Below are 72,089 nucleotides of genomic sequence, written 5' to 3'. Positions count from 1 at the left end.
GCAGAGCTCTAGAAAGCACTAGACTCATATATTGTAGGTTGCTTTTTTTTTTTTTTTTTAAAGATTCATTTATTGGGACGCCTGGGTGGCTCAGTTGGTTGGACGACTGCCTTCAGCTCAGGTCATGATCCTGGAGTCCTGGGATCGGGTCCCACATCAGGCTCCCAGCTCCATGCGGAGTCTGCTTCTCCCTCTGACCTTCTCCTTGCTCATGCTCTCTCTTACTGTCTCTCTCTCAAATAAATAAATAAAATCTTAAAAAAAAAAAAAAGATTCATTTATTTATTTGATTGAGAGCGAGCACCTTCATGCAAGAGTGGAGAGGAGCAAATGAAGAGAAACCCAAGTAGACTCTGTGCTGAGTCCAGAGCCTGACACGGGCTCAATCTCACCACACTAAGAGCATGACCTGAGCACAAATCAAGAGTTGGATGCTTAACCAACTAAGCCACCCAGCTGCTCCAGTTTTATTATAACAAAAGTATTAAATCAGAACCAACCAAAGGAGAGACACATAGAGCAAAATCTGGGAGTGCTCTAAACACAAAAATTCTGTCATCCTCAGGGACATATAACCTTCCCAGCACATCAGTATGGACAGTCTGCAAAGTACTGCTGACCAGGGAAGCTCACCTGAGTTTTATCCACATTTCATTAAATAGGCATGATTGATTGAAAGTTTGTCCACGGTGTTATACTTCATCTCCAGCCCCTTCCCAGTCCAGTGATTGAAGTCATCTCACAAAGATCAAAGTAAACACCCTTTAAACACCTGGTTGACCTTCCTGACAACTCATTAGTGTAAACTATCAAGGGTCCCATCATAAATAACAAACATTCTTATTGCTTGGAAAATTCCAAGAATTTAGAGTCTACCTTCCAAAAACCAGGAACAACAGCCAGGTGACTTTTTTTATTATACAGACCTTCAAGTAGAAAACTGAGTTTATCACACTTTTCTCTTCATAGTTCATTCCATCCAATGCCTGAAAATTGTTCTTTTGCTAAAAATTATTTATTTATGCCTTGAATTTCATTTTTAACGCAACTTTCCCAATGCATTCACTCTAATATATTTATTAGACATCTTAAGATATATCTTCATCACTATAAAATATATAGTAATTAATTTATGCTATAATGTTAAAGAGTCTGTTCTCAAAAATCACTCAGACATCATTGTTTAAAGCTGAGTATATGGCTCCAAGTATTTCTAGCTAATGGCTTCTAATTTTACTGTGTAGTATTCCATAGTATTCATTCATCTATCTATGCCCGGAGTCATAGATAATCTAGATTGCCTCTAATTCCCTGTTTCCACAAACAGTACAGGCTAATCATATCCTTATGTATCATTTTAAGGATTTATACAAAAGTCTCTGGAGTATACATCCTTGAATGGAATTTTAGATCACAAACTGTTGCAATAACACAAAATCTAACCAGCCTGTGCTCCAGAACAAGTGTCAGTGGTGTAGGGAGACTGCTATTTCATAATATACTTAATAATTCTTAATTTTAGCCAATTTTTAAAGTTTTATAATTTCATAGGTTGCATTTTATCATTATTATAATTTGTATGTTTTGATTACTGGTGCATCTAAACAGCTCTTCATATTCTTGCCAGCCATTTAGTTTCCTCCTTTTGTGAATTGTCAATTCATATCTTTTGCCCATTTTTTTACTGAGTTTATTATCTTCTTGATTTGCAGACGATTCTTTTTATATTTTATGTATTTACCTTTTGTGTTCTTAGACGTTACTAATAACTCTTCCTATAATTATCAATTGGTTTTGTTTCAGGTGTCCTTGATTGAACAGAGATCTTTAGTTTGATACAGTTAAATCAATTATTTTTTCCCTTAAGATTTGTTTCTTTGTGCTCGTCTGTAAGAAGTCATTTTTTCACTTCAAGTTTGCTAGCTTATTCTCCTACATTTTCTTCCTTTAATTTTATACTTTTCTTGAACACCTAAGTCTTCAAAACATGTGGAGTACACATTTATAAATGATGTAAGAAAGGGATTCAAACTTTTCCTCCTATGTAGTATACCAGTTTTTCCAATAATAACTTCTAAATAATATCATTCCTCACCAGTTTGTCCTGCCACATTTATATAACACTTCCCATGTTATGGATGTATTTCTGAGTCCTCTGTTCTGTTTCTTGGTCAATTCTGCTCAGTATTATAATAGTACTATAACTGTAGAGCCTCTTATTAAACCAGGGTGAGTCACAATATATTTGTATTTCTTCATATCATTCTCCCATAAACATTTGACTCATCATTTTATTGCAGGTCATTTTGCTGTTGTAAGTGTCATACCATTGTCTACCATGTTATCTAGTTTAAGTAAGCTTGGTCAATTTTTTCATTGGATCTAAAACGTGTCTGTTGACCTTTGAGTTATCTATGTAGCTGATCATATTACTGGCAAATAGTGACAGTTGTATCCCTTCCCTTGCAATCCTTATGCTTCCCGTTTTAACTTTCTAATTTCATATTATTGAAATTGCTGTATCAACCATTCTGAAAGCTAAATGCTTCAACATAATCTGTTTTTTCATTGGGACACATTCATAGAAGTGAATTTTCTGGGTCAAACAGTTTATCTTTTTTTTTTAAGGTTTTATTTATTTATTTATTTACTTATTTATTTTTAATTTTTAATTTTTTATGAACATATATTTTTATCCCCAGGGGTACAGGTCTGTGAATCACCAGCTTTACACATTTCACAGCACTCACCAAAGCACATACCCTCCCTAATACCCATAACCCCACCCCCCTTTTCCCATCCTCCCTCCCCCCAGCAACCCTCAGTTTGTTTTGTGAGATTAAGAGTCACTTATGGTTTGTCTCCCTCCCAGTCCCATCTTGTTTCATTGATTCTTCTCCTACCCACTTAAGCCCCCATGTTGCATCACCACTTCCTCATATCAGGGAGATCATAGGATAGTTGTCTTTCTCTGCTTGACTTATTTCGCTAAGCATGATACGCTCTAGTTCCATCCATGTTGTTGCAAATGGCAAGATTTCATTTCTTTTGATGGCTGCATAGTATTCCATTGTGTATATATACCACCTCTTCTTGATCCATTCATCTGTTGATGGACATCTAGGTTCTTTCCATAGTTTGGCTATTGTGGACATTGCTGCTATAAACATTTGGGTGCATGTGCCCCTTAGGATCACTACATTTGTATCTTTAGGGTAAATACCCAGTAGTGCAATTGCTGGGTCATAGGGAAGTTCTATTTTCAACATTTTGAGGAACCTCCATGCTGTTTTCCAGAGGAGTCTTTTGGGTTTTCCACATATAGTATCATATCATCTGCGAAGAGTGATAATTTGACTTCTTCTTTGCCGATTTGGATGCCTTTAATTTCCTTTTGTTGTCTGATTGCTGAGGCTAGGACCTCTAGTACTATGTTGAATAGCAGTGGTGATAATGGACATCCCTGCTGTGTTCCTGACCTTAGCGGAAAAGCTTTCAGTTTTTCTACATTGAGAATGATATTTGCGGTGGGTTTTTCATAGATGGCTTTGATGATATTGAGGTATGTGCCCTCTATCCCTACACTTTGAAGAGTTTTGATCAGGAAGGGATGCTGTACTTTGTCAAATGCTTTTTCAGCATCTATTGAGAGTACCATATGGCTCTTGTTCCTTCTTTTATTGATGTGTTGTATCACATTGACTGATTTGCAGATGTTGAACCAACCTTGCAGCCCTGGAATAAATCCCACTTGGTCGTGGTGAATAATCCTTTTAATGTACTGTTGAATCCTATTGGCTACTATTTTGTTGAGAATTTTCGCATCTGTGTTCATCAAGGATATTGGACTATAGCTCTCTTTTTGGATGGGATCCTTGTCTGGTTTTGGGATCAAGGTGATGTTGGCCTCATAAAATGAGTTTGGAAGTTTTCCTTCCATTTCTATTTTTTGAAACAGTTTCAGGAGAATAGGAATGAGTTCTTCTTTAAATGTTTGGTAGAATTCCCCCGGGAAGCCGTCTGGCCCTTGGGCTTTTTTTTGTTTGAAGATTTTTAATGACTGTTTCAATCTCCTTACTGGTTATGGGTCTGTTCAGGCTTTCTATTTCTTCCTGGTTCAGTTGTGGTAGTTTATATGTTTCTAGGAATGCATCCATTTCTTCCAGATTGTCAAATTTGTTGGCGTAGAGTTGCTCATAGTATGTTCTTATAATAGTTTGTATTTCTTTGGTGTTAGTTGTGATCTCTCCTCTTTCATTCATGATTTTATTTGGATCCTTTCTCTTTTCTTTTTGATAAGTCTGGTCAGGGGTTTATCAATTTCATTAATTCTTTCAAAGAACCATCTCCTAGTTTCATTGATTTGCTCTATTGTTTTACTATTAGGTGACAGGGTGTGGGCTTATTCTTATTGATTTTGAGGGGCGTTCTCTGAACCTCCTGAATTTTGATGCTCGTTCCCTTTGCCATATTGGGGAAGTTCTCCACGATAATTCTCTCCAGTATACCTTCTGCTCCCCTCTCTCTTTCTTCTTCTTCTGGAATCCCAATTATTCTAATGTTGTTTCGTCTTATGGTGTCACTTATCTCTCGAATTCTCCCCTCATGGTCCAGTAGCTATTTGTGCCTCTTTTGCTCAGCTTCTTTATTCTCTATCATTTGGTCTTCTATATCACTAATTCTTTCTTCTGCCGCATTTATCCTAGCAGTGAGAGCCTCCATTTTTTATTGCACCTCATTAATAGCCTTTTTGATTTCAACTTGGTTAGATTTTAGTTCTTTTATTTCTCCAGAAAGGGCTTTTATATCTCCTGAGAGGGTTTCTCTAGTATCTCCCATGCCTTTTTTGAGCCTGGCTAGGACCTTGAGAATTGTCATTCTGAACTCTAGATCTGACATATTACCAATATCTGTATTCATTAGGTCCCTAGCCTTCGGTACTGCCTCTTGTTCTTTTTTTTGTGGTGAATTTTTCCGCCTTGTCATTTTGTCCAGATAAGAGTATATGAAGGAGCAAGTAAAATACTAAAAGGGTGGCAACAACCCCAGGAAATATGCTTTAACCAAATCAGAAGAGATCCCAAATTTTGAGGGGGGAGAAAGGGGATAAAAAGAGGTTCAAAAAGAAAGAAAGAAAAAAAGAAGAAAAAAAATGAATTAAAAAAAAAGAAAATGAATAAAGAAAAATATAAAAAATAAAAAATATATATATTTGATAAACTAGTTTAAAAACGTTAAAAAAGAAAAGAGTAAAAGTTGAAAAAAATTTTAGCAGACGAAGAGAAAAAAAAATGAAAAAAGAAAAAAATTAAATTAACTGCAAGACTAAAAAAATCACAGGGAGAAAGACATGACTTCTGAGCTTTGCTTTCTCCTCCTCTGGAATTCTTCTGCTCTCCTTGGTATTGAAACTGCACTCCTTGGTAGGTGAACTTGGTCTTGGCTGGATTTCTTGTTGATCTTCTGGGGGAGGGGCCTGGTGTAGTGATTCTCAAGTGTCTTTGCCCCAGGTGGAATTGCACCACCCTTACCAGGGGCTGAGTAATCCACTCAGGTTTGCTTTCAGGAGCTTTTGTTCCCTGAATGCTTTCCGTAGAGTTCCAGAGGACTGGAATACAAATGGTGGCCTCCTGGTCTCCGGCCCAGAGGAGCCGAGAGCCCGGGGCCCCACTCCTCAGTGCGCCCTCAGAGAATAGCGCCCAGTAACTCCCATCTGCCTGACCTCCAGCCGCGCTCCAAGCTCACTGAGCCTGCAGCCGGTTCAAGGTAACACTGAGCTGTGAGCTTACTATCGGCTCTGTCTCTGTAGCCAGCTTTCCCGTTCCAATACCCGCAAGCTCTGCGACACTCAGACAGCCCGATTCTTCTGTGACCCTGCGGGACCTGAGGCCACGCTGACCCCGCGTGGGCTTCACCCCGATTTAGCCTCAGGAGCGATGTCCCTCAGTGGAACAGACTTTTAGAAGTCCTGATTTTGTGCTCCATTGCTCCGCGGCTTGCTGGGAGCCGGCCCCTCCTCCCGGGGTCTATCTTCCCGTGGCTTTGGATTCACTTCTCCGCTGGTCCTACCTTTCAGAAAGTGGTTGTTTTTCTGTTTCCAGGATAATTCTTCTTCTTCTCTTCGATCTGCCGATGCATTTGCAGGTGTTTCCAATCTTTCGATGAGCTATCTAGCTGATCTCCTGCTAGCTGAAGTAGTCTCAGCCTGCTACTTCTCCGCCATCTTGATTCCTCCCCCCAAACAGTTTATCTTTAAGGCTTTTCAAGTATATTATTATAAATTTACACAAGAAACTTACACCATCAATAAAAAAAAATAATGTGGTCATGTTTTGGAATCATCATCAATATCTGGGATTATCTATTTTTAATTTTTCTAATTTGAAAGCAGTAAAAACAGTAATTTGCTTTTTTATTATAAAAAGGTAGAACTATTTTCAGGTATTAGATATGGAATGAATAGAATAAGCTGGACAAGAAAATGCATTGGCTTTCCATTTGTCAAAATTTTATTCAGATACTAAATAAGACAATGAGCATACTTGAATGTTCTCTAGCCAATGACCAACTTTTCACTCTCTAGATGCATAAAATATTCTCCATACATATCTCCAATTGAGTATCTGCTTTGAATAAGGCCTGGTGCTAGGTATAGTCAGGGATCAAAAAATTTAAAAATCCTGACCCTTAAAGAACTTGCTTTCTAGTTGAAAAATAAGAGATAGATACAGATAGTTAAAACAGATCATAAAAAGAGCTTTTCATTATAGGAGTCTCATAAATAACTGAAATGTTAAAAGAGATGGGGGAATGTCAGAAGTAAATAACATGAAATTAAGGATTTTCTAGAATTCAGTAGGTATGGAGGACAGTTGAAAAATTTTAAGTAGGAAAATGAAATGATCCTAGTAACACTCAAAAGATCTTGATCTACTAGTGGTATTTAGGATGGACTGGCATAGGTCAAGAAACTGGCCTGAAGACTGATTAGGTAAGTGGTTGACAGAATATCCGGGTCATGTAAGGGCTAATGAGGGACTTAACTAGGAAATTATAACAGAGAGAAATGAAGGAGAAGAGAAAGGAAAAGTTGACAGGATTTAGTCTTGGGTGGACTTGGGACCTACATAATAGGGAATGGTTCCAAATTTTTTAAAATGTGGGCTATTGGAGCCACAAACACAAATGGGTTAGGAACCTAGAGAAGGAGTTAGATGATCTGGAAAGCTGGAAAAATAATATATCTGATATGTAGCCAAAAGTTGGAAGTGTGGGGCGCCTGGGTGGCTCAGTGGGTTAAAGCCTCTGCCTTCGGCTTGGGTCGTGGTCTCGGGGTTCTGGGATTGAGCCCCGCATCGTGCTCTCTGCTTGGCGGGGAGCCTGTTTCCTCCTCTCTCTCTTCTTGCTTCTCTGCCTACTTGTGATCTCTGTCTGTCAAGTAAATAAATAAAATCTTAAAAAAAAAAAAGTTGGAAGTGTGTGTGTATGTGTGTGTGTGTGTGTGTATGTCTGTGTCTGTACACACACACCTGCATACATATATATGTATGTCTAGTTCAGAATGAAACCCAAGACATTGATTTGGGAGCCATCTGCATAAGGCTAAAGGTGAAAATCCTTTGGCCAAGGTCTCCCATAAAGATGAGAGAGTCAGAAGATTAAAGAGTTAAAGTGATAATTTCTTACAGGTTTACAAGCACAGGATTGGCAGAGAAATCAGTGAACGAGAAGAGAAACAACCAGGGAGACAGGAGGAGAGCTCAAAAGTGTGAGTTCATGAAAGTCAAGGGAGAAGAAAGGCAGGGTTTAGTTGAAAGGGTCAAATACCACAAACAGTTCACGGAAGGTGAGGTCCAAGAACAATCTTAAATCGGTGCTCATCAGGCATCAGTTGACCTTCAGAGGAGCAAATCCAGTGTCATACCAGGTCTCAAAACCAGCAAGAATTCATCAGTCACAGGAAGACCAAGCAACTACTGTGAAGCACTCCATCTAGAAGCCTGGTGATGAAAACACAATGAGACAAAACAGTGCCTCAGGAGACTTATGGAAGAAGGTTTGTTACAGAAACGGAAACCTGACATATTTACAGGAAGAGTAAATGGGACCTATGAAGAGGAAAAGGTTAAAGATACAAAAGGAGTGCATAATTAATGGAATAAAGTGTGTAAGGATATACACAGTATTGGAATAAATGTTCAGGTGAAGGATTAATTTCAAAAAGAATGGGCGCATTTCATTCAGAGAGCAGAGACATTTTTTGTGACTAAGTCATCATTCACACATGGAGCTAACAGTATTTTTTTTTTTTAAGATAGTATTTATTTATTTGACAGAGATCACAAGTAGGCAGAGAGGCAGACAGAGAGAGAGGAAGGGAAGCAGGCTCCCTGCTGAGCAGAGTGCCCAATGTGGGGCTTGATCCCAGGACCCTGGTGTCATGACCTGAGCTGAAGGCAGAGGCTTTAACCCACTGAGCCACCCAGGCGCCCCAAGTATTTTTAATGTGTAAAAGGGATCAACTAAATTGTAACCAGTAGAATTTAAGGCTGAGACCATCCTCCAGTTGGTCCATTATCATCTTAGATATATCAGCATACGGTAGTTTTGAAAAGTGTCAATGGTGAAATGTGACTTCCTGAAAATAGAATGGTGATTTTCCCTTCTACTAGTACCCTTTGCATTTATAATATTATTACTTTTGCTACATACTTGAGTCAGGGGATTAACGGAAAATCATTCAGGGTATGTCCTTCCATAATTCCAGTTACAGACTAAGTCCAAAAGGCTCTATGGTAGGCTCTGAAAAACACCTTCACCAATGACTGATAAGTCTATGGCTTCCTACATTTTAAATGGCCTCAGATTACAAAACTAGTCAACACATCCTGCTACTCCCTGAGGCTCTTTCCTTTGTGGTAGTCCATTCATCCTTTGTGAATTACAAAAGGATCAGTATTTGACCTCATACTCTGTATCAGTTAATGACCTGCCTAGTTGTAACACCGAAGGTGAGAAAAGCCATGTGAGCCCAAGGTGCTATTATTCTTTTCTAACATACACAAAATACTATACTTTGTAGAAAGTGAAGGGGACTGCTAATTAACCATTGCAACTCAAATAATGAATGTACCATCAGTTAGTGGAAAGAGTTAGTTCACTTGCTAATATGACTAAAGGAGTAGTAGATGAAGGTGGCCAGAGCATCACTGAGGAAGCAGATTCCTCTCTGGGGTACTCTGGGGAATAAGGCTTAGCGAATGAGACAATGCCAGATATAGTTCCCAGAACATGATAAAAAACAGTTACACATTAAGAAAGGACTATAGAGAAAATGAAATCTCCAAGGATAAGGCCATTGAGCTAAGCACTTGCTTAGGAGTTTATCATGAGGCTGGAGATGACTATCCATCTTCCTGGAAGTTGTACTTCCACCTACACAAGTTGACACACTCTAAGATGAGGTATTTTGTTGGAAAATACAATTAGGCAACAGTTTACTAAGCTTGTGGTTTGTAAATTTTAAAATGCTCAGGAGGGCCTGGGTGCTTCAGTGGGTTAAAGCCTCTGCCTTCGGTTCGGGTCATGATCCCAGGGTCCTGGGATTGAGCCCGGCATGGGGCTCTCTGCTCAGCGGGGAGCCTGCTCCCCCCAACCCTCTCTGCCTGCATCTCTGCCTACTTGTGATCTCTGTCAGATAAATAAACAAAAAAGTATTTAAAAAATAAAACAAAAAAATCTCAGTAATAGAATAGTACATCCCCCTTTAAAAAATGTTGTGTGGTTTTGTGCTTCTCTCTGACTTAAGCTTTTTGTGCTTTCAGACATTTCATATTCACAAGATAAAGCTTCCTATGTCTTACCTGGGTACATCTGGAATAAGAGCAGATGGTACCATACCTTCAACTGCTTTTAAACCCTTGCTTGATTTATCACTTAAAACTTGTCTTGGCTTTAAATGCTGCTACTTCTTCTGGCCTCCCTTCTGCTTCTTTCATTTCTATTTCTTATTGCCCTCTACTGCTTTATGAATATTAAAGTCTGTGATTCAGTGAGACAATTGCAAATGAAGAAGCCACAAAAATTTCAGAAGAATTAGAACAAAATGTTACCAGAAGTTATTCCTACTTTGTGAGATTATTGGTCATTTACTTTCTTCTTTAAATTTCTATAAACTTACCTTGTGTATACTTAACATTCCCTGAAACATTCACAAAGTAATGTGTCTTTTTTGTAAAAGAAAAAATAATACTATTTATGTTTTGATAAATATGATTAATTGTAAATTGGTTTTGTTATTTTCTTTCTTCCTCATGCTGTAGAATCAATTTGAAAAAGGTAGAATGAATTGAAACTTTTTAATTCCCACTTTTAAGATTCATAAAATATTGCCTCTCTCTTGTAATTAATTTAAATACATGTATGTATGTATGTGATTATACAAATACTTATTTCTACATTTCCTGATTCCAAATGGAATTGGAGGTAAAGAAAACTAAATTTAGCCAACTCCTGAGATTTAAGATAAGCAAACTGAATTCCAAACCATTCATTTCCACCCACACTAATCTCTGTGAAACTCAGCTGGTTAGCTTTGTTTTGATTTTATTTTTCTGGAGTAGGAAGTATTGTGGTCAGCATTCTGAGTTCATGAAAAAAAAAAAAGTTATAGTCGTACCACACTGTAGCTTTAGTCTAAACTATTGCTGATTTTCTTCATACAAATCTCACTTTCATTTAAAAAGCACATTCAAATAACAGAATAAACACATTTTGTAATGGATTGAGAATACTAAGTTCTTCTCCCCTTACCATTCCTAAATTCAGTAGAACCATATCTGATAACTAGAAGGTGTTAATTTAGAACATTTCTTGCATAGAAATAGATCCTACTTCCTATCCAGTCCACACTTTTGAGGTATTTCTTGTACTTGTGCTATTCAACTTTTCCCCAGAGACCGAGCTTACAGGCTTTTTTTCTTATATTGTACTTTAAGAGAAACGTATATATCAATGTTACTGCACACTGAGAAGTAACTTAAGGGGAAACTGTCCCGATGGATGAATGTTCATTTCCTGGAAAGTATCTTATAGGAAAAAGAATGGCTCAAAGGACTCAAGTGGGCAGAGAAAGAGAGTATAGGATGATAAATCAATTATATAGTATCCTCTGGAAACCAATGGCTCTGACCGCCTCATTGACTACCTCCCAAGATTATTGTCAAGGTAAAGTGAGAATTTAGGTGAGAGCATTTCATAAACTCTAAAGTGCCATGCAAATATTATTGTTCTTTCTGAATAACTTACATTGGTACAGTATCTCAAGCAGAGTAAAAATAGATCAGTTGCTTGACAACCCAAGTTCAATGTTTTAGTAAGCTGAGTAACTGAATCACAGAAATACACCAGTTGTAAAATTCTTTCATTATTTCAAAACTGGAATTTAAATAATGTGTTACAAATGAGTTGATAGGCCATTAACCTGAATTTTCTGTCAGAAAATTGTGCAGTTCAGAGGGAAAAAAAATCCTGTGATAATGTGACTAATTCTTAGCACTCTTCCATCTTACTGCTCTAGGCTGTTCCAGTTCTCCACTGAACCCAGTGGTGTTTTGGTTAGTTTCTCTTCCATCATTTGTTTGATATTTGTTGTTCAGACTGCATTTTAATCATATTGCATTCACAGCTGGCAGACTTCGTAAGATGATATGTATCCATTATTTTATTTTAATATTAGCACTAACATAATTGTGCTTAAATTGAAAGCAACACACACAGTTTTCCAGGTACAAGTTTTCAACAGCGTCGAACTGTTCATAACTTCCACAGACAACAGCAGTGCTGATTACAGATTATTCAAACAAATGTTCTTTGATTTGGCTGTTATAACCATGTCTGTCTCTGCTAAGGGGGAAAAATAAAGCAAGTGATATAATTCCCTATGTGTTGAAACCTTTTAGCTGGCAACAGCTTTTTAATGGCTTTTTTTGCAGTCAGCAAGAAATGTACATTTATTCAACTGAAAGCAACAATGACGATAAGGAGGAAAAAAATCTTTCCAACTCTTGTTTCACTACATGATTTTCAAGATGGTTTTGTGAAGTTTCATTTACAGTCTCTAACAAAGCAAATCATCAGATACATACATTATCTGTGTATAGAACACAATAAAAGTATAAAGAGAAATAAAATGACTACATTAGGTAATACAGCAGTGTATCTGGTCAGACAGGGCCCATTTTATTCCTAATCATAATGAATTGGCTTGCAAATGTTAGGTATTTATTCACCTTTGGGAAAAAAATCTTCCTAGTTCAATTCAATATAAGTCATCTAGTCATCACAGTCTTTGCAACAAAAGAACTAGAAGGATCTTACAAATATATTAGCACAGAACAGAGAAAAACATTATCACACACATCTGCAAGATGGCTTCTCTCAAATTAGACGGATGCAAGAATTGAAACAGGTCACATCTCTATCACCGACCCTGGGGGTAGGAGGATGTTGCAATTCAATGTGCTGATTGTCAATGTAGGCGCATCCAGAGACTGTACTGATATTAACTATAGTGGTATTTAATATCTTTTCTTAAGTGAGCACTCTTTGAAAGATTTGATATTGAACTTCTGAAACACATTTGCAGTGAAGTTACATCTAAACAGGGAATAGGTTCTAAAGTCAGCAAGTAAGACAAAAAACCTTGCAGAGTCAAAATTACGAGTGAACATCTATTGTACTGTCCTCAAACTTCTAGGACACAGATCCTTATAAAGTGAAAGACCAAAACTGTTTCTTTCTGTTTCCCTTTGTATTTTAGTTTTAGCATCCTGAGGGATTAGGTTAATTTGAACTGGGAAAAATTCCCTTTCTGTTTTTGTAGAGTCAATATAGTTGAATTCATGTAATTCAAATGAGTAGAATACTAGAACACTATTATACTCTCCTGATCCTGACTATGCTACACTGAATATTTAAGTATATTACTTCCCCTTTAATTTTCAAGATGACATATGTGAAATGATTAATGACACCATTTTTAGATGAGGGAACTGAAGCTAACAGAAGTTATGTAACTTGCAGGCATGTGGCCTAGTTAGATAGATAGAATTCCAACCATGTTGATTCCATAGCTCGTGCTCTTTATGTTATGCTTTATCAACTCCTAGAAATATAAGGAAGTAAATAAAGTATGGCTACAGCTGTAATATTAATAATGGAGCTGCATCTGGTTGGGTCATTTGGATAATTTTTAGAATGCTATATTAAAGGTCTCCATTAAATAAAACACACACACTCAGTGTTAGGAAAAATAAATCATGGTTTGGGGTAATCTAGCCTCCCCTAATTACCTCAGCCAGCCCTCTTGGCTCCTACCTAGAATATAGCTAACATATCTTTGCTCATTGATTATTTACTTCACCTAGCTTTCCTTTAAACCAATATGAAAAATATTTTTGTAAAATCTTCCCAAGACATCTTTTATTACATTGTCTCCCTCAAAAACTTTCAATAGCTCCCTATTTTCAATATCATCAAGCTAAGCTTCTTTAGTTTTGCAATTCTGTCTATGCTGTTTTGACATTTTGTTTCCCTTGTACTTCTTTTCGGTGTTCTCTTCACTCTATGCTTTTTACTCAAAAGCCCTATCCACCACTGAAGATTTATTCATCATTGTAATTGCATTCCAAGTCCATATTCCTCCATGAAGTCTCCTAGAACCAGACCAGCCTCTTTATATGTCTCTTTCATGAACTTCTACATGTCTCTTGTCATATCAGCAACTTCAGTATGCCCCATACTACTTCTTTATCCCTAACATCATATAGAAAAATTCTGAGCATTTGAAAATTACCAAATGATTTAATACCCAGGAAGAAAAATTTCTTACAGAAACAATAAATGAAAGATTTAGACTGAAATATTTAATTGATCTTATAAAAATAAAAATTATTAGAACATAATAAAAATATTTAGGCCAGAGCTGTCAAACAGAAATATGCAAGCCATATCTAATTTAAAATTTATAGTAATCAAATTTTAAAAGTAACCAGAAGTCGTATTAGTTTCCTATTGCTGCTGTAACACATTAGCACAAACCTAGTAACTTAAAAAAACACAAATGTGTTCTCTTATAGCTCCAGAGGTTAGAAATATGAAAGACATCTTATAAGGCTGAAATCAAGATGTTGTCAGGGCTGGATCCTCCTGGAAACTCTGAGAAGAGAATCTGTTTCCTTACTTTTTCAGCTTCTACATGCCCCTGGAATTTCTTGGCTCTAGGCCCCTTCTTCCTATCAGTCCAACTTTCTCCATGATCACAACTGTGATCTCCTATTGCCTTCTTATATAGGATGCTTGTGATCACATCAGGCCCATTAGGATAATCCAGGATGGTCTTCTTATCTGAAGATCCTTAATTTAATCATATTGGTTAAGTCCCTTTTGCCATATAAGGTAACATTCACAGGGATTAGGATGTGGACGTCTTTGGAGGCCATTATTCAGTCTACCACAGAAACAACATAACCTTATTTTAATAATATATTTTATTTAACCCAAGGTATACAAAATATATTATTTTAGCCCGTAATTAATGTAAAAACTTCACACTGCTTTTGTTTTTTAAGTTGATTAAAATAAATAAAACTAGAAGCTCACTTCCCTAATGGCACTAACTATATTTCAAGTGCTTAATAGCCATGGGTGACTAATGGCTTACTACATTGGATGATCACTATCTTCTATCTGTGAAGGTTAGAGAACTATAAGTTAAAGGGAGCACAGTCCACATAAGACTGCTTTCATTTCTGATGCCAACAGAAATTTTGAGAATTTTTTTTTAAGATTTTATTTATTTATTTATTTGACAGACAGAGATCAGAAGTTGGCACAGAGGGTGGCAGAGAGAGAGAAGGAAGCAGGCTCCCCGCCAAGCAGAGAGCCTGATGCGGGACTCAATCCCAGGACCCTGAAATCATGACCCAAGCTAAAGGCAGAGGCTTAACCCACTGAGCCACTCAGGTGCCCCAGAAAGTTTGGGAGCCCTTAAGACCACCACTGGTTTCAATAATTCACCAAAAACATTCACCGAATTCACTGAACTTTGTTAAAGTCATGGTTATGGTTTATTATAGAGAAAGGATAGAGATTTATATCAGGCAAGGGAAGAAATGCATAGAGCAGAGTCTGGGGAAGAACTATATATGGAGTTTCCATTGTCCTTGTTCTTTCCCTGTGAAATCCTGAAAAGCACTTGTTTCCTGAAATCCACATGTGACAATACACACGGAGCATTTGCCACCTGGGGAAGCTTAAACAAGCCTCAGGGTCCATATGTTTTACTGGAGCTCTATCACATGGATAGACATAATTAATTGCCCACGTGGTTGATTTCAGTCTCTAGCTCCTCCAGAGGTCATCTGATACCACACGACCCACCCACCCTCCATCTTATTGTAAGTATGTCTCAGAGCCCTGCCCTACATGATATGGTTACTAGCTGGCTGGCCCAAGGTCCCCAGCAAATGAAGATAGTCCTAGGAGTCACAACATTCCAAGGCTTTAGAGATTACTTTCCAGAAGCCTAGGGTAGAGACCAAGCCCCTGTTTGGCTAAGTTAAAATCTTTGCCACACACTCACCAAGAACTAATTTGATGAAATTTTGTTTACTAAATTTACTATTTTGGTATCATATAGAAACAGCCAATGAACTTCTATCATTTGTTATTTCAACAGATAGCACAAGTATCAAATAGATAATTACCTTTCACACTTGCCAGATTTGTTTTTTGTTCTGTTTTTTTGAAAGAGAGCATGCACACAAGTCGTGGGGGCACGGGGACGAGAGGCAGGGCCAGAGGGAGAAGGAGAGAATCTCAAGCAGGCTTCACACCCAGTCCCCAGAGCCCAATGCAGGTCTCCAATTCAGTACCCTGAGATGATGATCTGACTTGAAAACAACAGTTGGACGTCCAACTCACTAAGCCACCCAGCTGCCCCTAGATGATATTTTAATACAAATACCAAAGAACCTTTCCTTTAAGTAACTTAGGGATATCTAAGTAAATCTACCTGTTACACTGAGTCATTTCTTTGCTTCTGTTCATCAAGAAGTTTGATTTGTACTCCTTAGACATAAAATATATACTGTTTTGATCTAATTAAAAACCAGTGTCACATTTTTGATTTATGACCCTCTATATTCAATTCATATCATAACATATATTGTTGGGTCCCACAATAATGGGTCCCTGGTCAAAGGAGCGAGAATGATACAAAGTGAAGGTCAAGCAAAGCTTTATTTCGCGCCAAGCATCAAGAATCAAACCGACCGTCAAAGAGACTAGAGAGGGCGTCCCCTCCCTGCCTCACAGACTAACTTTTATAGAGCAAAGACCATGTGGTTGAGCCTGGCCATACATAGGTGGCCAATGAGATTGCAACACACAGAGAAAGCTGCACAGTCATGCTAGCTCACACACGGGTGGTCAACTGAACTACAATTCACCACATAGTAGCTATTTGAACTAGCCTATCACCTTGGTCAGAATTGGTGCCCAAAAGGTGGGGCCCATACCACTTGGTAGCTAGGGAGATAATATGCATATTCCACTGATTGGATGTCTCCACCTGACTGGACTCATCCCTGCATTCAGGCTGTTATCTCCACCTGACCTGACCCACCCTTGTATTTGGGCTTTGTTACCTGGGACTGGTTTTCCGGACTTGCCTTTAAGTAATTTCCCTGGTTGGGGGGGCAGGGGCAGGGTCAGTTTAAGTTTTACTACATTAACAACAAAATGGCTGTTCAACCGAGGTGGGGCTGCTCTGGCTAAATAGGCCCTTACAATATAACAATATAACTATTCAAATTCAAAACATACAGCATTGCTTCTATGTAACTATAATTACCCAAATAATCCCTGTATGGCTAAAGATATTTCATAAATCCTGATTTTCAGCAACATTATCTCTAGTGTTCATAGATCAAGAGGGCTCTTTTGAAATTGTTCACTTGGAAATTTCAAATTTCATAAAATTTCAAAGCCATAAGAAATTTAAGTTCCACATATAATCAAAATGAGACAGAAAGTAGTGAGATGATTTGTCCAAGGTGACATGCAGAGTAAGTGTCAGGAGTACAACTTCATCTTTAGTCTTCTAACTCCAAGTCCTGTGTGTGTGTGTATGTGTGTGTGTGTGTTTGTGTGTTGCATCAAGACTCCCTCTAAACAGTGTGGATATTAATAAATGTATAAGCATCAACTTGCCTGTCAGTTTGTAGTGGGTGCCTGAAACACTGTGGGAAAGGTTTTTCTGGCTCCCTCTTGAATCTACCGCAGCAGAGTATTGTAATTCGTGAGCAGTGTGATGGAAGGGCGGAGGGGAAGGAGTGGCCAAGTATTTGTTACATTTCCCATCCCCAAAGTAAGCATTAACTCAAAGGTAATATGAAAGCTTGAATTATTATTACAATTTGTCTCTGATTCCGAAAACTTTCTAGGCCTCAATTCTCACGTGACGAGGAAAACTACAATAATCAATGGTTCTTCTGGTTTTAAGATATTAAAGTAATTACCTTAGGCGTGGTATGGATTTGTTATTTAGAACAATTCCTGGCACACAGGATTGCTCTTTAATATTGTTAAATGGCTACACATATTACAGAAGGAGCTAGAGGAGATAAGGTAGCAAGGCAAATTAACACACCTGAGAAAAATCTGCAATGAATCTTTATGTATAGCATCTCCCTTATTTGGACAAGAAAGGAGGTACTCTGATATAATTCAGACTTAATCTAAAGAATTTACATGGTAGTAAGGAAGGTCTTGTCCTAACATTTATTTAAAATAGGAAATCAATCCCTTACCTGGGAATTTTATCCAATACTCTGCATCATTTACAAAACAATCAAGTACCAATCAAGCCATTTTGAATAAAATAAGCTAAATCAAATAAAAATTAAATGCAAACATCAATACATTGTTAAATTTAAAATACTGTTAAACTTCAAAGAATGGGAATAGCTTAAAATTAGCATGAAAATTAAGCAAAAACAGTTAAACTGAATTGTTAAACAGGGCCATTAAGGAGACAAAGTACTGCTCAGGCTATTTTCTAACCAAGTAACAATTTGTTAATATAAGCACATTGGCTGCAAATTAATTCCTTATAATGTAAAATGGGCATCATTTTCATTTTCTTTACTGATGCAAGTATCTACCCTCTAAAAGCTAGCTTTAAGGAAAACAGGGTAAAGAGAAATGCATTTTTGTTGTGGGAATCCTCAACTGTGATTTAATATTGCAAATTATAATGCTTTTGTAAAATCAAATAGATCTTACCACTGAGGTGAAAAACATCTCCAGGGTCATAGAGTTTGTTCCTCTGTATTACTGTGGGTTTGACTACATCACTATGGTCACAAATAGCAATCTGTATTTTATCTAATCTACTCTTGACCATTCCTACTGATGCAACCTCAGTGGCCTTTTCTCAGCAAATTATTCCTAAATCTAATCAGCCCTACATTTAGAAATATTTCCCTAATGTATAACCTAATGGTCTAATGTATAACCTAATGGTCTAATTTCAGGTTGTTATACCTTGTTACACTACTCTTAACAACTTTAAAGAATTTCTTTTCCTGTTGGATGTTATCACCTCCTAAGTATCTCTGCTCTATCATGATCATTTCTACAGTTTATTCTCTAAACAGAATTGGGCAAATAATGTTCCCTTAACCTCACTGCAAAGACCATGCCCTGCAAATCCCTTATCACTAAAACTGTGGTCTAGTTATCTAGTTATCTTCAAGTTATCTGAAGAACCAGAGTGACTGCATTTTTATATATTGAAGTAATGATATAGTATCTCCTTTCTGGTATTGTGCAAAACTATCCCTTAAATTTAATCATCTTCAGAATGGAAATGAATGTGACAATATTAGTAATGGTAGATGATCAAGATGACCTTAACGTTTCTCTCAGCTGGACTAAATTTTAAATGGGTTTCTTCCTGACTACAGAGTATTTACTTTAGAAAACTTGTTATTCTAGGCTCTTTCTCTGGTCCTTTGAGATATAATTCTTTTACAACCCAGGGATGTCTTTTGAAATGTAGTTTAAAAAAAAAAAAAGATAGTATCTTTCTCTCAGTCTTTATAGAGGGAAAGATAGGAGCTTAACTTCAATAAATGCCAATTAGCCAAGAGATGGCCTAGTTACATTGACCAGCCTCCTTCCAGTATCCTCGAGTAGGTTTCCACTAGCACACCTCAGTGCTTAAAAACTCTGCAGACCTTTGGCCCTTTGTTCAATGCAACTTTGTTCAATTTCTTTGCCCTATTGCAATAGTCTTGAATAAACTCTTCCTTGTCTATTTAACTTGTCCAATGCATTTTTTCTTTTATAGAGGTAAAGAGAGAGGAAGCCTCAGCCACTATCTAACGCCAAAGGATTTGAGTCATGATAAGAGTTAAACAAGAGGAACTTTTCAGCATAAGGAATATTATGGATAAGCAGGTATGCTAAAATTGTGAGAATTCATTGAGCCATACATTTATATTTGCTTACCTTTCTTTACATATGTTAAAACTTTAATCATTAAGCTTACTTTAAAATATAATTTAGGGACACCTGGGTGGCTCAGTTGGTTAAGCATCTGACTTCAGCTCAGGTCACGATCTCAGAATCCTGGGATGAAGTCCCACTGGGGTCGTGGCGGGGGTGTCCCTGCTCAGCGGGGAATCTGCTTCTTCCTCTCCCTCTGCCTGCCTCTCTTTCTCTCTCTGTCAAATGAATAAATAAAATCTTTAAAATATATATATAGTTTGAATTCTAGCTCTGTCATTTACAATATTAAGACATTAGGGATGATTTCTAAGTTCTTAAACCTCAGCTTCTTTATAGGTTAAATTGGAAGAATAATGCATACCTCACTATATAGTTGTGAGATTTAAATTAACCAAAGTTTACAAAGTTCTTGGTAGAGTACCCAGTCTCTAGTGGTAAGTAAATAACAGCTGCTACTACTACTACTACTATTCACTACTATTCACTGTTAGTTTTTAAACAGTCTTTTGTAATAATTGATGAAAAGTTACTGAAATAAAAAACAAGTCCCTTATTTCAGCAGCCTTCCATGGGTCAAAGTATTCATTCTACTTTTTTCTGTTTTAAAGACTGCCAGGTAATTATGACTTTAATCCATTTGCCTATGAATAGTATTGAATCCTGCATAGTTCAGAAGACAGAATTGCTTAAATACAATCCAATTTTTTAGTCCTATAAAAATCTAGTTTTTAATTAGTGTTGCAAAATTTGCTGATTAATTTCCTACATTAAATTCCAATTCAGCCTAACCACTTGTCCTTAAATCACTGGCCCCAGCCCCACCCAATATCTTAGATATTTTAGTTTTATTGATCATTCGCTGTCTCAATCAATATTTATAATTACATGCCAGACATTGTTCTAGGAGGTAGGAAAATTGTTAAAAAGACATAGTTCTTACCTTTGGGAAATGAATTTATACTGGTAGAGTCAATAGCCAGGTTTAAACAAATAGATCATTGTTAATTTCACAGTTATGAAGAAATTTTAAAAATATAGAGAAGGGTTATTAGATGGTCATAAGAGACTGTGATCAGGAAAGAACAGAGACTTGAAAAATTATTTTTTTTTTAGAAAGAGAACCTTGTAAATAGCTAAAGCAAAGTGGTTCTCGGTAGAAACAAAAAGTACAAAGACCCCACAGCAAGGAAAATCCTGCCGTACAACTGAAGAGTAAGCAAGGGAGAGAGTCATGTGATGAGGTCTGAGACATGTAAGCACTGGTCAGGGAGGGCTATGATCAGAAGTTGTAGGATTTTAACCAGGAGTGGATGTAATTAAATTCACATTTTAAAAATGCTTATCATAGCTGTTATGTGGAGATTACCCTGCAGTTAACTGTGGATCAAGAGAAGACATAAGGAGACCAGTTAGAAGACTGTCACCCAGGCAAGAGATGGTGGTGGCTTTGTCTAGGGTGGTAATGGATAAGATAATGAAAAATAGAGTCCAGATGTACTTTGTAGGTGAGGTCAATAGCATTTGATGATAGATCTGATGATAGTGAAGCTTTAGAGAGAAAAGAAATAAGCATGACCTCTAGGTCTGGGCCTAAGAAATAGACTAAAGGTAGTACAATTAGACGAGAAGGCACTAGATCGGGGTGTGTAAAATGAGAAATATATATATTTATCTCTGTCCTCAGTTCTTTCTAATATTTGATTTTGGTCCCATTCCTAATACAGAGTTCCCCAAACCCTTGTAATTTCTTGGGTGATAGGCGTGGTTTTTGTTCTAATTGAATAACTTTTGGTGGGCTGCTGGATAAGTGCTGGTCAGTAGAAAGACCAAGTCATGATTAGTAGCTTAGAACTTTAAGCCCTACCTCCTATCCTCTGGGGTGAGTGGGAGGTAGGAGCTAAAAAGTGAGTTAATAATCTGTCATGTCTCTCACGTCCCTGTGATAAAGCCTTCACAAAAAGCCCTAATGTACATGTAGAGAGAGCTTGTAGGTTATTGAACACATCCGTGTGATGGGAGGGTGGCACATTCCAACTCCAGAGGGATAGAAGCTTCTGAACTCAGAACCCTTGTGGACCTTGGCCTATGTATTTCTTCATCAAGCTGTTCATCTATATCTTTTATTATATCCTTTATAAGAAGCTATTAACTGTGTTTCCCTGAGTTCTGTGAGCCATTCTAGCAAATCGCTGAACCCAAGAAGGAGGTCCAGGGAACATTGATTTATAGGCAGTCAAGTAGAGGAGACAACCTGGGATTTGAGATTGACACATGAGTAGGGACAGTTTTATGGGACTGAGCCCTTAACCTGTGAGATCTCACTCTAACTCCAGGTAGATAGTGTCAAAGCTGAATTGGATTTTAGGATATCCCGCTGGAGCCAGAGAATTGATCAGTGGTTGGTATCAAAAGTATTCAGTGTAAGAGTAAAGGAAAATAAAGACTCTTTGTTTAGACAAGGGAATAATCTAGAATATAGCCTGAGATGTCAAATAATTCCCTCTTCCTTTATCCTTTGGCCTATTTTAGTCTTGTTCTTTCTTCTACAGCTAGGTCACAAATATTCTCTTTTCCTAATGAGCTGCACCTGAGATTAGGATTTAAATTTGTGTAACTCTAGAGTTTTGCATTAATCTCTGTGGCTAATTTTATGTACTCAGACATGTTGTAACTAAATTTTGAAGCCCTTTAAGCCAAGGAATAGACCTATTTACATTTTTAAAAATTTTTTTTGCATATATCATGGAAATTTTAAAAATTATATGCAAGTAGAAAAACAATGTTAAATAACCATATTCTCATAACCTAGTTTCAACAATTAGCAATTTATTACCAATTTTTGTTTGGTAATATATATAATTGTTTGTTTCTCCACAGCCCCCACGGGTATTTGGAATTCAATACCAGATATCATATAATTTCCTCTCTAATAACTTCAGCATATTTTTAAAAAGGTAATGGGTTTTTTTAAGTCATTAAAATAGGCCCCCAAATTAACATTTTTTAATATTAAATATATTATTGTGTCACAAATACTTTTTACAAATTTATGTGTTCAAATCAGGATCCAAATAATATCTACACTTTGGTGTTCATTGATACGTCTCTCAAGATTTTAATTTATAGCTCTACCTCCATCTCTCTCTTTCTCTTTCTCATGTATTTGTGTACCTGTGAATGAAATTTATTCATTATTTATTCATTTAAGGAACCAGGTCATTTATTTTATAAAATTTCTTATAGTCTAAAGTTTTGCTGATTCCATCCCTGTGGTGTCATTTAATATGTTTCCTGTACTTTCTGTTGGAAAAATTGGATAAGAATATAAAAATACTTGGGGTCTGAGCTATGCCAAAATAACTTCCTTATCCCAACAGAGACTCTATTTTAAAATGCACTATTGTACATTTGTATTCTGTGTTCATCAATAAAAACACCATGCCTTCTCAAGCATATGATGGAATGTTTTTAGACTATACATTGCATTTACGTATCAATAGTCAAAACTTCAGTTTTATCTCCTTCTTTGCTCCAAAAATTCCTTTATTTAAACACAACAGAGCACCTACTAGGTTACCAACTAGGTACTGTACAGTGTTTTAAAATAAAACCGATTTACCTCTCACATTATTATTTTAATTCCCAAATAAATATATTCAATACTTATTTTGCTAAAATCAAGGTGCAAATAGGTGTTTTCAAGGTTGTGTCAATAAGTCTGAAGTGGAAATGAAATGAAATGAATTTGAATTTATGTGTCACTTCTCTTTGAGTCTTTTTTGCATTAGTTTTTATTCAGAGATTCTTTTGTGAAATACTTAGTAGACACAGTATAATTGACTTTTTATACTAGCTGCGAAAGAACAACAGGGGACACATATCTAAATTAAAATACATCTCACCCAGGTCTTTAAAAGAACCAACAGTGCATTCAAGTGTAAGGAACTCAGTTTGGGAAAGAAAAGTTGAGAAACTCACTCAGATTCCTGAAAGCAAGGATGCTTCAGCCAGTTGAAACAGATCCTGGCCCCTAAGAAAGAAAACTGTTTTATCACCTATAGTTTCCTAGGGCTCCTGTAACAAAACATCACAAATCAGGTGGTTTAAAACAACACAAAGTTATTCTCACCCTCTGGAGGCTAGAAGGCTGAAATCAAGATGTTGGCAGGGCTATGCTCCCTCTGAAGGCTCTAGGAGAGGACCTTCCTTACTTCTTTTGACTTCTGGTAGTCACAGTATTTCTTAATATGTGACAGAGTAATTCCAATCTCTGCCTCTGTCTGTCTTCACATGGCCAGAGCTCTACTGTCTTTTCTCTTCCTCTTACAAAGACACCAAGTCATACTGAGTTAGGGCTCCCCTAGTCCACCATGAAGTCATCTTACTTTGATTGTATTTACAAAGACCCTATTTCCAAATAAAGTCATATTCACAGTCACCCATGCTTATAATTTCAATATATCTTTTTGGAGGATGCAGTTCAACACACAATATTGCTTTTCCTTAAGATGTATGAAAATAAGGACAGCCCAGGCTCTTGAATTTTCATCTTGCATAAATTAGTATGTACCTGGAAGCATCACTATTTACAAAGTTGGTTTGCAGCATTCATCAATATACTAATTAGCTTCTGCAAAAAGCCATCTGTTTTAACATTGCAAACAATAAAAGATTAAATGGCACAAATTCTTAGGTAGGTCTGAACTGTATTTCTTTGATCTATGAAGGCAGATTTATCTGTTTCACCCAGATGAAGTTCTCCTATGGGTATGCAAGACAGAAACAGAGGAAATGACACAAATAAGGGTAATTTAGGACTCACACTTTTAAAAAAGATTCCATTTATTTATTTGAGAGAGAGAGGGAAAATTCAATTAAATAGCATTTTAATAGGGAAAGGGGAGGGGGAGATGTGAGTCTCTTAAAGGAGAGTAAATTATTTTAGGAAAGGTGAATGAGTCCTTAGAAGAAAAGATAGGGGATACGATAGTTAATGACAACGTTTGTCTGGGCCCCCTATCCTATGATAAGAGTCAATCTTTGTTGATGAACCTCCTTGGAAGGGGTCTATGACCCCTTGTAGTTTCTTTTGGAGCACCTGTCTTTAGGCAGATAAGGAGAGTTCAAAGGAAGCCTCTCCTTGAATTTGATGTTTTTGAAGTGACTACAGTTCAAAATAACCAATATACCAAACTGGCATATTTGGGGTGTCATATTCTGCTGCCCTCCAGCATCTGAAGACTCCTTATAGTCACCTGCTTAAGTCAAAAGGATCCTCAGTCAGGACATTCTCCAGTCTCCTCCTGCCTTAAACTCTTTATTTTTGGTAGTGTGGGGAATCCCCTCAGACCCTCAGAGTTGGAATGAAGATGATTTTAGATTGAAGAAATTTGAGATGCAACAGATGTTAAAAGAAAGAAAAGAAAAGAAAAGAAAAGAAAAAAGAAAAGAAAAAGAAAGGATCCTTTTTGGAGTTTCCCTTATATGACTAAAGGGAGAGTCTTTGGAGAGCAAGGCTATAGTTAAGTCCCCTTTCTGGAGCAGTTTCACAGACAGAAAAGAGCTGGAGAAATTGCAAACAAATATTATTATTACTTTCCATTTGTTTCCCTAAAAACCCACGCATCAATCTCCTATTAAGCCCATTTATTCTTCCAATAGAAAGCTTGTCTCTCTTTCCCTTTCCCATGTGAAGTAGGTATATAAATCCCTATCTCTAGCTATTCAGGGAGCCATTTCTTTTGTGTGCTCATATGTGTATGAATACATTTTGTCTTTTCTCTTGTTAATTTGTTGCCAGTTAAGTGCATGCCCCCACCCATTTGAACCTACAGTAGAGTTTTCCTCCAACAGTAGTGAAAACAGATCACATTCCACTATAGGAGTTTCAAAGGAAATACAGAAGCCAGTTGGGCAGAAGAAACAAGGAAAATGAGATGGGCTGGCAGGGGATCTCTGCTTAATAAAAGATGTGAAAGGGATTCCGAGAGAGAAAATCATAGGAAGAGGAAAAAGAGTAAAAGAACTTCACTTTGTAAGTTCTGGCTTCTGTATTTTGAACCACAAAGATACAGCATGAACTCTGTCCTGTTCCTCTAAAAGTTGGAACAGATTCTAACTTACTGACATTTTAAAGAGCTGTTGATTGACCTTATTCTCCATCACCTTTCTTCCCTTTGGAAGATTTTTAGGGAGTTAACACCCACACTTCCCACTTTAGCCACTGTGCAGCTTATAACCTTCCCTTCAGATTACTCACCATACTTCCTACATCTCTCTGACTGGCAATCCTTTTCCTGGGGTACACCTATTATTAATACAACAGAAAGAATTGCTTTCACAAATATCCAAGTATAATTGATTACACTTGGCTTGTTTCCATTTAAAAAAAGGCAATTGACTTTCACTTTGCTTCCAACTATATTCTTGCATAAATAGAGCTTTCCTTGGTAGCCTTAATATAATGCAGAGCATGATGCATATTTTCTATGGTTAGTGAACACTTCGTTTCAATTGCTTCCAAGGCAAATACATTTGGCTCCAACCTCTGGAAAGTTAAGCAATTAATAAAAGTGTCAGATAAATGGTATCAAAATCAAACTTCAGTTGAATGCAAATGGACAAACACACAGAGTGCCTTTGATATTTAACAGCACCAATCTCAAAGGCCACAAAGTGATGACCACTGTTATTAGCAATAATTAACTCTGACACTGCTATTAGCTTGTTTTACAAGTGTCATAAAAATCTTCATATATGATAAGTATTTTTAAATTATGCTAGTCATTAATGTGGAGGTTTCTTTGCTTCCGCCCTCCATTCTTCTCCCTCCTTTTCCCTCAGTTCCTCCCTTCTGACTCTTTGAATTTTATCAAGAAGTTCTCATAATTTTCAGAGATCTGTGCAATATGAAAATGTGGGCCCCTTGTTCAAAGAGCAGGAAAAACATGCCTTTAAAATATTAAAATATAAAATTTTAAAATGTAAATAAAGTATATAAAATAAAATATAAAAACATAAAGTTTTCCTTTAAGAATTTTTTTTTACCTATATAATGGGATGATAGTGATAGATAAATAACAACATAAACTTATAAATTGCAAAAAAAATCACATTTTGCTTAATAATAGATAATTATATTAATAGAAATATACTTTTATTATATAATATGGACTTCCAGGAAGAAAGACAATGCAAAACTGACCCCCATAGCCAGACACAGACATAGAACAATCTGGCAGAAGTGCAACACGGACTCTGTCTGTGCACCTTTCCCTCCAACCTTTCCTCCTACTATGAGAACGTCTTGGGGGTCACCCAACAGGACTGACTCTCTTAAGGGAAGAGAAAAGGGTTGAGTACCTGTAACTCACTTGGAGATGGGCCAGGCCTCCCAATCTTGGTCTGTCTCCCTAGCTAGGCCTACACATTCTCTTGCATGCAAACTTGGGCCTTGGATCTGCATTCTCCTTAAGAAGAAGATAGGGAGAATGCCAGGAGGGTAAGAAGAAGGGAAGTTACTTTGTTATACCCCAGCCAGAGATGTCTCATGCTTAGGCAGTTGGGTACCATTCTGGGAGCAGAGAGAAATGGTAGGAAGATGTGTGACCATAAGGAGGGCTCATGGTTCTTGCTGCTGACCCCACAGCACCTGAAAGAATTCTGTTTACTAGGCTAGTAAGCATGGGGTCTGCATCAATAGCACATTTTCAGAATGACAGTGGCAGAGTTAATGAGATTAGGTCACAGAACGGCCCAAGCAGCAGCATGGAACTTGCTATGGGGGCATGGTGTCAGACCGAAGCAGGTCTGTGGAGCATAAGTTCCATGACAGGTGACATATACCTCTTGCCACCTACCTCCATAGCTCTGATTCCTCTCCTTCAGATCACCCCTATGGCGTCATGGTAAGAAGAATTCGCTATGACAAACCGACAAAAGACAAAGAGATAAGCCCTGACCTGGTTCACAGATGAGTAAGCTCAGTATATTCACAGAAGCTAAAAATAGATATTGACAGATATATAGCCTCATATGTGGGTGGCCCTAATGTATTGCGGTGAGGGGAAATCCTCTAACAATATACTTAACAGTTAACTCTTTTGGTGAGGAGAAGTGGCCTGACATCAGGATATATATAGATTCCTGGGAAATAGAAAATGGTTTAATTTTGTTGGTCAGGGACCCAGACATATGGAGGTGGGATTATTTGATACCAAGGAATCAGAGAAAGAGGCATGTGGTAAAACCTATTGGAGTGGGCACAAAGTTTGCAGATTTTTGTGTCTCAGAAAGCATCCAAAACAAAGGAAGCTCTTAAGACAGTAGGACAGAATGAGTTGGGTAGTAGGTATGAGTCAGACTTGATCCTTGGTCACTCCTGAGCTTGTTCAATGGGCTCAAGAAGAAAGGAGCCATGGCGATGAGAGAGGAGGCTATCCATCAGTCCTATATCTTAAGTTTCTTTTTACCGAAGCTAATGTAGCTACTGTGGCTGGTGAATATTTGATCTGCAAGCAGTAATGATCAACACCGAGTAAAAACTGCCTACCCATACATGGGCTTCTCTGAAGAGACCAAGTAGCCTCTTGATAATAAATCGATTACAGTGGACTCCTTCCCCTTAAGAGGTAACAGTGTTTCATCCTTTCTAAGACAGGTATGTATTTTAGCTATGGGTTTGCCTTCCCTTCCTCTCTAGGATCATATTTGAGATCTCACAGAATGCCTGACCTACTAACTTGAAACAGCCTTGGATCTAAAGTGAGGTAATAGGTAAAGGACCACAGGACCCATTGACTCAGTCATATACTACATCATGATAGGTTCTTAAAGTCTCAGCTGAGGCATCTGCAAGTTTGGGATGCTATTTTTCAAAGTGTGAGAGATGCTTCCAACTAATGGCTATTATACAGTGTTGGGTCTCAGAGAGTTAAAATACAATGATCTGAGTACCAAAGGGTGGAAGTAGCAGTGGTTCTTCTTGCAGTCACTCTCAACGACTGTTTGGCTAAAGTGTACTTCCTGTCCCTACAATTTTAGGTACTGAAGGATTAGAATTCCTGGTTCTCAAAGTGGCAACAGTAGGTTCCACTAAAAATAAAGCTATGTCCTTCATCTGGTCATTTTAGGGTCCTCATGGTGGTAGATAAGCAGGCAAAAAATATTAGTATACTATGAAAGTAACTGACTCTGATGATCATGAGGAAATAGGTTGGTGTTATATAAAAGGGGCAAAAAGGCTTATGTTTAGAATTTAGAGGATTTGTTGACATAGCTTTTAATGGTCCAGTGCCTGGTAATAACTGTGAATTAATAATTATAGTAATCATGGTTTAACATGGGAATGTAAGTATACCCCTAAGAAATGAAGAGTTGGTTTATCTACTGGGCAAATAACCTAGACTAGCAGAAGTGCTGGCTAAGAGTGAGGGGGTATAAAGATTGATAGATTGTAAAAGAGTGAGATAAAAGGTATGGTTTACAAATTATGACCTAGTGATCAACTGTAGTAGTAGGGAAAACTGCAACCCCATTTTTTTTCTTCATTTTCTATCATTTTAAAGGATATTTTATTTTTGAAACAACCGGACATCATCTTAAAGAATCGAACATAGTGAAATTATGTGACCGTGGTCACTATGTGACCAAACATCATGAAATTAAAGTGGAGCATGAGTGAATCTGAATGGTACCAGGGGTGGCCCACAGTACACCCTGTCATTGTACTGCCATTCCCCTTCAGCATTTACTGTTTTCGTACAGCTTCTTAACACAAGAACCCAAACGCTTAGTTAAGTGCTGAGGAGCATACTCAGCCACAGCATGGAAAAGGCCTTAATGCTGGAAAATTAATCTCCCCTAGACGTGGGCGACAAGAGTTGTCCAGTGATGGACAAGAGTTGAAGCATAAATATTCCAGCTTCTAGTACCTCTGACAGAACAACTCTCAGGGGTAAATTGCACAGTCCCTTAGAGGCCTCCATCAGGACTGAACTTTATTTGACAACAGCAGAAGTCTGCTCATTAATGTACGTTTATTGGCTTTCTTCCCCTCATGGACTCATTTCCCTACTTTCCTACCAATGTTTTCTTGGATTATTTGCCAAAACGATTACTTTCACATGAATCCTTATCTCAGGGTCTATTTCTGGAGAAGCCAATCTTGCAGAAGCAAGTCTTATCAACTCAAGTGAGTATATGTACCAGAAAAAATTACTTTTCTTAAAGAAATAAAAAAAATATTAATTTTATTATTAAATATAGAAGGAACATAAAATTCTATAATTAATCATATAAGACCTAATTTCCGATATTTAGATCAATTAAAAGAAACACCAGAATAGGAAGAGACTGATGTAATCTTTATTGAAAGGATCTAAGCAAAGGGAAATATTAATGTGTTTACAGTTAGGAGAGTTCTGTTATGGGGAAAAAAAGGCATGGTTTAGTTAAATATCTGATTTACATCTTATTCTTTTGTCAAATCAGGGAAATTAATGATTTGGATAATTGTTGATGAGGCAGAAGGTTTTGGCATTAATCATTGACATAATATGTTTCTAAGATTTGTTATAAAGCACTTTTCTGTGTTGGACCAGCATGTTGGGCATAAAAATAATGGTGAAAATTGGGCCCCATTAGATAGTGTCTGGTTAGAAGCCTCCTGTTAATCACTCTTCATTCATGCATTTCTTGAGGCAGCTGTACACGCAAGCATCTTCTTTATAGAAGTTTATGCTTTTCTAGATGATGAAATTGGCTGGCAGTACTTAAAGCATCTGTCTTAGACTCAAGGTCCAAGAAAAGTTCCTCCCCTACTAAACCGGGATGCAGACCCTAACATCACCCTGATGCTGAGTCAGAGAGGATGAGCATACTGAAGCACACACATGAAACAAAACAAAGATATATAAAAAGGAAAGGGACAAAATTGAAAAGTACCAGAGACAAAATAACTATGCAAGAGTAAAAGGAGATTCAGTGCATATATAATTTCTGTACTGAAAAAAGAACAACTTAAATAGACAAAAATGTTTGAGGATAGCATAGAAGACAAATTTTCTGAAAATAAAAATAATTATATCCATAAACTAAAACCTCTTTGGAAAACAGTGGTTCAGAGGACCTCTTGCAGACTGAAAAATCCAAAAGACCACTGGAGAATTCAAGAGGGAAATTTCAGCTAAAGGGATTAGCTTCCTAATGCCCTTGTGATTTAAGAGTTAAGTGTTCTGTTCACTCCCAGATTCAAATACTAAGACCTATTCTGCATTTTTGAAATCTTTGCAATCCATTTGCTTCTCCATATGCCTAGTATCTCTACCTTGGCCCAGGGTAATGGCATCTGAAGTACTGTACACTTTTTTTCTCTTTCGTCTCATGCCCCTTCAAATTCTTCTCCATTGTGTAGTCAGAAAGGTCTTTCTAAAATCTGACCATATTAAACTTCACCTGAGCTCTGTGATCCTGGAAAACAGCAATGTTTAAGAAGTTTCCCCTCCCTTGGGGTGCCTGGCTGGCTCAGGCAGTATAGCATGGAACTCTGACCCGTGAGTTTGAGCCCCATGTTGGGTGTGGAGGATGCTTAAATAAATAAGAAAAAAATAAAAAGAAGAGGTTCCCTACTCTTTCATTTCCTAGGATATGGCTTACTGCAATGAAACACTCTTCCCCATATGACCTAGATAAAACTCACAGATGCCTTTCTTCTTTACTTATGATAAAACTAGACACAGAACTTCCAAATTTTCATTCTTTGCTTCATAAACAATTAACTGAACTTCTTATACCAGTAATCAATCTGGATAAAATACCTGTTAATTTCACTTGACAAATTTTGGTTAAGCTTCCCTTACTCCCCAGGTCCCTGAATTTTGACCCCTCTTCAATATAAAATAGCCTACATTTACTTCTGAATGACCCCTTTTAGGAATAGGATGACCTCAGGGAAAGCATTATCTAATCTATTAACTAAGCATGCCACTTTCATCCATTCATCTTACTTCCCCATGCCTGATTTTTTCTGACCTTGTTCACTCCTCACTATAAAAGAAAAGCCCTTTTCTACCTGACTTTTGAAATACTTGTAGATTTCATGGTTGGGGCATTCTTCCTATTACAATAATTCTATTCCCTCTATTGCAATAGTCTGCCTCTTTTATTGCAATAGGACTTTTGAATAAAAAAGGCTCTCCTTATCTAGGTCTGGATTTGATTTTATTTGACAAACCAAAATCTGACCGTTCCACCCCACTACTTAAAACCTGATTGGCTTTTCACTGTTTTAAAGATAACTGACTAATTCTCCTTGTTGGTAAGTCCCTTCCTGGTCTAGTTTATCCCATACATACACTTCTCAAATTTTGCCTCTTCCTTTTCCTAAATCACCTCCCTTGCTGTGCTCCTTCTCTAAGCTTGAGCCATTTTGTAAATCTTTGTGATTCCTGAAGTCATCATGCTTTCTCTGAAATTTGGACTTTTCCAATTCTCCTCTTCCTTGTCTTGCCCCCAACATTTCTGGATTTATCCTGCCTATCTCTCAAACCTCAGGTTTGATGTCCCTCACTCAGGAGACCTTGCTGGACTTCCCAAGTGAGGGCTTGGTTTTCCTTTAAGTCCTTATAAAAACTTAGTGTATTTTTCACCTCATACTGTTCTCATATATGCTTCTTTAATGATGTTCTCTACCATTAGACTTTCTACCTCAAGAGACAGAGACTATGTGCTTTTTATCATTGCACCAATAGTGTCTAACACATGGAAGACACTCAAATATCAATTTTATCAGTACAATTATATAATTGAATAAAAAAATAAATTGATAGCTTTGACACAAGAGAAGTAAAAATCAAAATAGAAGAATCTGCTTCCAGCAAAGAAGAGTTTATTCATACTATTTTGGTTACAAGTGACAAACAACAAACCTGAATGACCTTAGGCAAAAACTAAAAGGGTGATGATTAGTGATTTCATAAGAAAATTAAGGAATAAAAGACATGGATTACTTAGGGCTCTCTCAATAGCAAACTTCAGGAAACTCAGCTCGAGGTACTTTAGTTAAAATCTTCTGGAGTAAGTTTATTTTGGTGGAGAAGCTTATTTGGAGGGTTCAAATGTGATCCAAAATCCGGTCTTTCATTGCCTCTGGTTTCTGTTCTTTTTCCATGTGGAAACTTTTTTTTTTTTTTTTTTTTTTTTTTTTTTTTTTTTTCATTAACAAACCAACCGTTTTCTTTTTTATTAGAGATAAAAACAGCCGAGGTCCCAGGTACCACACCCTCGGGAAAACAAGACAGCGTTGGAGTGGGGGCTATTTACACGAGCTGTGGCGGAAGGAACCGGGCGGCCTCGGGTCCCACGGGAGGCTGTGGGCACAGCCAACTTCGGGGGGCGGGGGCAGGCGGGTCAGTGGCAGAGGGCGATGGTTTCCATGTTAAGGAAGCGCACGTGCATCTTGGTCTCGATGTCTATCCCCTGCCAGATCTTCAGGAAGTCGTCGAAGGTGATCCCCTCATACACCTGGTCAGGCTCCATCTGCCCCACGCACACGCTGGCTGCCTCCATCATGGCCCCGTCAGCGATGGAGCGGGCCGACTCCTTCTCGATGTGTGGGTTCCCGGAGAGCAGCTCCTCCACCACATTTCGATACTCTTCCAGGGTGATGCGGCCGTCGCTGTCCGAGTCATACATGTGGAACAGAAATCTCAACTTCTCTTTGCGGCACAGCTGCACCTGCTCCTCGTCCATGGTGGTGTCGATGATACCACTAGGTGGTAAGATGGGAGGAACAGAGCTCCCCACTCTCACAACTCTAAGGTCATTTTCCAAACAAGCTTTATTTTTCGTTATTGTTTTTGTTTTATTTTGTTTTCCCAGTTGTCTTATAAAAGATCTTAAATCCCCAGGTGTAAGATTTTCATAATGGAGCTTGATTATGTGTCCTGTTGGAACCAATCTCTGAGATGAGAGGAATGTGATTCCTTATTGGTTTAGCTTCTGATATTACCCGCTCCTCCACATGTGAAGGTGAAACCATGCCCACACTTCAGAAGTGAAAGTAGGAGAGAGAGAAATATCTATCCCAACATTAGTGCTGCTGCAAGACCAGCACCAAAAGAAAAGGCAAAGGACAAATGAGCCCTACAGGTGGTCATAGAGATGACCTATGGGAAAATAAACCTAAATGTCCTCAGGATATGCTTTCTCCACCTGTGCTACTACTCCACACTCCTGTGTTCTCCCTAAGGGTAAATTCATGGTTCATGCTCACTTCCCTTCCTTCTAGTTCAACGAATGTGACTCATTAATGTTTTAACATTTAAAAACATATTAAGCAATTCATTTCCTTTTCAACAATAAATAGGAAACATTACATTGGATTTCTAAACAGTCATATAAACAATTAAGTTTGCTATAGTACTTACAGGACAATCATAGGAACAAATACCCAAATCCAATTAGTATGCCATTACACATTTGTCACACCAGGCAACAATAGTAATTATAATTTATTATCCTAGAGGAAATACAAAAACTAAGAGGTAATCAAATTATCCCAATACATTGCAGAGAAAATCTACCATATTCAATTCTTTATATGACACTGAAGAAGTCAGAAAAAGTAGTAAGAGTCCTTCAAGCAATGCATAGTAGTATTGGAACCATTTTCCAGTGCTGATGAGTCTTTTCTCCAAACTATTTCTAATCCTGAATTTATGGAACACTTCTCTCTACCCTTTCCTTATTTTTCCAAGTGCTTGAAAAAGTTCCCTGTAAATAGATTGTAATTGCACTTCACAGCAAATTAATCCTTTCCTTTGGATATTCCATACTGCCTCATGAAATCAGAAAATGATTCAAACATAGACCACCTCTAACTGGAATCCACATGGTAAGACCTGGTTCCGAAGAGCAAGAAGGCCTCCAATAGGTGAGAGTAACCAAGGTAATTTAAATATGGGTGAATACAGGAACAAATTCCCAGGTTCTGTTACTCTCTTTGTTGAAACCCATTCTTTTGGAAAATCATTTTCTTTAGCCATTGGACAACAAAATGCATTGTCAAGAAATTTTATAGCAATAATTATAAAAGATGTCCATTTGAACCCATTGAGGTCTCACTGATTTTATAACACCCAGCAGACCTCCCTGCAAGAGAACACTATATTTATGTGAGCAATATATGCGAGAATTGAGATCGTAAAATTAAATGACCACATAGAACTGTCATTTATATGATGAGCGCCTACATATGTGAAGGCTGGTTTATTTTGCAGCATCGGGTTGCGTTAAATGGTCCACTCTCAGTGAATGTTTTTAATCACGCATTTCTTCACTCTTTCTGCAATATTACACTTGAAGGACTGGTAAGCACTTTGCTATGAAATGCTAAATGGTTACTGGCACTGCTATTCTGACAGAAGAGCTCACTAAAATAGAAGTACAGTACATATTGTATGCAATTGTTTTATGAGAGACATTATGGTTACTAGAATAACATTTTACCATTACCAACTGCTGAGAGAAAAGTCATTAAGATATTTGGCGAGCCAGCGCAATTTTTCAACAGAGCTATAGTACAAGACCTTAGAACAGCTTCCATGGAGGGAGGCTGGCTGTCTCACAAGAAGAAAAAGAAATCAAGTCTCAAGTATATGTTGTTTGATTTATAGTACTTTATTTTCAGTGTCCAATGAGGAAGTTATTGGATATGTCGGGAGTGTCAGAACAATAGGGGATGCTTGTGTAAAATATATGTATATTTCACATACAGCTGTTTCTGTTACATGTGTGTGTCTGTGATTTTGTGTGTGTGTGTATAAAAAATTAATCTCTGGTGTTAATTCTTAAGACAAGGTCAATGTGTTGAAACTCATGTTTCCCAAGGAACTACCTTTGTCCAGAGATTAACATATACTTTGAACAGCAGAGGACTTTCTTTTTTTAAATGAAAAGACATTGACATTAGGGGAGGAGTGAGAATAGGAAACTGCCTAAAAACATTTTGCTCGGGGCTGCCTGGGTGGCTCAGTGGGTTAGGCCTCTGCCTTCAGCTCAGGTCAGGTCATGATCTCAGGGTCCTGGGATCGAGTCCTGCTTTGGGCTCTCTGCTGGTCAGTGAGCCTGCTTCCTCCTCCCTCCCTCTCTCTTACTCTCTCTGCTTGCCTCTCTGCCTATTTGTGGTCTCTCTCTGTCAAATAAATTAAAAAATCTTTAAAAAAAAAAACATTTTCTCAAATAAAGAACAAAACAAGTAGTTTACTGTAAGCATTTAACATTTTCTGCCATTGCTATTGGTGGTAAAACAGGGATGATAACAGTTTTATAAATGTTTTTCCAAATATATATGTGTGTGTGTGTATATATCCACACACACATATACATATATACGTGTCAGTATATCCTTATGTATATGTTTATATTTAGTATATGTATAGTATATGCAAGATAGATAACTTTTTGAATATTACGCTGACAGTTTACCACCTACTCCTGTGCATGTTACTTCCGTTACTTCCATCTCATTACATCAGGAAAAAAACATAAGCATTCATCAAAAACAAATATACTTTGGGCTGTATTTCTACCATAACAAAATGGACAGAATTGGAATTATATAGTCAAATATGTGAATGTGAATGGATAATTGTGAAGGTGAGACTCAGCAATCTTATCCTCAGCACTGTTGTGGTCACCTTAGTAAGTGGTATACTCCCATACGCAGAACTTCCAGTTAGCAACTACTGGTTAATATCCATATCTATGTCTATATCTATGTCTATATCTATATATCTATGTATATCTATCTACATACACATTTAAAGATTTATTTACTTGAGAGAAAGAGAGCATGAGTCGGGGGAAGGGCAGAGGGAGAGAATCTCCAGCAGACTCCCCAACTCAGCATAGAGCCAGAGGCAGGGCTCTATCTCAGGAAGCCAAGATCATGACCTGAGCCAAAATCAAAAGTCGGACACTCTGCTGAATTAATATTAAAAAAAAAAAAAGAACACTGGAGATCTTTTAACAAATAATAGTATCAAATAGATATTTTGAATTACCCAGAAAACTGGATTCTATTCCTGTATATTCTATACTTTTGACTTCATGTAAAAAGGTCTTGAGATTTCCACAAAATTATAAAGGGGGAGAAAAGAAAATTAATTCAGTGAAAAAGCATTAGCATGATTTTTAATTCTTTGATATTTTGATGCGTATAGAAATACCCAAAGTACATGTAACTGGTGGAATCACCATGTTCGGATTTCTCATCATAGCTATTAAGCCCTCTATGACTTATTTTTTCTAAGCCAGTTTTTATCTCCCTAGTTGCTGATAATAAAACTCACCAATATCATTAAAATAAATATGGAGGTGACCATATTTTTAAAAAACACTTTTGGGCAGAACCAAGGTGACAGGGAAGATACCATTCTTGATGGAGGTGATGTTTCCTAACAAGAAAATTAAGTAAACACATAAATGCTGATCTCCAATAATTTCCTTTTGATCTATGCACTTTGTCCCAAGTAACCTCTTCCAGTACATTATATAGGTGGTATAATATGACCTATTTTATTTAAAAAATAAAAAGTTTCTCTCTTTTTACCTGCTCTCCTGTAGCCCACTATGGCTATATTTCTTTCCAGTGATAATCAGGGGACCCTTACCTAGTCACTGAATTTCTAGGTCTTTTTGGGTTCTGGGGGGAATGAAAGAGCTGGAGAGTGTTGTCCTTTCCTTTTACTTCTCCATGTCTGTCCAAAAATCCAATCTAGATCCATTAAAACATCAGGTAACTGATTTTTAAATTATATTATGTAGGAGCAGAAAGGATTCACTCTAAAGAGAAACATGTAGGAAACATTGAACTCTCTTCCTTCCCTTCTCTCTCTCTCTTTCTTTCTTTCTTTTCTTTTCTTTCTCTTTCCTTCTTTCTTTCCTTTGTTGTTATTTCCTTTACTAATATCTCCTAATATCATAAGTAGCACATGGCAGGTTGTTACATGAATGAATGAATGAATGAATGAATGAACAAAGGGAAGGATGAATATATGGACAAATGAATTAACCAATAATTGAAATAAATAAAAGAAGGAAAGAATTATTTGAATATACATATATTTGGATTACATATCTGAACTACAGTTCCATAATACTTTCCTATATTAAGCACATACATTTAGTTACCTTGCAGTGGAAAACATTTACAGGAATATTATGTTTCCTAAATATAGGTATTGAAGATGTCATTCATACTAGATTAAAAAAATATCAGCATTGTGAAAAAACTTTAGAGAAACATTTTCACCCAGAAGGCACTCTCTTTGCCAAACTAAAAAATAAGTCAGCATGTTAAAATGTTGAACATCAGCCCTTGGAAAAGATTTTAACAAAATACATACTTCAGTTAAAAGAGGGCTGTGGAAACCCGCCTGGTAAACAAAATGCTTTGTTTTTTTCAAAGTTTTCAAGGCTTGTGACCCTGGGGAAAGCTTAATTAAACTCAATGAGAAAAAAAAAATTATATCATAAAAGTTGAATAAGTCAAAATATAAAATCTTCAATTACTATTGCCTATGGGGTTTGTTTTGTAAATATTTTATCCACAGTCAACACTTGGCTTTCTCTCCTCCCCATCTTTTAAGGGCCATCCGGGGAATAACCCATGCTTCCTCACTCAGTTGCTTGACTTCCTTTTAGTCTTCTTATAATTTATTAAATGATGTTTTTAGAAACGTAAGTACTTCAAGTTTCCCTTCTTATCACTTTGTGTGTTGTTCCCTTCACCCACAGAATTGTTGCAATTAGAAATATAAAAAAGATACTTTAGGGCACCAGTTCATCCTTTGGGGTTTTAGCCACAGTTGTTTTCTTTTAGGGAACTGCCTCCAGTCCTGCCACAATACACTGTATGAAATGCCCTGATATGACATCACTCTCCCAAGATGGGGGGAAATTTGCTTCATTCAATACATGAAACATTCTATAGAAGTTCTCATTTATGTTACAATTTCTAAAATAATATGTAGACATCAGAATTTATCTCATTACTTTTCTACTGTGTACTTGTTTATAAACTGTGAGCTCAAGGTGAACATGGAGTAAATTTTAAAGTACACTAAATATTAATAAGCCCCCAAAAACTGAGTCTATCTTGAAATGAATGGGCTAACATTTGGATGAATACTAATATTATAACACTAATTTTTAATCAACATCTTAGTAATATTCACTTTAGTATCATATTATCTCTATTCCAACAATATACCTCAAAGTTTTCCCTATAAACCCAAATTATCAGAAAGTGTTAGTATCAGATTAATCTTTTATAATAAAGATATTTCTTTACATAAATTGACTCAAAAATGCAAGCATTTTTTAATTAATCAAGTCACACTTTATAGGTCAGCGGGAGTATGTTATTTAAGTGACAACTTGCTGCACGTTTATATTGAATAGCATGACTAGTATGTATTTAGTTTGTTTAAATAGGAGGATAATAAATAAAATAATAATGTATTTATATATAGTCACATATAATCAAAAAACTGCTTTAAAATTTCAAGTTGCATTTATTCAGGGGTACATTGCAAAACTTGTTCACTCTCACTGTCTGAAGTATAATAACTGAGATTCCCTTGCCTAAGCATGTATGAGTAAACTTGAGCTTGGAAAAAAAGAAGAAACAATCTTAAAATATCAACAAGGAGGAAGTCTTGAGAAGGCAAATAAGACATAAAAATGACTTCAAGGAGCATGCTATAGTTTCCTCTTTGAAAAATCAATATTCAATAATCATTTAAAGGAATAAAAGTGGTAAGCAAAAGTGGCATGGAGAAGTGTTCTGAAGAGTGACTCTGAATTATGAAATACCATTTCATATGCCAGAGTAGTAAAAGTGGAATACTAATTTGGTGCAACCAATTCATCCATTTCTAATTTACACTCCACACTGTGTCATTCATTTACTAATGCTTGAAATATATAGATGACTAACAAGATGACTCTCGCTCATCAGGACAACTCTTGACACCAAAACAGTAATGCAATTATCCCAAAAGTAATAGACTATTACCAAATTGATTTATGTGCTATCTCTAGGATACTTTAAAATTCATAGCCTATCACAGGAGTATAATATAAAATTCAACTGAGAGTTTAAAATTTAGCTCAGAAAGAATATCTAGCTTCACACATAATTGCAAGTTAATGTTTCAAAAATTGGAAAATATTTAACAGAAAGAACCAGAGTTAATTGAATATTTATCCCCCCCAAAATAAAAATCAATATTCTTAAATGGCTGTTGGGATATCACGTAAAAGAGAAGGGGGAAAGCTGTACTCTGAAGCTGAGTGCTCACAAGAGCTAATATACTATTCAAATGAGATCAATCAAGATGTGACTATTTTTCTAAAATCTATTAGTTGATTTTGACATTAAATTAGAGAACTTGTTGTTCAAATACTCCAAGATGGAAAAATCACATGTGGTTTAAATACAAAGTTCTTAAAAATTATAATATGAAAAAGATTTATTCACCTGCTTGATAAACTAATAGAAGCAGCACATCTAGTATGAGAGATTATTCTCCGTATGGTCTATTTTGTCAATATTCATTTGTGGAAAGATACTATGTTGAGGCATTAACTGATATGCTTTCTCCCATTCTGTCCTCAGAGACTCCTTCATTTTCACCCTGAAAGCATCTTTGAACCACCTCCTCACCACTCCCAACAGCTAGATTGGAAGGTCTTGCCAGGGTTTCCCCTTAAGCTGTCCTATTGAAAGGAGCATGGCTAAGTGCTTGAGTGCGGACTCTTGAACCAGACTTTAAGTTCAAATGCCAGCTTTGTAAGTTGATAATCAATTACTTTCAAGCGAGTTATCTAACCTCTATGTGGCTCAGTTTCCTCATATACAAAATAGGGTTGTTGTATAAGTGAGATTATATGCATAGATTGCTTAGAATAGCACTTGTCACATAGTAAACATCAAATGTTCACTATTATTAGTTGTTACCATGCTCAAAATTCCCTAGTCCCAGTATCTAAACAGATTGAGATTCTTGCACAATTTTTCCTCTTCTCCTAAAGACTCGACCAAGAGATGCCATGGTCAGGAGAAAAATAGAATTAAGAGTTATGCAGAGTGTGTGGGGGTAGGGGGAACGAAGTGCCAGGGCAAGGATTCTGTACCCCACCTCCTGAGGAGGGAAAAAAAAAGAAACTGGGACAGCCTGAAACCAAGGTCAGCCTATTTCCAAAACCACACATTTGGTCTGATGCTTATCTCTCCCCTGAAACTCAGGGTCCCCTCTTCACATTCCACCCCACCCCAATATCAACAAATTTACATTGAGCAGCCTGAGACTCTTTTGTATAATCCTTAAGAGAGGAGACTCAAGGAGGGGCATATAGGGGAATCCTAGACCTGAACCAGAATGAATCTAAAAGAAATAGCTTGAAAGACCCCACTGAACTGGTGAGGCAATGGATTGTACCCCTGCCACACATTTATTGCACTTTTACTATGTTCTAGAACTTTCTACAGGCACTATCTTCTTAATTTCCTCTCAAATTCTGCAGTATGATAATACTTACTCCAGTTCTTCTTTCCGGAATATAGTGGTAAGATAATCAAAGACATTTAAAAATATTAATATGTAATGCCAAGATTTCTGTATACGCTTCCTATCAAAGCATCCAAACATATAAAAGAAGCCCTGCATTTAGAATCAGAAGACCTAAATTTGAATGGACTCTGCTACCCACTAGTTAGATGATCTTATCAAGTCAGATAGCCTTTTGAGACCTCAATATCCTCATTTATAAAATGGACACAGAGCATTTGTAACCTTACATAATTACTTTAAGACCACAGTGACATAATAAATTGTGAAAGCATTTTTAGAACTATAAAGTGCTACTTAATTTTCATACATAAATCTATTATCATATGTGAGCTGCTTCCTTGTAAATACTCAAAACCACCTCAATATAAATTCAATTTCTCCTATGAAATGCACATTCTGTGTAGAAATACAGTTTGGGGTTTTATCAACAATAATAGGTGATTTTTTTAGTAGGATTCTTTATTATTTTCTATAGAAAACTCTGCTTTAAATATTCAATGATTAATATACTTCTTTCCAAAGTTTCTTTATAAAATAATTGGAGAAGATAATAAAGAAAAAAAATTGACTTATTTTGCTACATTTTGTTGGGGGCACTAAGAAACGGATTTTTTTTTTTTTAATAAGTGTTCTCCTAGGATTCTTAAAAAAAAACAAAAAAAGCCAAACACATATAAAACTCCTGTATTGAGGGGCGCCTGGGTGGCTCAGTGGGTTAAGCTGCTGCCTTCGGCTCAGGTCATGATCTCAGGGTCCTGGGATCGAGCCCCGCATCGGGCTCTCTGCTCAGCGGGGAGCCTGCTTCCTCCTCTCTCTCTCTGCCTGCCTCTCTGCCTGCTTGTGATTTCTCTCTGTCATATAAATAAATAAAATCTTAAAAAAAAAAAAACAAAAAAACAAAAAAACTCCTGTATTGAGTGAAAAACAGTAATTACAGTGTCCTAAAACAGGTACCCACATTGAAATCATAAAAATGGATAAAATATGTACTTATTGTATTGAAAAGTTGGAAGATAGGCAAATAACAGCTAAGTTCCTGTTCCAAGTTCTGATAATGACAGTGGTGGTGATGTCTGACACTCAAAGAGGCCAAACTGATTACAAAGAACAGCCCCAGAGCAGTTTTCCATATTTGATTTAATTTTATTGTATGAACTGGCATTTATTAAAGTCAAATTCTGATTAGTTGAGAGTTGATTATCTAGATTGTAAATTACATAGGGATTTTTTTGGTCTTTCATTCCCTCTGGCTCCTGAGTTTTGGTCATTTTACTGCTAATTAGCTCCTTTTGAATGGTGGGTAGACAAAGTAAAAAGAAACTCAAAAGATGCTATGCTGTGTCTTAGCAATTCTAACAAACTCATTAGAGAGAATTTGGAAAAACTGGTTTGAATTATTTGTAGATTTCTATCTTTCATTGTATTTGTGTTCTTCCTTATTTTGCTCATTTAATTAATAAGATTTTATCTCCCTTCTGATAAATGGTAACTGTAAATGATTTCCTAAAAGTAAATTAATGATGCTTTTAAAAATTCTAATTTTGGTTCTCTGTATTTTATCTTGTAGTACCAAAACATTATTTTTTATTATATAACACACTGGAGGATTATTAAATTTATATAAATATTACATAATTTTTCACATTCTATAATTTTTTAACTTAATTTTTTAAAATGTATTCATGTTGGCATACACACACACATACACACATACTTATACACCTTGCTTATTTTAAAATCCATACATTATTCTGTTAGATGGATGTGTAATATTTATCTATTTACCCAATTAGTGTATTTTACTTTGTTCTGGTTTTTGCCATTATGAATTATGCTACAATGACAATTCCTTTTTTTTTAAAGATTTTATTTATTTACTTGACACACAGAGAGAGGTCACAAGTAGGTAGAGGCAGGCAGAGAGAGAAGAGGAAACAGGCTTCCTGCTGAGCAGAGAGCCCAATGGGGGGCTTGATCCCAGTATCCCAGGATCCCATGACCTGAGCTGAAAGCAGAGGCTTTAACCCACTGAACCACCCAGCGGCCCCTACAATGATAATTCTTGTACATGCTTCTTTATTAATTCATACAAGAGTTTCTCCATGGTATACAGTGAGAGTTATTATTTCTGTGTCATGAGATACATCAGCTTTACTGTGTATTACCTAACTGATCTCTAAAGATTTGGACTATTTGATATTTCTACTAGGAGTATCTAAGACTTTCTGTCTCTCTAGTACTTGTCATTGTCAGGCATTTTGCTTTTTCTGTTTCATTTTTTGCCAGTGACAGGTGCAGGAAGTTCTTATATATATATTATTCACAGCTAAATTGGCAAAATTGAAAGGAAGGTTTAGAGAGATTTCCTATACATGCACAGCTTCACCCATTATCAACATAAACCTCAAGTGGTATATTTATTTTATTCTGTGAACATATATTGACACCAATTGACAACATTGACAATCTAAGTCTATAATTTACATTAGGGTTCACTCTTGATGTTTCAGTACATTCTGTGGGTTTAAACAAATGTATAGTGACATGTATTCATCATTATTATTTGCACTGGCCTAAAAGTCCTCTGTGTTCTGCTTATTTATCCCTCTCTTCCTCAGCCACCTACCAACCCCAGGCAATTACTGATCTTTTTACCATCTCCGTAATTCTGCCTTTTCCAGAATGTCATACAGCTGGAATCACACAGTGTAGACTTTTAGACTGGCTTCTTTCACTTAGTAATATGTATTCAAATTTCCTCCATGTTTTTTCATGTCCTGCTAGCTTATTTCTTTTTAGCACTGAATAATATTCTGTTGTACTGATATGCCACAAATTATTTTTTCATTTACCTTCTGAAGGACATCTTGCTCATGTGTAGAAAAACTTTAATCTTCTTCCTGCATGTCTTTCCTTTATTCTTACATTATGGACACTCTATTGATACTTCTGATCACCAAATATGTGTGGGTTTTCTCACACCAAGCAAATCTCTGTGACACCAGCTGGGTGTGCTACAATTTAACTCAGTTCTGACACTTAACAGCTCAGTCCCTTGAGGCTGCCCCTACTTCAGATGCTCATCAGAAGTAGTAGGTTCTCAAGTTCATACAACTGCTATCCAACTTGGCTACACATCAAAGGTTCCTACGGTTTCCTTCTGCTTGGATTCAATTATTTGTTGGAGCAGCTCACAGAACTTCAGGAAACACTTGTATTCGCCATTTCTTTAAAGGATACACATGAACAGCCATATGAAGAGATTATATAGGTGAGGTCTGGGAGGGGTCTTCTGGGGTTTCTGCCATTGGAGAGTTGGAGTGCATCATCCTCTGGTATGTGGATGTATTCACCCACTTGGAAGCTCTCTGAACCGTATGTGTTTGGGATTTTTATGGAGGCTTCATCATGCAGGTGTGACCAATCTTTAACTCCATTTCTAGCTCCTATCCCCTCTCTGGAGAATGGGGTGCTTAGGCTGAAAATTCTGGGCTTCTGACTAAGCCTTGGTTTTTCTGATGACCAGTACCTATTTCAGAGCCATCTGAATCTGAATAACCCACCCAGAGTCCTCTCATTATAAGAAAAGAGACTCTGAGTATTTATAGGGATTTCAGGAGCTCTGTGCCAGGAATGGGGACAAAAACCAAACTGATATTTCTTACACTAAATCACAACATCAAGTTTCTTCCAAGTTTTGGCATTTTTAAGTAAAGCTGCTATAAACATTCATGTTCAAGATTTTGTGTGGGCTTGAGTTTTCAGCTCCTTTGGGTAAACACCAGGGAGTGTGATTTCTGGATCATATGGTAAGTGTATATTTAGTTTTGTCATTCACAACCGAACTATCCTCCAAAGTGGCTGAATAATTTTGCATCTCACTAGGAGTACACGAGATTTCCTGCTATACCACAATCTTTCCAGCATTTGGTATTGTGTTCTGAATTTTGTCCATTCTAAAGGCGTGCAGTGGTATCTCATTGTTTTAATTTGCATTTTCCTGATGATGAGTGATGTTGAGCATCTTTTCATATACTTATCTGCCATCTGTATATTTTCTTTGGTGAGATTCTCTTATGGTTTTAATTTGCATTTCCCTGATTGCTAGTGAAATCGAGCATCTTCATTCATTTATTGGCCACTTTAATTTTTTTCTCCTGTGAATGACCTATTCATACGCTTTGCATATTTTCATTGGGAAGTTGTACTTCTGCTTGTCATTCATGCTCTGCAAATATCTTCTTTCAGTCTGTGACTAGTTTTTTTTGTTTGTTTGTTTATAGTTTCTTTTTATGCAAAATGTTTTAGTTATAACATAGCAAATATATCAGAATTTTCTTTTATGATTTATGCTTTTCATGTCTCCTTCCTGACCCAAAGGTCAAAAAGATATTATGTTATATTTGCCTTGAAATGTTTTCAAGAATCGAATTTAATTTTGCACATGGATAAACGATTATCCATCACCACCACAATATTGTTTATCTAATATCCCATTGCAGAGGAGGAAAAAAATCTTTTTCTTTTACTCATCTTAGGTTTTCCAACTGAGGCCCTTTAAATTAGATTGGTAAAAGGCAGATTAACAAGAGGAAAACAAAAAGAAGTTTATTAACATGCATCACACATACACATGGGAGTACTCAGAGATGACTAACTGAAAGGCATGATAGCCTCTTAGTAAAGAACAATCATTTTGCAGAGAAGTGACAAGACACAGGAAAAGGACTTTGAGCTTTAGGAGTGGCAAATTGTGGGAAGGCAAAAATATGGAGAAATAATTGTAAGTAAGGGCTGGTTAGTAAAATGTGTCTGGGCTGGGGAGGGTCTAGAACTGTCTCTAGTGATTAACCTCTATCCTTCCTGGTAGACAGGAGAAGAGAGACATCTTTACAAATTTATGTCCTGCTTTTAAGCAAATGTGGGGAGGGTGGGGAACTTTTCTTATATCTGCTTCTTAATAATCCTGATGCCAAAGTGGTGTATTTGCTTCTTAATAATCCTGATGCCAAAGTGGATGTATTTGTATTTGGGGAGTATTCTACTACCTTTTACTGTTTTTTCCTCCATTCACTTGCAATGTCTTATCTCTCATCTATTATTGTCATATATGAGTGTGTGAATTTCTAGGATCCTTATATTCCATTGGTCTATTTATTTGTCCTGTACCAACATCGTTTTTGTTCACTTATTAAAATTCCTGATATCTCGTAGGTTAAATATACTATCCCAGTTCTTCAAATTGTCTTAGTTATTCTTGGCCATGTGCTTTGGCAATTGTACTTTTCAAATTCCATGGAAAAAAACAAAGAAGAATATTACTGAAATTACATTAGGCTTAGAGATTAATTGGGGTGCATCATCTTCCTTCCCCAAAATAAACATAAGTATAACTTTTCATTTATTCGGGTCTTTTTTCATGATCTCTGCTAATTTTACTCTGTCTGTCTTATACCATACAACTTTTTCTTCTTCAAATGATCTTTTATATTGATTGATTTGTTTTAGTTAATATTAATATATTCATTTTTAGGAATGATATTAACTACTGTATGCTGTTTATTCTACTAATTTGTCTATAGATTCTCTTCAGTTCTCCATTTAGGTGATCATGTAATTGACAAATGATGCAAGTTTTATCTCTTTTCCTATAATAATTATTATTTCTTTTACTCCTTTCCTTTTCTTCTCCCTATGATTATTTTCAATCACTGCATTTACTGTTAGCTAGGTTTTACTGTTGAATACAAGCCATCAAAGTAAGTATCCTTTTCTTGTCCCTGACTTAATAGAAATCTTCATTTTCTTGTAGGTTTTTGACATATGACTTTGGTCAGATTGGTGAAATTCTTTTCCATGTATAGTTTTCTTGTGAGTTTTTATCAACCCTGAGTTTGGGAATTTGTTAAAGAAGTTTTCAACGTAGTGGTTTTTTGGGTGGCTTTGCTTGTCTTCTGATCATGAGACTGTGACTATATTTGTCTTGTTTCTCAGCAGGAGCCATAAGCAGCTCTAGACTTTAAGTAGCAAACCTCACTGTAGTTCCCTTTCTTGAGGGTGTACTTTAGGTTCTAGAAACTTTTGCCTATCTGTACCTCAAGTCAGGAAGACCCTACCAGGTGCTCTCCTAACAATTCTGCATTTTTTGAGCACCTGGGCTGCTCAAGGGGTTAAGCCCGCTGCCTTCGGCTCAGGTCATGATCTCAGGGTCCTGGGATCAAGTCCCGTGTCGGGCTCTCTGCTCAGCAGGGGTCCTGCTTCCCTTCCTCTCTCTCTGCCTGCTTCTCTGCAGTGTGATCTCTGTCTGTCAAATAAATAAATAAAATCTTTTTAAAAAATTTTTCCATTTCTGGCCAAAAATATGTTGACTTTGTGTCTGAGAAGGCCATGTTATTTTATATTTTACCCATTTTTGGTATGCATTTGGAACAAAAAGTGTTATCAAACTGAACTTTCACACTTTTAAGTAAACAACAACATGAACTTGGTTTTCTTTTTCAGATATTTGATAGCTAAGTGTAATAATGTTCCAGGGGTACTGTAATAAAGTATCACATTTAAAGAGAACATCCTCCTCTGTCTCTCTCTTTTCCTTTTATGAGAGTATCCGTCAAAACAGATTATGGGCTTACCCCAGTGACTTCATTTTCACTTGATTAGTCTGCAAGTAAGTACTTGAAAGTAAATCTTCTGAGTAAGTACTTCACAAGTACTGGTGGTTAGGACTTCAACATATTTTTGGGGGTCACACAATTCAATCCACAATACTAGGAATATGCAGCCATCAATTATATATTGAATTTAATATTTGTTGTTATATAAATATCATATATATTTCAATTTATGTATTTGTATATCCAAACATATAAATAGATGATAGATAGATAGAGACATGTTTACACATATTTCTCTGATTTTCTCTTTGCATCATCTCAAATTCTGATCTCCATTTTTTCAACCCTGGTTTGCTTCCTTTAATTCTACAAAACAATTTATCTCTTTGGATTTCAGTTATAATCCTGATTGTATAACCTAGTAAAAAGCAGTGTCTTAGTTTGGGCTGCTATAGCAAAGTACCATAGACTAGTTGGCTTATAAACAACAGAAATCTATTTCTCACAGTTCTGGAGGTAGGAAGTCCAAGATTGCCAGCATGGTCAGGTAGTTCTCATGATAGCCTTCTTCTGAGTTGCAAATTGCCAGTTTTCCACACATGCCATAAAGAGGACTAGCAAACTCTTTTGTTAATCCTATTTATGAGGGATCCACCCTCATGACCTAATTATCTCCAAAGACCCCCACCTCAAATGTATGAAAATATTGAATGTAATTGTCACTTTGGGGCTTAGATTTCAACAGATGAATTTGGGGAGATAGAAATATTCAATACATAACACACAGAAAGGGTCCAAGCTTCTCATCCTAATAGCAACAAAGTACCTTAAAAAGAACAATTTTTCAATCACAGCTTTCAAATAATAACAAACAAAAGGTGTATGTATGGAGCTCTTTTTCACTAGTATTTATGCCTTTTTGTAATTGTGGAAATCACTGGTTTAAAAAAAAAATCAGGCATTTAATACTGACTGAATAAAGAATAAGGCATAAAAACTCACCTTCAGTAAAATGTCAGAATTTTGTAGTAAACTAATGAATCAGAAGACTGCTGCTCTAGGATACCCAATAGAAAAATGAAACAACCAAGGAACAGGACTTTTTAAATTTATTGTTAAAATGACCTAAAAATGTACTGTGGAATGTAGTGTACATGTGTGTACTATGACAATGCAAAATATAACAAGCTAGCTATTTTTTTTAAAGATTTTATTTATTTATTTGACAGAGAGAGATTACAAGTAGGCAGAGAGGCAGGCAGAGAGAGAGAGGAGGAAGCAGGCTCCCTGCTGAGCAGAGAGCCCAATGTGGGACTCGATCCCAGGACCCTGAGATCATGACCTGAGCCGAAGGCAGCGGCTTAACCCACTGAGCCACCCAGGCGCCCCAAGCTAGCTATTTTTTTTTAATAAACATATAATATATTTTTATCCCCAGGAGTACAGGTCTGTGAATCGCCAGGTTTACACACTTCACAGCACTCACCAAAGTACATACCCTCCCAAATGTCCATAACCCCAACCCCCTTCTCCCAACCCCCCTCCCCCCAGCAACCCTCAGTTTGTTTTGTGAGATTAAGAGTCACTTATGGTTTGTCTCCCTCCCAGTCCCATCTTGTTTCATTGATTCTTCTCCTACCCACTTAAGCCCCCATGTTGCATCACCACTTCCTCATATCAGGGAGATCATATGATAGTTGTCTTTCTCCGACTGACTTATTTCGCTAAGCATGATATGCTCTAGTTCCATCCACGTTGTCACAAATGGCAAAATTTCATTTCTTTTGATGGCTGCATAGTATTCCATTGTGTATATATACCACATCTTCTTGATCCATTCATCTGTTGATGGACATCTAGGTTCTTTCCATAGTTTGGCTATTGTGGACATTGCTGCTATAAACATTTGGGTGCACGTGCCCCTTCAGATCACTACGTTTGTATCTTTAGGGTAAATACCCAGTAGTGTAATTGCTGGGTCATAGGGCAGTTCTATTTTCAACATTTTGAGGAACCTCCATGCTGTTTTCCAGAGTGGTTGCACCAGCTTGCATTCCCACCAACAGTGTAGGAGGGTTCCCCTTTCTCCGCATCCTCGCCAGCATCTGTCATTTCCTGACTTGTTGATTTTAGCCATTCTGACTGGTGTGAGGTGATATCTCATTGTGGTTTTGATTTGTATTTCCCTGATGCCGAGTGATATGGAGCACTTTTTCATGTGTCTGTTGGCCATCTGGATGTCTTCTTTGCAGAAATGTCTGTTCATGTCCTCTGCCCATTTCTTGATTGGATTATTTGTTCTTTGGGTGTTGAGTTTGCTAAGTTCTTTATAGATTCTGGACACTAGTCCTTTATCTGATATGTTGTTTGCAAATATCTTCTCCCATTCTGTCAGTTGTCTTTTGGTTTTGTTAACTGTTTCCTTTGCTGTGCAAAAGCTTTTGATCTTGATAAAATCCCAGTAGTTCATTTTTCCCCTTGCTTCTCTTGCCTTTGGCGATGTTCCTAGGAAGATGTTACTGCGGCTGAGGTCGAAGAGGTTGCTGCCTATGTTCTCCTCAAGGATTTTGATGGATTCCTTTCTCACATTGAGGTCCTTCATCCATTTTGAGTCTATTTTTGTGTGTAGTGTAAGGAAATGGTCCAATTTCATTTTTCTGCATGTGGCTGTCCAATTTTCCCAACACCATTTATGTTGGGCACAGCAAAGATGGCGCTGGCCTGCCTTCTCTTCCGGCTAGAAAAGGAGCCACCGTGGCAGTATTGGCGCCAACGTGGCGGTTTCGGTTCCGCATATCTCTGATATTTCCTCCTCTCGCCCAACACACCCTACCCAGTTACTGACTACGTAACCAAACCCCATAGGCTCTCTCCCCGCTCACCTCATTTCCCATCCCCTACCCAATATAAGCTGCAACCCCGCTCAATAAAGTGAGATCCTGCTTCGACAGATCCCCCGAGTCTGGTGTGGTTCGTTAATGCGCCTGGACTCGTGACACTTGCCATCCCGCTCAGCCCCAAGGGGAGCTACCGGCTGGCCCGGACGCTCTCTTCATGCCTGTCGGCCCGCAAAACCTACCGGAGTCCGACAACTGGTGCCCCGTGTGAGGACCCTCTCCTCGTTCTTCTCGCTGACGGGCCAATCGGTCTTCAGGTGAGTGTACCCCCATAAATTATGGGGCAGTCATCTTCCAAAAGTGACCCTGCCCTCGAATCCCTGCGTTTCCTTTTGAGAAGCCGCGGTCTTTCCCTCACCGATTCCCAAGCCCTTAAGACATGGGAGGCCTTTGTTAAGGTGGCTCCTTGGCTTCCGGAAGGTAACCTTTTTGATTGGGACACGTGGGATTGTATTGAACAGCTAATCCATAAAGCCCACATAAACAGGGGGGAGATACCCCTTTGGGTACATATCCTACTCTGGCGGCACTAAAGAGTTGCTTTCCACCCAGACCCCCAAAGGGGCTTAAGGAGTCACCTTGCCCCCCGAAATCTTGCACCCCTCCCCCTTCCCAATCCGAGGCAACCAAACTCCCTTCTGGGACGCCCACTCCGACTATATCAGACAAGCCACAAGAGAAGTCTCCCACTCCCGCCTCAAATATTCCTGACGGCCCCTCCGCTAGACCCAAAAAACTCTATCCCCCTCTAAACCCTTTTGATGAAGCCCCTTGGCCCCCATATCTCCAACCCAAACCTCGAAGTAAGAGCCCCCCTGTGCGACCCCCATCCACTAATGTTAACCCAGGGGGTAACCGTCCAGCTCCATGGTACCCATGGGAGCCTGGGGACCTTAAGGAGCTTAAAAAGGCAGTGTTTTTGGACAGGCTTTAATGGTCTACTCCCCTTCGTCCTCCCCTTCCTGGGACCTATCTTAACCCTACTCCTCCTAGTTTCCTTTGGCCCCTGCATTATAAACAAGTTGGCCCAATTCATGCAAAAGAAGATGGAAGCCATTCAATTAATGAATGTCCAAGTACATTATCAGAGATTGGCCGCCCATGATGAAGACACGTACTAATAGCGCCAACGACCTTTATTGGCCAATGACGGGTAAGACCCCATGAAGACCGGGGCAACCTAAGACAGGCCTTAGAGGAAAGTTCCCCTTGTAGCTGCATGATATTCAATGACAGGTAAGACCAATGGGAGGGACAGAACAACCTAAGACAGAGGACATACCTTTGCTGTATGACCCTCAATGACAGGTAAGTCTGTTACCTCACCACTGGCAACCTAAGACAGAAGTCATGCCTACAAAAACAAAAGGGGGAAATGTTGGGCACAGCAAAGATGGCACTGGCCTGCCTTCTCTTCCGGCTAGAAAAGGAGCCACCGTGGCAGTATTGGCGCCAACGTGGCGGTTTCGGTTCCGCATATCTCTGATATTTTCTCCTCTCGCCCAACACACCCTACCCAGTTACTGACTACGTAACCAAACCCCATAGGCTCTCTCCCCGCTCACCTCATTTCCCATCCCCTACCCAATATAAGCTGCAACCCCGCTCAATAAAGTGAGATCCTGCTTCGACAGATCCCCCGAGTCTGGTGTGGTTCGTTAATGCGCCTGGACTCGCAACACTCGCCATCCCGCTCAGCCCCAAGGGGAGCTACCGGCTGGCCCGGACGCTCTCCTCGTGCCTGTTGGCCCGCAAAACCTACCGGAGTCCGACACATTTATTGAAGAGGCTGTCTTTTTTCCATTGGAGATTCTTTCCTGCTTTGTCGAAGATTAGTTGACCATAGAGTTGAGGGTCTATTTCTGGGCTCTCTATTCTGTTCCATTGATCTATGTGTCTGATTTTGTGCCAGTACCATGCTGTCTTGATGATGACAGCTTTGTAATAGAGCTTGAAGTCCGGAATTGTGATGGCACCAACTTTGGCTTTCTTTTTCAATATCCCTTTGGCTATTCGAGGTCTTTTCTGGTTCCATATAAATTTTAGAATTATTTGTTCCATTTCTTTGAAAAAGATGGATGGTACTTTGATAGGAATTGCATTAAATGTGTAGATTGCTTTAGGTAGCATAGACATTTTCACAATATTTATTCTTCCAATCCAGGAGCATGGAACATTTTTCCATTTCTTTGTGTCTTCCTCAATTTCTCTCATGAGTACTTTATAGTTTTCTGAGTATAGATTCTTAGACTCTTTGGTTAGGTTTATTCCTAGGTATCTTATGGTTTGGGTTGCAATTGTGAATGGGATTGACTCCTTAAATTTCTCTTTCTTCTGTCTTGTTGGTGTAGAGAAATGCAACTGATTTCTGTGCATTGATTTATATCCTGACACTTTACTGAATTCCTGTACAAGTTCTAGCAGTTTTGGAGTGGAGTCTTTTGGGTTTTCCACATATAGTATCATATCATCTGCGAAGAGTGATAATTTGACTTCTTCTTTGCCGATTTGGATGCCTTTAATTTCCTTTTGTTGTCTGATTGCTGAGGCTAGAACTTCTAGTACTATGTTGAATTAGCTATTTTTAAATTAAAGATTCCTCATCACTAATAAGTATGTGTGGATCACATGCTATCTGTGAGATCAATGTGTCAAATTGTTATGTAAAACATTATACTTATTTAAGTATAAAACCTGTATTAAGAGCTTGTGCATTGGTAGGTTGGGACAGGGAATATATAAAGTAAATGTGCAAATTTCTTTAATTGTCAGGAAATGAGTGTATTTCTTCAATGTTGTCACTTATGCCTCAAGCATTTTATGTATTTGACCAATAAATTCTAATTTCATTAGTGATAAGTAGAACATCAAAATCAACAAGTGTTAAACTATATAGGGCTTCTATGTTCCTAATGTTATTTTGTGGATTTTTTCAAAATCTCTTTATGTGGGAAAAATATAAGTCCTCCCAGAGGACAAGACCCCCACCCACTATCTTATGAATATATAAGTCAACAGAGAAGAAGTGGCCTATTTCAAGTACCATTGATAGACATTAGTCAATTTGCCTTCAATTTTACCATGACAAAAATACTATTTCTCTGCCTCACCTGCTGGACCATGCCAGCTGGTTAGATACCAAATCTCAAAAAGTACCAATTAAAATAAAAATAGCTAAATCTGGAATATGTAACAAAATGCAGCTTTGGAACAGTGTGAAAATTTATAAGTGATCATTATCAACACCTGCAGTCTACTTTGCTATGCTTATGATGACTTGCTGACAATTGTCTAGTGGTAGCACAAAAGGCTGAAAAGTAAAAGCAGAAAGCTTCAACTTTCTTAGTGGTAATTAAACTCAATCTCAATCTCTCACCAGTTTTTTTTTTTTTTAAGATTTTATTTATTTATTTGACAGAGAGAGAGAGATCACAAGTAGGCAGAGAGGCGGGGAAGCAGACTCCCTGCTGAGCAGAGAGCCTGATGTGGGGCTTGATCCCAGGACCCTGGGATCATGACCTGAGCTGAAGGCAGAGGCCTTAACCCACTGAGCCACCCAGGTGCCCCTCCCACCAGTTATTTTTTAAACTAACTAAGTTAATATTTATTCATATCAAACTGCAGCAACATATATACCCTCAAATTTTTCATTATTCAATTACAATTCAACAATAACATTCTGTGATATGTATAGTGGAAAAAGATATTTTAAAAAATCAACAAGGTACTTATTAGATCAGTTTCCTTGCCTGTAAAATGAGGAAATATGCCTAGCTCAGGAATGCATGGAAAGTGCCACTCTCAACTGCCACATCCAAGGTGGACATTGATCATGAGGATTTTTGTGATCTGGGTAATGAACAATCTGCTCTATCAGGCTTTGATGTAGATTGTTGTGATCCTAAAACCTGTGGGCTGAAAGAATAGTTGCTTGTCTTTCCTCCATATACTCAATATACTATATGGTAACAGGGACAGCATAATTGTATAGGGGACTATCATTTAGACAAGGAAACAATAAAGAAACACTAATCAGTGGTCCACAACAATGCAGGATCTGACATTAGGAAGATCTTTCACCCTGGGTTGGGAACATTCATGATTAGACCTGAGTCTGCTCTTTGGGTGGGAAACCCTTGCCCACCGTCCCTTATGGTCCTTGTCTTTCCCTCTGCAAGGTTCTTCACTTCCATTTGTCTTACCTGACATATTTGAAATGAATATTAGAAAATATTTCTTCTTTTCAAGCTATCCATTTTCAACTTATGCAAGGGGTACTGAGCAAATGTAGTTTTGAGTTCCAAAATGTCAAAAGCCTTTGGCTTAGAACAACGCCCTGGCTATGATTTTTTCAGTAACACAATTTTTTTCAAAAACTTAGTTCTCAGAGTGCCCAGGTTGCTCAGTAGGTTAAGCATCTGCCTTCAGCTCAAGTCATGATCTCAGGGCCCTGGGCTTGAGCTCCACATCTAGCTCTCTGCTCAGCAGGGAGTATGCTTCTCCTTCTCACCCTCCCTATGTGCTCAGCTTCTCTCTCTCTTTCTCTCTCAAATAAATAAATAAAATATTTTAAAAAACAAAACTTAGTTCTCTTTGCTTCCAGTTGGTTTCATAAGCCAGTAAACACCTAAATTTGTTTTGACCCTGATTTCTTTTGTTTCTTATAACTTCTGACTTCCATTGTCAATGTAATTATGGTGACCTTATATAAGGCCATCTGAAACATAAAGTTGGAAAACCATACCTTCATCTAATCTGTGCTCTCAGTTACTTTATCAAACTAAGAAGTTTGACTAGGCTTTTATTTTTCTTGTGGCTTTTTTAAAATCCCAACTCTTAACACTGGTATCTGGAAACAGTTTTTCAACCTATCGAACCTGAATTTCTGGGCTTTTTAGGATACCTCTTTTTTATGGCAGCAAAACTTTCCAATTCTTTCTTAAGCTTATTTTTTCCTATAATATTTCATCAAATCTACCAATAATAATCAATACACACTAAGGGTTTTTTTTTTTAAACCTAATAATATTTCCAAGAGCTGCTTTCTTAGTAGATAAACTTTGCCTTTTAGAGTACTCCAGGTAACAGTGTGCCAAATGGACTGTCAGTATACAAAAATGAATTTACAGCTTTTCAGCCTTTTCTTCAGTTGTCAATACCTGTATTAATTGGGAAATTAATACTTTTTCTTTAACAAACATTTCCCAAAATTTCAGAAGCATAACTCTTACAAATGTACTTTTTGCTCATGTTGCACTCTTTGTGGGTTTGGCAGAAGTTCTGAAAAGTTTCTTAGAAATGTGACTAAGTAAATCAGACTTCTAAGGAAGGCAAATTTAGGACTAAGTATTAGTTCTTTACTCGCAGCCACATAAGAGAAAAAGGGAGCTTAAAAGATCTTATAAAATATTTTAAGTCTAGGCCTAGAATTAGTGCATTATTTGTGTCCTCTTCTTATTGGCCTTAACTCAGTCACTTGGTCCCACTGAGACATCAGAGAAACTGGAAATAATTGTCTTTTATTTGACAAAAGAAAACCAAAATAATATCGTGAGCTCAGAGCTTTGTAGAAGCTATAAACACTCTTAATTTCTATTATTATCACTCATTTAAATGTGATCATTATTTCACATTTAATCTTAATGAATATTTTCACTGATTATAGAATTCTAGCATGGCAGTTATCTCTTTAGCAAATCGAAACCATCATCCATTGATACCTGCCTTCCCATTGTAACTGTTGAGCATTCAGATGTTACTATAACTATTCTCTTTTGAAATACTCTATCAACCTCCATTCCTTACTTTCAAGATTTTCTCCCCTTCTTATGTATGTTTGCAAGTTTGTATGAATGTATTTGCAGTTTTTGTAGGTTGTAGTTAAGCATTCATGCCGGGTTTCTTACATAAATTGTAGATTACTGTAATTAAATAGTCAACCAGGATAATTTCTTCTTTGTACAAATATTGCAATTAATAAATGAAGAAAGAAGGATCGAACTGTATCCATTTCCTAAGTCCTAATCTATGAATGGATTTAAGCAGTGCCTTCTCCTATCTGTTTAACAAATCACCCCAATTTTTCTTGGATTAAATAATCTTTTATTTTGCTTATATTTTGTAAATCAGGAATCAGAATGGGCTTGGCTGAGCATCTCTTACTTGGGAGTCTCTCATGAAGTTGAAGGCAATGGGTGGCTGAGGCTACTGTGATCTGAAAACTCAGCTGGACTGAATATCCATGATAATCCACTCATGTAAAAGATGATACTGGCTGTCAATGAGAGCTCTAAAGTATCAGGTGGATTTTTCCACATGAGAGTCTCAAAGTTATCAGACTTGGCATATGACAGGTGACACCCCTTAGCACAGGATTTCTTAATTTTGGCACTACTGATATTTTTGGACCAAATGATTCTTTGTTACAGGGAGCTGTCTTGTGCACTGTAGGATGTTCAGCAGCATTGCTATCTTCTACTCAATAGACGGCAATAGTAAAACCTTCTCAGCTGGGACAACCAAAAATATCTCAGACCAAATGTCCCCTGAGGAGAAGGAAGGAGACCATAGATTACTTTTGGTAGGGAACCATTGTCCAAGAGTAAGCACCCACAACAAGCTAAGTGGAAACTGCACGATTTTTTCTCTGACCTAGTTTTAAAAGGCTCATAGCATTATTTTCACTGCATTCTATTGGTTATAAGAAAATCACTAATGTACACTGAGATTCATGTGGAAAGCTTATATATCCCACACTTGAATGGTGGGAGTATCAAAAAAATTTTAACATTTTAAAATAGCTACAAATGATCATCAACATCAGAAAGAAAAAAAGAGGAAAAAAATGAAAACATGTGAAACTGACAAAGCTTCTAGCTCTAACCAGAAATTTATAGAAACACAGGGAATATGCTAAATGACACACAAGAATTTAATGAGCAAAATCCAGTCACTCCAGATCATGGAAGGGTCTAAAAATAAAAGACCCAGTTTGTGTAACAAATGAAATTCAACCTCCAACAAGTCATTGAGATGCCTACAGATGAACAGAGAGTGAAAAGTAATATCAAACATTGAAATGTATATACTTTTTTTGAATTCTGATTCAAAAAATGATGAAGAATTATGAAATAATTAGTGAATTTGAATACTATGTATTTAATATTAAGAAATTATTCTTAAGCTTCCAGATATGATAGTGGTATTTTGTTTTTATTTCAAAAATGAAACATATCCTGAAATATTTGAAGTTGAAATAATATGATGTCTGGCATTTGCTTCAAAATAATATGGGATGGGGCGCCTGGGTGGCTCAGTGGGTTAAGCCGCTGCCTTCGGCTCAGGTCATGATCTCAGGGTCCTGGGATCAAGTCCCGCATCAGGCTCTCTGCTCAGCAGGGAGCCTGCTTCCTCCTCTCTCTCTCTCTGCCTGTGTCTCTGCCTACTTGTGATCTCTCTCTGTCAAATAAATAAATAAAATCTTTAAAAAAATAATAATAATATGGGATGAAGGAGCAGTCATTTCTAATTCCTAAAAATCATATGGATATATGAATCTTTACTCAGAGTATTGAGAAGATGGTCACAACTTTATTCACTAATTTTAGTTATTTTTTTCTAAATTGTTAAATATATTTCAGTAAATCTTGAGATAATTTTTAATGATTAAAATTTTTATTCAAATTATAAAATATATACTTAAGACAAAGAATTTTGAAAGCATAGAAAACCTTGAGGGAAAAATAACAAGACATTAAAACTCAGAGAAAACCAATGTTAAATTCTAATGTTTTCTTTTTATCATATTTTTATGCATGGGCATAATGTAAAGGTATTTAGAATAACACTATATATGCCAGTTTCCCAACCAACATTATATAATGTTCATTTTCTCATTTTCCCAAATTCTTCAATAATTCTCTCCCAAGAAAATTTTATAGTTGTAGTCACATAAGTCTTATACAAACAAGGTAGTTCCAAGGTCTTTTGTTGAATATTTTAAAAACATATTACTGTAAATGAAAACTTATTTTGCTTATGTCTACCTATTGGCTATGAATAGCACATTTTTAAAAAATTTTAAAACTCAACTTATTTATTTTAAGATTTTCTCTTTATTTTCCCAATAAAATTTGCAAAATTTTTCATCTTCCCAATGATTATACTCTTATTTTTGCTTCCTTTCTTTCTTTACTCTGGCAAAACCAGCAATAAACTGGTTAAATAATAATGGTATTAACCACTACATTTTTAAAATATGTATTCTCCAAAATTTATCAGTATCAGATGACATAATTTGAATGTTTCCAAATCTAAGATGTTATTTTGGTTTTTGTCAATCCTCAAGGGATACAGATTCACAGAAGTCTCTGGTCTAAGATACATTAGAACGCTCACAAAACAGAGCCATTGTAATCCATAGGATCAGATCTAATTTAATCATTATAACTGGGTAAGTTCCAGGAAAACTTGAGAATGATTCCAAAAACCTTAAGTTCATAAACTCTTTGGGGGTGCATTCTAATTATTGCTCCAAATGATGTAGCGATGGAGAGCTGAAATGAAATCAGGGACTCAGCCCAAAGCCTTCAGGATATTTGGAGCTATAACAGCCCACAACATAACACCAACCAAGATTTTAAAATGATGGACATTTGAAAACAGTTTCTTATCCTGAGGTCAGATGGCAAAGAGAAAGACAGCTTCATACTGAATAAATGATGATTACTATAGAGGCACAGCGATGGCTCCCAGATTTTATATTCTGGACATCAAAGTCAGTAGCCAGCCATGGGCACATAAAATAGTGGCAGATGGAACTTTTGCACTTCATTTAAAACAAAAGAGTGGTAATCATATAAGTCCTAATATGCGTCTGGTCAAAGAAATAACTCTAAAACAGTGAAAAATATCAATCAGTTCTGACCAGTCGTGTTTGACAGCCAGTTATGTAATAAATTGAATACTATACAAAGTACCATTTTAAAATTTTCTTTGTTTTATAGAGAACAGAAGATAAAGGCAGAAATTATAAAAGCTGTTATATTACTCTGTCTCTATTAAAGATTAGAAAAAATTGAACCAGATAAACGATTGTATACACTATCTCTTTTGAAAAAACTGGGTCTACTTTCTTCTTTACTTTTCTTTTTCTTTTTCTTTTTTTGAATGTATCATATCCTACTAGTTAAACCCAGCAAGAAGAATAACTCTAGGTTGATTATGGAAAGCTTTTATAATCAGTAAACTCCCAGTCATTGGAGATACCTAAATAGAATCTGGATAATAATGATTGGCAATTTTATTTAAAATGTATTCAAACATCAGAAAATTGGTTGGATTTTATGTCCTATAGTGTCACATCCACTGATGAATTTATTTTATTCTTTAAAATCATAAAGTAAAGTTTTTTGACATTTTTCCATGTGCCAGTTTTCTATTACAGAGTAACAAACCACTCCATAACTTACTAGTGTAAAACAACAGTTTTATTATCCTCATGAATTCTGATCTAGAATTCAGAAATGGCATAGTAAGCATGGTTTGCAATCTCTGCTTCATGGTTTCTGAGGTCTCCATAAAATAGAAATAATACAAATAAGAGTCTATTCTTACAATGTAACAAAAGAGAAATCAAAACCAACCAAACAAATAAAATGCCTCAAATCTCTCCAAAATTATTTTTCCATTAAAAAACAGCAACCAATTCTCCATGAAACAACTCTTGGATTAAAAAGAAAAATAAACATCCTGAAATTACAGTATTTCTAGACCATACTTATAATGGAAATACTACATATCAAAATCTATGATATAATAAAAGTAGTGATTTGAAGGAAATCCACAGCCTTACATAAGTGTATCAATAAAAATGATATATTATTTTCTAACTCAAAAGTTTGAAAAGGAATACAAAAGTATACAAAAGTGGAAACTGTAGGATAAAAACAGGGATTCATGGGATTAGAAAAAGGATAGAAATAATGATGTTAAAAATATCTAATAAAATAAATAAGTCATTAGCTAATCTAATTTTGAAAATATGAGAGAAAGCACAAATATACAAAATAAGAAGTAACAAGGGGAAAATAGCTATATATATATATATACATATGTATATATGCACATATATGTGTGTATGACTAATTTCTGTAATTTGATCCAAATAACTTTGAAACTCAAAATGAAATAACAGATAGTTTTCTATAAAATGAACTCAGTTTTCTATAAAACTGACCACAGTAGAAATAGAAAGCTTAAATAGATCAATTTCCATGGCACTACTGCAAAAAGTTATTAAAGCACTATTTACATAGTCACCAAACCCAGATAGTTTACCAGGGAATTTTACAAAATCTTCAGAAACTATGTAATATTAATATTGTTAATGTCAAAACAAATACTAATCTTGAATTGTTTCGGAACACAAAGGAAAATTTCTGAATTTTCATGAACAAAATAGAACATGGACATCTAAATCTGATAAAGATTTCTCTCTCTCTCTCTCTCACACACACACATACACACACACGAATAGCTATAGATCAATCTCATGGAATGTTAATGTAAAACAATCCTATAGGGAACTGGTTTTTACGCCTGACTGGTTGAATTCAATAAAATATTTGAAACATATCTATATTTACATTTTAAAAATTATCACCTAACAGTGTGATGGTCATCCACAGAGATGCCCAATGAATTTACCTAACAGAGAAAAGTGAACTTATCAGAACTTACCAGAAAAGTGAACTTTGTAGGCTGCCTACACCAAAGAGCACATTTCTTGACTTTCAGAGTGAATCCCAAGCAGCAGTAGAAGTTTTAACTGTTTATTTTGTTTCTGTCTTCTGTTCCTGCGTTGAATTTGTCTTGATATTTTTTCTGATTTACATAAACTGGTAAGTTATTCTCCTCTGGTGAGGTAGCAATGATTGAGAGTTTATTCTATAGTCTTATACTGGTGTTGGCAAATTAATTTTGCAAAAGGCTGGATAGTAAATATTTTTGGTTTTAAGAGTCATATAGTCTTTGTTGCAACTACTCAACCCTGTCATTGTACTATAAAAACAAACAGACATTATGTAAATGAATAAGCATGACTCAGTTAAATAAAACTTTATGTATTAGAACTAAAGGTTTAATTTTTTTAATTTTAATGTGTCATAAAATATTATTTTACACTTAAAAGTGTAAAATCTATTCTTTGTGAAACATCAAAAATGGGCAGTAAGCCAATTTCGCCCACAGGCTGACTTGCCAATCTCTGATCTAACCATTTGGTGATTACTGTTCAATGATGATAAATGTCTATTTTCTGGGTTAGATAAAAGAAAAGAAAATCTCATTTTTTATTCTTTTTTTATTAATTTCCATTTTGAATTCAAATTGATTTAAAAATTCTGTACTCATTGAGAAAAATAGCATTTGATGTATGGAACAATATGTCTTTATGTTTGTGCTTAGTTTTTACCTATAGCTGAGGTTGTACAACTGATGAATTACAGTATTCTATGTGTTTCTTTGTCTGTATTTAAATGCTTTTACATGTCATTGTTTTTCTATTTCTGGAAGCTTCAATGAATTATTCTATTTGTTTCTTAAATTAAAATAACTCTGTTGGCATTGGCTTATAGAGATAAATAAGCATTTTTATAAAATATTTCTAAAATTCCCAGAAAATAAGAGAATTAAACTTCTAATAGCTTAAATGAGCTGGACTTTAAAAAATCCTTCTTACAGATATTGTTAGCACAGAAACATTTTAAAAGTGAGACTAGTTTAAGATATTTATTTTAAATAAATAACGGTTTTTCGCCTGATTTATCAGTGTTAAGTATTATACAAACACACATTTTATTCTACTTGGATTTTTATTACCTAGATAATGTTATTATGGAAATCCTAAATTCATACATTTTGATAAATCAATATACTGACAACACTCTTACATGATATTCAAGTTATAAATAATATATATTTATATTTAATTAATGCATCATGTTAGTAAACTTTTTAAATTTTAGTAATTTATAGTGTGTTAAGTTAAATATATTTTCTAAAACTTTCAATTAATGTTAAATTGAGCAACTAATAGGTAATTCTTAGAAAACAGATTTTTTTTAAAGATTTTATTTATTTATTTGACAGAGAGAGAAAGAGATCACAAGTAGGCAGAGAGGCAGGCAGAGAAAGGAGGGGAAGCAGGCTCCCCGCTGAGCAGAGTGCTCTGAGAGAGAGTGGGAGTGTGGTACTCACTCCCAGGACCCTGAGATCATGACCTGAGCCAAAGGCAGAGGCTCAACCAACTGAGCCACCCAGGTGCCCCATGTAGATATTTTATAAATGAGATGGAATACTGAAACATTGATTAATGACTAATTTATTTTTAAACACTCTCGCTTCTCATTTTTATATGCTACAGAAAGTTCCTATCTTTGGGGCATGAGTTTATCTGCCTAGATTTATAACACTTGGTTCTGAAAAGAAGCTATGGAATGTGCTATAATTCACATTTTGTTTTGATGAACTTGCTTCCTTGGTTTTCTGATTAATGCCTTCACCTAAAACAAGTGTTAGCAAATGATGTCCCATAGGCTATATTTGGCCAGTCACCTGTTTTTATAAATAAAATTTTATTGGAACACAGCTAAACTCATTCATTTACATTTTTCTATAGCTGCTTTCTGCTGTAACAAGAGTTGAGTAGTTGCAACAGAGACTATGGGGCCTGCAAATCCTAAAATATCAGTTTCTTGCCATTTATAGATAGTATTTGATGACCCTTACCTTAAATATGAAAGAAATGCACATTAAAAACAGAGATTCTGTATCTTACGAGAAGCCATGTCTGTAGTCTGTATTTTATATTATCTTTATTATGTCCTTGACTATTAATAATAAACAGTTTCCTTCTCAATGAAAGAGCGAGCATTTCTTACAATAGTGTTCCTTCCTTCTATATTTATTTTTAAGTGCTTTGTCACTTTGATTAATTTGATAATCAATTGTTGTTTTTCTGGCACTCATGATCCTATCCATTTTAATCAAATGCTCATGTGTCTTTATTAACTTTCACTTGGTTTCCTAAGATTGGAACTTAATTTAGACATTTCTTAATTAGACACACAATGTAAAATCTGTATGGGAAGAATTATTAAATCAAAAGTGACACTCTTGGGGGCGCCTGGGTGGCTCAGTGGTTTAAAGCCTCTGCCTTCAGCTCAGGTCATGATCTCAGGGTCCTGGGATCGAGCCCCGCATCGGGGGGGCTTCTGCTTCCTCCTCTCCCCCTCTCTGCTTGTCTCTCTGCCTACTTGTGATCTCTGTCTGTCAAATAAATAAAGAAAATCTTTAAAAAAAAAAAAGTGACACTCTTGGGTTAAGTTTGCATACTTTATAAGAAAGCCTAAGAGCTTTCTCAATACTTTTACTAAACATTGTGTTTTTATCTTTAGGGGAAAGACTGATCAAAATCTTTTTGAAATACATATTTATTATACCCAGTTAGAGAATATTACTCTCCACCATTCTATTACTAGTTGCAGTAATAGAATCACAGTGATTTAAGTGTTTATAGTCTACAGATACCTTTTGATATTCTTCAATGCATGTTTTAAGGTTCTGCTGTAAATTAAAGACCAGAGTTTATGTCTTCAAGAAGGGCAATCTGATAGTTTCTTCAACAAATGGTGCTGGGAAAACTGCATAGCAACTTGTAAAGGGATGAAATGGACCACTTTCTTACATCACTTTCTTATACCACCTTACACAAAAATCAACCCCAAATGGATGAAAGACCTAAATATGAGATAGGAAACTATCAAAATCCTAGAGGGGAACATGGGAAGTAACTTCTTTGACATCAGCTTCAGCAACTTCTTACCAAATATGTCTCTGGAAGCAAGGGAAACAAAACCCAAAAATAAACTATTGAGACTTCACCAAAATAAAAATCAAAATAAAAATCTTCTGAGCCTGGATGGCCCCTGGCTCAGTTGTTAAGTGGCTGCCTTCGGCTTGGGTCATGATCCTGGGGTTCTGGGGTCCTGGGATGGAGACCTGCATCAGGCTCTCTGCTGGGGTGGGGGCTGCCTCTCCCTCTCCCACTCCCCTGCTTCTCTTCCCTCTCTCGCTGTGTCTTTCTCTGTCAAATAAATAAATAACATCTAAAAAAAAAGAAAAAATATTTTGAGTCTGGGTGGTTCAGTCATCAGGTGTCTACCTTTGGCTCAGGTCATGATTCCAAAGTCCCAGGATCAAGCCCTACATTGGTTTCCCGACTCAGCAGGGAAACTGCTTCTCCCTCTGCCCCCACCCTGCTCTTGCTCTCTCTTTCTCTCAAATAAATAAATATAATCTTAAAAACAAAACAAACTGAGGGTTGCCGGGGGGAGGGGGTTGGGGAGAAGGGGGTGGGATTATGGACATTGGGGAGGGTATGTGATTTGGTGAGTGCTGTGAAGTGTGTAAACCTGGTGATTCACAGACCTGGGGATAAAAATATATGTATATAAAAAATATATGTTTATAAAAAATAAAAAATTTAAAAAAAAATAAAAAAAAATAAATAAATAAATAAATAAAAATCTTCTGCATGGCAAAGAAAACAATCAACAAAACTAAAAGGCAACCTACAGAATGAAAGAGGGTTTTGCAAATGACATAGCTGATAAAGGGTTAGTATCCAAAATATATGAAGAACTTATCAAACACAACACCAAAGGAACAAATAATCCAGTTAATAAATAAGACAAAAGACATGAATAGATATTTTTCCAAAGAAGACATCCATGTGGCTAACAAACACATGAAAAGATGCTCAACATCACTCATCATCTGGGAAATACAAATCAAAACTACAATGAGATATCACCTCTTACCTGTTAGAATGGCTAAAATTAACAACACAGGATACAACAGGTGTTGGTGAGGATTCAGAGAAAGGGGAACTCTGTTACACTGTGGGTGGGAATGCAACCTGGAGCAGTCACTGTGGAAAACAGCATGGAGCTTCCTCCAAAAGTTAAAAATAGAGCTATACTACAATCCTGCAATTGCACTACTAGGTATTTACCCAAAGGATACAAAAGTACAGGTTTAAAAGGACATATTCTGTATCTTCTTTATCCATTGGAGTATTATGCCTCCATCAGAAAGGATGAATACCCAACTTTTTTATCAACATAGACTGGACTGGAGATTATGCTGAGTGCAATAAGTCAAGAAGAGAGTCAATTATCATATGGTTACACTTGTGGGGCATAAGGAATAACACGGAGAACACTGGGAGGAGAAGAGAGGTGAGTTGGGGGAAATCAGAGGGGGAGACAAACCACGAGAGACTGTGAACACTGAGAAACAAACAGGGTTCTGGAGGTGAGGGGAGTGGGGGGTTGGGTGAGCCTGGTGGTGAGTATTAAAGAGAACACATACTGCATGGAGCACTGGGTATGGCTCATAAACAATGAATCTTGGAACACTGAAAATAAATAAATAAATATAAAAGGACATATCCCTTCCAATATTTATAGCACATCATCAACAATTGCCAAATTATGGGGGAAAAAAACAATAGCCAAATTATGGAAAGAGCCCAAGTGTCCATCCACTGATGAATGGATAAAGATGTGGTACACACACACACACAGACACACACACTGAAATATTAGCCCTAAAAAAAGAATGAAAATCTTACCATTTGCAATGATGTGGATGGAGCTAGAGTATATTATACTAAGCAAAATAAGTTAGAGAAAGACAAATACCATGTGATTTCACTCATATGTGGAGTTTAAAAAACAAAACAGGTGAATATAGGGGGAAGAAAAGAGAGAGGCAAACCATAAAACAGACTCTTAACTACAGAGAACAAACTGAGGGTTACTGGAAAGGAGGGGTGTTGGGGGATCAGTTAAATGGGTGATGGGTACTAAGGATGGAACTTGTGATGAGCACTGGGTGTTATATGTAAGTGATGATTCACCAGATTCAACACTCAAAAGTAATATAACTAACATAACATACAGATCCTGTATGTTAACTAACTGGAGTTTAAAACTTGAAAAAAAGAAAAAAAAAAGGTAATCTGAAAGCCTTTTGGAAAGGACCATACGAGTTACTCAAGAATAGTCTTTAGCTACAAACTCTTCAGGTAACATTATGTAGATAACTTTCAAACCATACTATTAGACTGAGTCAGGATTTCCAGGACTCTTTTTAGTCCATAGGTTAAAGGCTTCAGGAAACCAGACAACTGACCCAAATTCATTAGATAAGAATTAATTAAGTAGCACTCACCAAACTGCTTAGAAAAATTTTATCATCACTATTTGCTTAGAATATTGTCAATGCTATTTTAGTGCTCTTTTTTATGACTATCTGAAAAAATCCTTTCTCAAACTAGTTCTAACACCATTTTAAATAGACTTCTTTCATAAACTAAAATGAAACATTTTGAAGTGATATCTGCTTCTCAGTGAACCCCCAGATTCAGAAACTCTTACTGGTATCCTTTCTTTAATGGCAATAGAGTCATTTGCATAGGTTTAAGTAGAATCTGTCTTTCTTTTTTAAGGCAATAATTGCACAAATTGACTATCCAACCAAAACCTTACCTTCAGTGGCATATTTGAGACTGATCCTCATTCAGTCAGTTACTACAAGCCTGCTCTGGCTCCCCTATGACAAAAATTCTCAGTAAGCTGTACATGAAAGTACCTACCAACTTAATGTAACAAAGTACCTACTACAAACCTTATAGCAAACATCATACCTAGTGGTGAAATGTTTTTAAAAATTCTTTTCAAAAATCAGAAACAAATCAAGAATGCCTATTAATTCTATTTCTATTCATCATTATACTTAGTATAAGTACAATAAAACAATAAAAGAAAATCAAATTACAAACATTAGAAACAAAATGGCCATTATTCAAAGATAAAATGATTGAAAGTCAAGATTCTATAGATAAACTGTTAGATTAAATTAAAGAGTTTAGAAAAGTTGCTGGATATACTATAACCACTTATATTCCAAGCAGCAACAAGTGGTTAGAAGGTAAAACTTAGGATTACACCTGATTTAGGAAAAAATGTGCCTTTTCTGAAGAAAAAAACTTAACTAAATGCAGAACTATCCTATATTCATGAATAGGAATTCTTACTATCATAAAGATTTCAATCCTCCCCAAATTGATCTATAAAGTCAATGGCATTTCAATAAAAATTACCAAAAAAAAGTTTGTTAATATAAACTGAAAGTTGTTAAATTTCATATGATTAAGCAAAGAGATAGGTTTAGTCAAAACACTCTTGAAAAACTAGGTAGGGGAGTTGCTCCAACAGTTATCAAGACCTACTATGAAATTATTATACTAATTAAAATTCTCTGGTGTTGCTGGGTGGCTCAGTCATTAAGTGTCTGCTTTTGGCTCAGGTCGTGGTCCCAGGGTTCTGGGATCAAGCCCCACATCGGGCTCCCTGCTAAGTGGGAAGCCTGCTTCTCCCTCTCCCACTCTCCCTTCTTCTGTTCCCCTCTTTCTGTCTCTCTCTCTCTGCCAAATAAATAATAAAAATAAAATCTTTAATAAATAAATAAATTAAAAAACAAAATAAAAATAAAGCTCTGTGGTGTTCACACAGAAATAAGAAAATAAAGCAATGAATAGAATAGAAGATCCAACACAAGCCTTTGCACGTATAAAAAAGGATAGATTTGTAATTGCAGAAGGGGTTATTCAATAAATGAGGGGATGGCAGTTTTCCAAATGGAAGAACAACTAAAATAGTTCCTACCTCACATAGTACAAGAAAATCAATTTCAAATGAATTAAAGAACTTGAATATTAAAGGAAAATCTACATAGTTTTAAAAAGAGAATATTGGGGCACCTGGGTGGCACAGTCAGTTTAGTATCAGACTCTTGGTTTTGGCTCAGGTCATGATCTCAGGGTCCTGGGATCAAGCCCAGAGTCAGGATCCCTGCTCAGGACAGAATCTGCTTAAGATTCTCCCTCTCCCTTTGCCCCACCCACCCACATGTGTGTGCTCTTTCTCTCTCAAATAAACAAATAAATCTTTAAAAAATAAAATAAAAAGAGAATATAGAAGAGGATCTTCAGGACTTCGAGTTAGGAAAGGATTTTTTATTATTCCAAAAGTACCAAGGATAAAAAGGATTTTTGGATACATATAGATACAAGAGAGACTTACTTTAGAAGTCTTTGTTCAAAAGACATAAGGGAAAATGTGTTTACAATTAGAAACAATGCAACATAGAGAACTGACAAGGATTATATTCAGGATATGTAAAGAGTTCCTATGAAGCCATAAGAAAATGGCAGTCTCAAAGTCACCATGTTGGCTTCACTGAATAACAATATTACCCTAAAACTCAGCAGTTTTAAAACAATGAACATTTATTATTTCACTGTCTCTGTGGGTCAGGAACCACGTGAGGGGTGGCTCAGTGCACCTCACCCAGTTCTCTCAAAAGGCTGCAACCAAGGTGCCAGGAGGTACCACAGTTCATATGAAGACTCCGTCAAGGCAGAAGCTCCTTCTGTGCTCACTGACATGGTTTTTGGTTGTTGGCAAGATTCAGTTCTTGGCAGTCTGTTGGAGTAAGGGCCCCAGTTCCTTGCAGCTTTCAGCCAGGGGCCTCTCCTTAACATGTGGACCCCTCCTTGGGAGCTCACAACAACAACTCCTGACTTCACTCAGAGTAATAGTAAACGAAGGAGAGAGAGCAAACAAGACTAAATCCACGGACTACTTGGAACCTAACCTCAGAATTGACATCCCATCATTTTTTCCCACATTTTATTTGTGACAAGCAAATCATGAGGTCTAGCTCTCACTCAGGAAGAGATTACAAAAGGGCATGAAAACCAGGAGGCAAGGATCACTAGAGATAATGACCTATTACGGTCATGATAGAAATGTACAGAATAAAAACAGTCAATAAACTTATTAAGAGATATTTACCTTAGAAAAACTAAAAGTCTGACAATACTAAATGTTGGCAAGGATTTGCAGAAATAAAAGTGATTAAAATGTAAGCTGATATGACTTTAGACTTCTTATCACTTAAATAAAATTCAACTGGCACATCATCATCATCATCATCATCACACTGGCATCAACATCAATATCACACTGGCAATTCCACACTCCAAGACCTAGTAATCTAAAACTCTCAAGTATGTATCCTAGAGCTTGCACATTAGAAGACATTCTTAGCCACATTGTTCATAAGAGCAAAAAAGTTAGAAACTAGAATGGATAAACAAATGGTAGTAGATTCATACAACAGAATACTCAATAACTATATGTATCAATAAATACTAGGCGAGGAAAGCAAATCACAGACAAGCAATATGGTATGATCCAATATAAGTGTTCAAAAAAGGAAAAGCTAAATATGGGGCGCCTAGGTGGCTCGGCTGGTTAAGTGTCTGACTCTTGGTTTCAGTTCAGGTTGTGATCTCAGGTCCCCATCTCATGGTCATATGATCCAGCCCCATGTCAGGCACTGTTCTCAGCCAGGCATCTGCTTGGAGATTCTCTCCCTCTGCTTCTTTCCCATGCCCTCTCTCTTGCTCTCAATCAAGTAATAAATCATTTTTTTAAAGGAAAAGCTAAACAAACTTTAGGAATACATTTATATAGGGTTACATCAATTTTAAATAGAAGCAAAGCAAATGAACGATGTGTATAAAATTAAAACTAGTTCCATATAAGTGGGAGAAAGGGAAAAATAATGAAAAGGTGCTTGTAGGAAGCTTCCATAAGGACTGTGGTTCAAGAACCCATGAACAATTGAATCAATAACTCCTCATATTTCAATGAATACATCCCCTGAATAAAATGAGGGTATTCTTATATCAACATCATCCTTACTGCTTTGTTTTTCTCCACCTAACACTTTTAAAACCTATTAAATATTGAGAATGTATAGGACTTTATGTTTCCTTGTTTCCTTGTTTCCCTTGGAAACAAGGGAATAAAATAACTAACAAAGTAATATAATTATCTGAATTATAACTACAGCAATGAGCTACAATTTAGTTCTCACAGTAGTGTTCAGTATTTTCATATAATGAATTTACAAAATAATTCTTAAGAAAACAGAGAAACATAGGAGTCATATACATAAAAAATTAAAATATACAAAGGAACTCTCCAGTATGTGTCATATTGATACCCTTAGTTCAAATAAGTTGGTTTGTATTAGAGCAAAATTTGAAAAATACTAATATGGAGTCAGAGTGAATATTCTAAATGATACAGCATAGTGGTTAACTTAGCAAAATATTAGGTCTAAATTATTTGTCTCCAGTGACTCCTGAGAAGGGCTTATTTTTGTGGTTTGAATATAAAAAGCTCAGAAATGCTAATCATTCCATCTGGAAATTAAAATCCTAAAGTGCTAGATTAATGAATGTTTCCAGTTAGCTCTTATATGCAGAACAGTAAAGATGTTGTGAATTTGTTTTGACAAAAGTGATTAGACTTTTTTTGACATTTTCAATACTGAGATTGAAGAAACCAAATATGATGCAGTATAATTTAGTAACACACCAATCTTTGTGAAAACACAGAATACCACTAAGCTATGTTACTAATTTTAGGAATACAAATTTTTTACAAGTTTGGAATCTTAAAAATAAAGCAACACTTCAGTGCATTGACCTTGTTTTCCTTGAAAAACAGATTTTTAAATTGCATCCTTTTCTCCCTGCTCAGGATTTGTAAACAATGTATCACGGGGACATTGTATAGAGACATTTTACTTTCATTGTAAAATATGAGATAATCTACATTCTCTTATTAGTCAACCTAATGACTGTTGAGGCTTCGTGTAGAATTATCAACTTGCTAGATGAGCACAGTATAAAGCATTTGTCTTTTAAAACAATTTTAAATTTTGATTACTTAGAGCCCCAAATGGAACAGTTTTTTCTTCCCTTCAACTACAATAATATATGTATTGGGAAATAAAGAAGAAATCTAATTCTACTTTTTTAAAAAAGTTTTACACATGTAATAAGTTTGGGGCCTGAGGAGTAACAAGACTTAACTAACCTCTCCCCCTTAAAGATCTCATAGTCAGTAGGGGGAAATATTATTAGATAATTCATTATAATTATAATAAGTGCAACTGAGAAGGAGTAAGGGTGCCCACACTATATAATACTATAATTGGCAATGACACACCTAGTCTTGGGAATCTAGAAGGCAGCTCTTGAGGAAGTGAAGAGGAAAAATGAAAGAAAGGGAATAGCATGCAATGGGGCATTGTCCAAGGCAAGAAGCTGCAGAACCTGCCAAAAACTTGAAAGACAGCTCTAATTGGGACAC

General features: G+C 36.6%; 1 protein-coding gene across 1 annotated transcript; it reads right to left on the bottom strand.

Annotated features, from left to right (window-relative positions):
* Positions 1-32,806: 32,806 nt before the first annotated feature.
* LOC131825604 (calcineurin B homologous protein 3-like) lies at positions 32,807-51,000 on the bottom strand. The gene is made up of 3 exons (XM_059165057.1): positions 50,910-51,000; positions 48,337-48,466; positions 32,807-33,391 (listed from the first exon to the last, which is right to left on the bottom strand). The coding sequence occupies exons 1-3, from the start codon at positions 50,998-51,000 to the stop codon at positions 32,986-32,988; spliced, it is 627 nt and encodes a 208-aa protein (XP_059021040.1). The 3' UTR covers positions 32,807-32,985.
* Positions 51,001-72,089: the final 21,089 nt, after the last annotated feature.

Source organism: Mustela lutreola, chromosome 2, assembly GCF_030435805.1.
Source record: "Mustela lutreola isolate mMusLut2 chromosome 2, mMusLut2.pri, whole genome shotgun sequence".
Classification (NCBI taxonomy): Eukaryota; Metazoa; Chordata; class Mammalia; order Carnivora; family Mustelidae; genus Mustela; species Mustela lutreola.
The sequence above is the reverse complement of the archived record's forward strand: the minus strand, read 5'-3'. Positions and strand labels throughout refer to the sequence as shown.

Coding starts and splice junctions, on each gene's coding strand:
- LOC131825604 (XM_059165057.1), bottom strand. CDS start 51,000: ATGGGGGTACACTCACCTGAAGACCGATTGGCCCGTCAGCGAGAAGAA. Junction 48,467..50,909: donor GCACCAGTTGTCGGACTCCG/GTAGGTTTTGCG, acceptor CCTCATAAATAG/GATTAACAAAAGAGTTTGCT. Junction 33,392..48,336: donor GACTTCCTACCTCCAGAACT/GTGAGAAATAGA, acceptor AAATGACCTTAG/AGTTGTGAGAGTGGGGAGCT.